Raw genomic sequence first — 71,343 nt, 5'->3', positions numbered from 1 at the left:
CCCATTGGCTGTGAGAGGGAGGAGGCGTGTGCCGGGCGCCGCGAGTCTCATTCAGCGGAATTAGCCCGGATGACGTCAGTTTCCCAACCCCCCCCCCCCCCCGAGCCCCCCCCCGGCCCCGCTCATTGGCGCTGCGGCCCCTCCAGGACCCGCACATTGTTCCCCGCCCCCGCTTCGGCCAGCGCCGCCGCGGTCGCCGCCGCCACCGGGCTATAAAAACCCGCGGAACCTAGAAAGGTGCGGATGCTCATTATAGACCCACGCGACCTCGGCTCCTGGAGTCCAGTTCTCCGCGGCTTCTGGGCACGAGCTCCTCGAACTACAGCCACAGTAAGTGTCCCCGCCCCTCGTAGCCCGAACCTACGTCTCTGGTGCAGATGCCCCTCTGGGCTGCGACCTAGGACGCTCCAACAGAGGGTCCTCAGACCCTCCCCTGCCGCCAGTTCCCCGCAGCTGCGCTGTTCTGATCCACCTCGCACTCACCGCAGCATCTCCTCCTCCCACAACCGAGAGGTCGGGGCGACCGCAGCCCTTCCCGACTGTCCCAGTCCGCTAGCGAGCTCCGCGCGGCCCAGGCGCAGGGCAGGCAATCGGAGCCACCTGCGGGCCCTGAGTGCGTGTGTGTGCGTGTGCTGGCTCCGCGGTGTCCATGGAGATAAGCTAGATGTGTTTAAGGAACCAGATAAATACTTCTCTATTTAGATCTCACCCTCCCCAAAGAAAAACCTTCACTTGCCACTTGTTTATTCCAAACCTGAAGATCCAACCTCCTCGTTCAGAGCTGAGCTGAGGGCATAAACTCTCCAGCATGCCGCCCTCGTGGACGGCCACCCACTGCGCCCCAAATGAAACCACCTGTGGATGAGCGGAGGGGAGGCTGGAGGGGAGGGAGGAAAGATTAGGTGTACGTACCTGCGAGCCCCTGGAAGGAAGGCCAGACACGGTGAGGCGGACCCGGGCGGCCCGCCTCTGAGCCTGCACCCCGCGCTGCGGCACAGGCGGCGCAGCCCTTCTCCCTCATTGGCTCCGCTTCGACCTCGAGCTCTCTCCTGTTTCTCCTCCTCTCCGTAGGAGGCGTGCGTGGAAGCTCGGAGGGCCGAGGGAGGGAGGACCCTGCGAAAGCTGAGACGCTCCCTGGGGCCATGGACTCGGACGCCAGTCTGGTGTCCAGCCGCCCGTCGTCGCCGGAACCCGATGACCTTTTCCTGCCGGCCCGGAGCAAGGGCAGCAACGGCAGCGGCTTCACAGGGGGCACCGTGTCCTCGTCCACGCCGAGCGACTGCCCGCCAGAGCTGAGCGCCGAGCTGCGCGGCGCCGTGGGCGCAGCGGGCGTGCACCCCGGGGACAAGCTGGGCAGCGGAGGCGGTAGCTTCAAGTCGTCCTCGTCCAGCACCTCGTCGTCTACGTCGTCGGCGGCCGCGTCCTCCACCAAGAAGGACAAGAAGCAGATGACAGAGCCCGAGCTGCAGCAGCTACGCCTCAAGATTAACAGCCGCGAGCGCAAGCGCATGCACGACCTCAACATTGCCATGGACGGGCTGCGCGAGGTCATGCCTTATGCCCACGGCCCGTCGGTGCGCAAGCTCTCCAAGATCGCCACGCTACTGCTGGCGCGCAACTACATCCTCATGCTCACCAACTCGCTGGAGGAGATGAAGCGGCTAGTGAGCGAGATCTACGGCGGCCACCACGCCGGCTTCCACCCGTCGACCTGCGGCGGCCTAGCGCACTCAGCGCCCCTGCCCGCCGCCACCGCGCACCCTGCGGCCGCCGCGCACCATCCCGCGGTGCACCATCCTATCCTGCCTCCTGCTGCGGCGGCAGCCGCCGCCGCTGCAGCTGCCGCCGCGGTGTCCAGCGCTTCCCTGCCGGGCTCTGGGTTATCATCGGTCGGCTCCATCCGGCCTCCGCATGGCTTGCTCAAGTCTCCTTCTGCTGCAGCGGCAGCCCCGCTGGGGGGCGGAGGCGGCAGCAGCGGGGGCAGCGGCGGCTTCCAGCACTGGGGCGGCATGCCCTGCCCATGTAGCATGTGCCAGGTGCCGCCGCCGCACCACCACGTGTCAGCCATGGGCGCCGGCAGCCTGCCGCGCCTTACCTCCGACGCCAAGTGAGCCGGCTTGGGTCGGCGCGTTCTGGCAAGCAGGGAGCCGGGAGGATGCGAGGAAGCGAAGACTGGCCAGCGATGGGGCCTGGGAGCTCAGTTCTGAGGGGAAGCGCAGGACCTTAGGCTGGGGGAGGGGGCGATGGTGCGGACTCCAGCCCTCCGGTGCGCGCACTAAATGGTGGGCAGTGCGAGGGGCATTCGCGCTGGGACCTGGTTCAGCCCTCTCTGGCTTGGAACAGCGCCGGTCCAGTAAACACCGTTTTATAAGAAGGCACCGCTATGTGCAGCCCTCCCCAAACCCTCCTCTACCCCCAAAAGAGTTGATTCGAAGAACTGGTTTGCCAGGAAGCTCGGCCTCACTCGGCCTGGCTGCATGTCGTTACACGGGGGAGAGTAGGGCCTTGAGGACTTCCTTTCCTTCCTCATTTCTGGGCGCATTGGGGACTACGGGAGGCAGCACGCGAAGAGAGGCTGTCGGGCTCGCTGTCCGAGGTCGCCTCCGGCCTCGGGCCAAAGCTACCAGTTAGCTGGAAGCTAGCATTCGGTGCCAGAAACACTTAATGGCCCTGTCCAGTGGCGATACTGGTAAACCCACAACCCTCTGAGAACTGTCGCGGGTCCTTCCTGTCGCTTCTATTGGTTTAGAATGTGGCGTTTTCTAATCTGTCCATGTTCCGTTTTCAACATTAGGAACAAACTTTATAGGTCAGAATAGAAGCCCTTGTGGATTGAAATAACTTAATCCTGTCGACTTGGGGAGTGGGTGTTTTTTTAGTTATTTTAAAATAGAATCCCCACCCTCCCCCATTCTTTCTGTCTCTGAGCACAGAGTGATTGGGGTCCCGTACCCGACTGGGCAGTCGTAGTACCTGAGGGTTTGACGGGAAAAAAAGGTTGTTGCTGTGAATATAATTTGGGTTATATCGGGGTTCTGTTGGCTTTTTTATATTTTCTTTCTTGGGTGTGTAAATATAATCTCAGTGACGAGGTAAGTCCGTGCTGCTGAACTGTATGCTCACGTGACTGCCAGCCCTACCGGAGTCTAAGTCGGGTTTCCTCGGTATCGATTTCTTTTTGCCACTTTTAACATAAATGACAAACTCCTCCGCGCGCTTCCTGCGGCCGCACAACCCGCCTCCGCGCTGCGGGCGCCGCGACTCGGCTTCACCACGTCTCCCGCGTAACAGCCCCTGATCGCTGCCCCTCGCACAGAGTGTATCATCTGTTTTATTTTTGTAAAAAGAAAAAAAAGTGCTAAATAATATTTATTACCTGTTCGGTTGCAAAAAAAAAAATACAACGAAATAAATGATCGGGTGTTGAGATTTTAAATAAAAGTTAAAGTAATCGGGTGTTTTCCAGCCGCGTGCGTGGGAGAAGGTGCGGGTGAGGGGCGGCTCGCGGCCGGGTGTGTGGGTCTGTCCTGCTTTGGGGCCCGTTTGAATATTCTTCTTCTCTACCTACGCCCCTCCTCCCCGCCACACACTTCCTCCGGCTGTTTCTCGCTACTCACTTGTTACTTTTATTTTCCGACATCTAATCCCAACGTCCTTTCCCCTCCGTTTGAGGACTGAGTTAGATGAAGGGGAACTTTTCGTCTCCTGCGCAGGGCGGGCGGGGGTCCTGCCTCCTGGGGACGAGGGCCCGGCTTCGGCTGGGGCTTCAGGCGCTGGGCAGCCTGCGCCGCCCGGCATGTCCTTCCCCACGAGGCGGAGGCCGTTTCTGTCACCAGCCGCATCTCGCCCACGACGGCGACCTTAGCACCAGCTGCGGACCAGCCACGTGGGCCCCGGACCCGGAGTGTGGAGCCCGATCCACTCACCCTTCACTGCTCCCCCAACGCCAACCCTGGCCTTGAACTGAAATGTGTTTATTTCTAGCCAGATTCTCAGGAGCTCTTCCCTGAGGCCACCACTGTCTTCTCAGCGCCCCTGGGCTGCTCACAGCAATTCACAATTGCTGTACAAATCTAGGAGTCTGGCTAGAAATGAAAAAGCCTCGGCCAGGGAGGAGGACAGAGTGGCAGCCGGCGGCCGGCTGGAGAACGTTGCCCTCGGCGTCACGGGGCCAGTGCGGGGGGCGTCCCGGCGCTGCCTTCTCCGCCACCGTCGTTGGGGCCCCGACGGAAACTCCCTGCACCCGGGACACCTAGGGGTGGAGAAAGTTTTTCTGCTTGGAGTCTCATTTCTTGAGGTTGGTCTCCGAGCCAGGTCCATGTGGACGCCCCTTGTGCAGCTCTGAGGGTGGCAGGTCCTTTCGGGTCCTCCCGCAGGTGAGGTTGTGCTGCGGCCAGAACAGCCAGCGCCCAGGGATCGGGAGCTGCGGGCATCGCACGGCTTCGCTTTCCACCAAAGGCTGGGGGAGGCCCGTCGTCTGGAGAGGGGTGATGAGGGGCCAGGGGCCCCGCGCACACCAAGGAACCCTAGAAGTGATAGGGCAGGACCCAACAGTTCTATTCCAAAATCCCACTAGAGACGAAACTTGCTAAAAATTCAGAACCGGGTCGGGCTCCAATCTCAGACACAGGAGGACGCGAAGAGGCTGGAAACAGGGAGGGTTGGGGGTGGAGGGTGAAGTCACTGTTTCCTTCCCCCGCCGCAGGGCTCGGTGTGTGCGGACTCCGGTCGTGCACGGTGTGTGCGCAGAGGTGCCGCTGTTAGAAGCAAAAACTGAAGCGTTCCCTCTCTCCGCCCCCAATCCCACCAACAAGCTCTCGGCCAGGATAGATTGCGGCCTATAGGGAACGAAGGGCTGGACCCTGCTGGGTTTCCAGGCCTCCCCGGGCCACTCGCCCAGACTGAGCGCCCCGCCAGGGATCTCGGCCACCACGACTGAGAGAAGAGCGTCCTCGGACGCCGCAAAGGCACACACTGGCGCCACAGACTCGCTAGGCCTCCCAGGGCAGGTAGCTCTTCGACCAGGCTGGCCCTAGACTGCGAGGTGGACCCGGAGAAGACCCAGTGCAACCACTCTGCACCCGCGGGCCATTAATTAGGGGCGACCCCCCATTCAGAAGGGGGAATCGAATAAGAGGTACAAAAACAGTCTCAGGTGCGGAGTGGTCTGCAAGGCACTGGCTCAGTGAGGCCCCTCCCTGGGAGCGTTAGGCCCTGAGGTTTTCTCACCTGCTGGGCTGCAGCTATTCCACCCCAGCTCCTAGCCGGGCAGCAGGGACTTCTGTCACTAGTTCCCAAGGTCTGTGAGATTATTCCCAAACTCCCCACTTCCTTCTCACTTCAGAATTCCGCTGACTCGAAGCTGAGGGGCAGAGCCCCCACCACACCCCCTGCGGCCCCAGAATACTACTCTGGGCTCCCAGTGCCCTGACTGGGCAGAAACCACAGAGAAAGGACGACTCCCTGGACTTGGTTTTGGAGGATGGCCCAGAGTCCCTGGGGTGTTGCACGTTGGGACTCCATATCCCCGGGACAGGCCATGAGTGTAGTGGGCTAAGCAGACCCTCAGACCCAATGTGCATGTCAGCCAAAGCAACATGGCGCGTCACTCTGCTAGTGAGGCCCTTGTGTCATAAGAAAACTTAGGGGCCGAGGACAGAAATGATGGGCTGAGACAGGCATGTCCTCATTCCCAGACTGAAACACTGAAGAGCTCAGGAGTTTTTTAAAGCTCCCTAGATGCACTCAGTGCTGGAGAAATGTCCGTCTAGCCCCCTTAGGGCAGAACCCACCTAGCAATCTCTCTGACCGCCCTCTGTTAAGTAAACATCTTATGCCCCTAGAAGTTCATCTAAGGCAGTGATTTTCACCTGGTGTGTCATGGCACACTAGTGTGCCACAAAAAATTTAAAACATGCAATACCTGACTATTTAGTCAGGGGCACTGACCTCCTTTCCCTTAGATTGTCAAATAAAAAATGATAACAGCCAACACACAACAATAGCTGTCCAGTGTGAATGAATCAAAACTATACCTATATATATATATTTTTGTTAGATCAGCAAAAGAGATATATTTTTTGGTGTGTCACAGAATTTTAGTAATTAGTTTCTGTGTGCCAAGAGATGAAAAAGGTTGAAACTCGCTGATCTCAGGCAAAGGTGCCCCCCTGTACAAATCCACCTCTCATTTTAAGTTCTTCTTTATTAGACTTTGGGCCAAGTTCTCCATCCCCATACAAATGTCTCACAGTTATCAGTAGGGATCATGGGTTTCCTGGCAGGGAAAATCTACATACACCAAGGGTCTCGAGGCACCTTGCTGATGACAGGTCCCCTCAGTCACTGTCGCTGCACACCTGTAAGGGAGGCCAGGATCAGGTCTGGCTGTTCACAAGGGGCTGTGGAACTGAATTCCGCGCCGTCCACCCGCAGAGGGACCCGTGAGACAGCGTGGGCAGCGGGCACAGCGGGCCACTCCTGGGTTTGGAGGCTGCAGACACCCTCACCTAGGCTAGAACTCTGGGGCTAAGACCCTCTCTGTCAGAGTCACGGGTCATTCTAGGCTGGGCACAGATGAGCTGTCACCTCTCACATCTCCACACCCCCTTTCTGTCTTAGGGGCCACGTGGATCCTCTGTGGGCTAATGGCGGGGAGGAGCGGGCGTTGTAGTGAGAACCGGGGCTGCAGGGCCGGAGCCCGGAGGCAGCTCGGCTGCGCCTCGGGGAGGTCAGGGTCCTAAGAACCCTCTATGGAGGTGCCCACGTTTCCTGCAGGCTGGCGGGCGCAGGGTGCCGCGAAGAAGGCTTTGTGTTCCTAATTCATTCCAATCTCACAGTAACGCTTTGAGGATAGTGCTGTTATTATTCTATTTTAAAGGTGAGGAAACTGAGTCACAGAGAGAGAGCGACTGGCTCCAGGCGCAGACAGTAAATGGGAATGAAGGTTGTAATCCTGGAGTCTGGCTCCAGAGCGCACGTCGGGAGGTCGCCCCACCCCTACCCCGGTCCCCTTGCACCTGGCTGTCCCCGGACTCGGGCTCAGCAGCCCCCACGCCACAGTCACCCCCGGTGAAGCTGCCTGTGCTCCCCTTGGGCGTCTGGACCTCATCTGTCCCTAGCGCCCCGTCTGGGCAGCGGGCAGTGCCGGAAGGTTTTGGCAATTGGCGCGGTGGACTCGCAGTGCGGACGGAGGAAGGGCCAGGAGCACAGGAGCAGGTGAGCGGGGGAGGCCCTGAGCCTGTGGAGGGGGGCGGGCAGCGCTGCGAGGAGCTGTGGTCGGTGCCAGAACAGCCGCTGCCCTCCCCCGCCAGCAGGCCGCACCCCTGCCGGGCGGTGCTGCCCACACCCGGTGCAGTAACGGGAGTAGGGGCCTCAAGCCTTGACGCTAGCAGGGCCCAGTCGGTACCTGCTGGTCGGGCTCGGGACTAGGCAGGAATGAGGGGGAATGCGGCGAGCTGGGAGCGCGCTCTCCTCCCACGGAACTTTGGGCCCCGTTTCCAACACGCCGCCGCGGACCCCACAAACCCCGCTGGGCCGACCTGGCCCTCGGGCTTCCAGTTTGCAACCCTCGGAATTGGCGCGGTTGGCCAGATCCACCCGACCGGGCGCTGGGTTGAAGGCTTTCTTGGGGGTCCTCGGGTTGCCACGTGGCCGCTCTCCGGAAACGGACTTCTGGGTGAATTCGCGCGGACCTCTGTGCCGTTGCCCCTTTTGCGCGTTGCCTCCGGGATTCCGCGCAGGTGGAAGGCTCGTGGGCGTGGACGCGAAGCAGAGTCCGCTGGGACCCGCGCCCCAGCGCAGTCCTCACCCGCCCAGATTGCAGCAGCGGCCTCGCACCGCGCTCAGCTTTCCCCTGGGAAGCTTTTAGTCTGCGGCGGCTACGGGGCCTTTTGAGTACAATAGTTGTGAAGGGGGTTGAGGGTCCCCAAAGAGGAGGCACGCAAAACCCGCTGTAAGCGCCTAAGTTCGCGTGGGTGTCCAAACAACGTCCTGCGGGAGCCCGGGGTTCAGCGATCCCAGCCCGGCCCTCGCACGCGGGTCCGCAAGCTCATGGACATGGGCCCGCTCACCCGAGTTCCAGCTCACGAGTCCACACATCTCGGTGAGCTCGGAACCTCGAAGCAGCGGCCTGGGTCTGGAAGCCATAGGGGTCTGCGGAGCCCTGGAGGCTGCTCAGGCCTAGGGTAGCTCCGTTTACTTTCCCCATCTTTGGCTGACCCCAAAGCTGGGAATCTGTCCCTGTCCCCATCCTTGTAGGCCTAGTAGATGTGACTTCTTCCCTGCCCCTGCTGTCCTCCCAGCCCACCGGTTCTCTGAGCCCAAGTCTGCAGCCCCAGTAAGTGTCTGTGGAAGCCCGTCTTACAGAGCAGGGCTGGAGTGGCCTCTCCGCAGGCACACGGGCTCTCTGTCAGATTCTTCATCTGTGGAGTGAAGCCTGGTTAGATGACCACCCACGTCCTTACCTAGCTGGATCAGGTTCTCTCTGGGGTACTGAGCCCCCTGGGTCACCTCCAGGCAGAGATTCTGGGAGCCCTGATGGGCAGGGAGGGTATGATGGGTGAAGGCAACTCCCCTCAGTGTCTGGTGGGCCTCAATGAAATTCACAGCCCCTGCTTCAGCAGAGTGTAGACAATGCTGAAAATGACTACTGTCCTTGCTGGTGAGGCTCCTTGAGGGTAGAAACTGGTTTGGATGCCTTTGTATCTAGGCATGCCTGCAAAATGTGAACCTCAGGGGGCATGATGATGAATGGCCTGATGGTATGGTGGGCATGGATGGAGCACAGGACAGGAGGAGGTTTCCAGTGTGGGAGGAAGGAAAGAGCGTAAGTGGCCTGGGAACTGAGAGGGAACATTGAGGCCTAGAGCCTGGCAGGCATTTTTGGTTGTAGCCAGAGCAGATGGTCTCTGATACTGTCTCCTTTATGTAAATAGAATAATGTATAATTGTGTTACCTTGAGAATGAAATGAAACATTCTAGAAGTCACCTCCTGCCTGGTTCTAGTGTGAATGGGTGCCCTGAGCCCTCTGGATCCTCACATGTGGGCTCATGGGGACATGACTGGGTATGGGGTAGTGGTTGACCCAGGCTAGGCTCCACCAGCTGTGTGACCTCAGCTTCCTTGTCTACAAAATAGGCATGATGCTGTTACAGTCTTCACTGGGCATCAGGTTTGAAAGAGCAAGACCCAGCTCTGGGCCTGGCACACAGGGCATGCCCAATGAGCAGAAGCGTGTGTCTGGCTATTGGGGTGTCATCTCATTGAATCGTCTGGGAGGTCCTAGGAGGTAGGAGCCCTGTTACCCTCAGTCATATGACCTACCCAGCAGCATCCCCAGGGGACCTGCATTCCTGGACCCCAAGAGAAGTCCAGAAGTGTCCCTGAGCTCTTATCCAGAGTTCAGTTCCCGCCCCCCAGTGCAGGACAAGGACCCTGTTCTTTCTTTCACACATCCCCCAGGTGCCTGGTGCAGGGCCTGGCAGCCAGGTGGGCCTCAGGTGAATAGTCTTTGCTTTGTGAGGTGAAGAAGGCCCCACACTCTACAGAGATGGGTCTGGTTTTAAAGGTGGAAGTCAGGATCAAAGAGGAATTAACTGAAGGAAATGTTGCTTTCAATTAAAGTTGCCTCAGGCTCATAGTCCATCTTGGCAAGAGCCCTCTCTCCTGGCGCCAAGCCTGCTGGTCCTTCTATCTGTGCCCCTCAGTGCCCAGTGTAAGGGGTCAGCTGGAAGGTGAAGGATTCTTCCTGTTCTAGGATTGCAGCTGGGAGCCACAGGGGGGACAGTGGTGGGGCTTCCTGGGACTTGAGCTGGGAGTTCCTGTCACCCCACTTCTGAACTCTCCAAGCTATTCAGGCCAGTGCAGCTCATGGAGACAGTGGAATGCTGGCAGCTTAGCCAGGACAGGAAGGAGTAAGTCAGTGCAGCCTGGATGCTGGCTGCACCAGACAGGCTCAGGGCTCAGACCCCACCCACCCACGGACAGACCTGCTCCTCATCAGCCCAACATTCTTTGTGTTTGACCCATCAGCATTCACTTCTGTTGTTTGTTTAATTGAGGTGAAATTCACATGACATAATATTAACCACTTGAAAGGGAACAATTTAGTAGCATTCACAACACTGTGCAACTACCACGACTATCTAGTTCCAAAACATTTTTATCACCCCAAAGTAAAACCCTGTACCCACAGGTGATACAGTTAAGAGTCACACTTTAAGAAGTGGATGTGAAACTAGATTCTGAGGATTCAACCGTACGCAGTACAAATTGATATCCTGATTCTTATCTCCTTGACCTTTCAGGGACACACATTTGCTAGTGTGTTCCCTTATCTCCAGATTCACACAGGTTAGAAACATGCAGAGAAATATGCTCTCGCTGAGCATGTAAGAACTTGAGACCTACTCTGATTGGGGGGGGGGTCAACTGATCTTTCCTAATTGGAATTCAATCTGGAGTGGAGAGGGACATTAATATAGAGAGGGCACCATTATCTCAAGGATGTTTTACATTTATTTTTGAAAAGGGAAAGCTCAAAATTACCTTATAAGCCAGCAATTCCACTTCTGAGTGTTTATCAGAAGAAACCCAAAACATTAATTCTAAAAGATATCTGCACCCCTATGCTCACTGCAGCATTATTTACAACAGCCAAGATGTGAAAGCAACCTAAGTGCTTATCTATGGATGAGTGGATAAAGCTGTGGTGCATATATACAATGGAATATTACTTGGCCATAAAAATGAAATCTTACTATTTGTAACAGCATGGATGGACTAGAATGTATTACGCTAAGTGAAATAAGCCAGTCAGAGAAAAACAAATGCCATATGATTTCATTATATGTAGAATCTAAAGAATAAAATAAATGAACCAAAAACCAAAATTAAAAAAAATTGAGACAATGATTTCACCTCCAGGTTACCCTGGGACTTTCATCTCTTTACCCTGCTCTACTTTTCTTTTCTATACTGTATTTCTTATTTATTACTTTTGTTGTTTATTATCTGTCTTCCCAATGGAATATAAGCTCCACAAGGTGAGAACTTTGTTCATCCTTATCACTGATGTAGAACAGCACCCAGCACATAGTAAGTGCTCAATAAATATTCATGAAATGAGTGAATGCATGAATAAATGAATACAGATACTTTTGGTCACTGAGCTCCTTCTTAACTAGGATGAAAGAGTCACGAAGCCTCACTGGGTTTCCCACACAGGAAAACATGAACAAAATCTGATCCTTTTAAAAGTGCATTGTTGAACTCTGCTTGCCTTCCCAAAAATGCTTTTTTAAAAACTGCTAAGTTTCAGAGGCTGGTTTCGTATTGGTCCTGGGATGGGAAACAAATAAGGGGTTTTTCTGAAATAATTTATTGGTTAGAATCAACAAATTTACTAAAGTTGTAATATTTTATAAATTTAGTAAAGCTGCAACATTCTCCACTGCTTCCTGGAGCCCCTTGGGTTAGTCCTTGAGCACAATTTGGATCCAGACCTTGAGGCCTAAGACTGAGCTTAAAATTAAATGGGTTCATAGTTGGACATTTTGTTCTAATCATTTGGGAAGCAAACTCCTTGGGTTAAAAAAGAAAGAATGAAATAAAAAAGGAAGAATGAAAGAAAGGAAGGAAGGGAGGGAGGGAGGGAGGGAGGGAGGAGAGAGATATTTAATATTCTGAATCTTTATGATGGGCAGCATATCTGAAAGAGGAAAAGTATCTCCTGGCGAACAGGCAGCACCCACAAACCACCCGCATCAGCATGGCAGAATGAGAACATGTTGGAGGGGTCGGAAGGTGGCTGTAACTTCTGAATTCAGACAGCCTGCAAAAACCTTAACATTAACTGTCCCAAGGGGAAAAAATCTCCAGTGGTTGTATTTATTCTGAATGCAAAACTGTCCCCTTTGTTGAGGTCTGCTGAACTAACTGAGCCAGGAGAACAATGTCGTGTCTGCTGGCGGACCATGTGCTAATGTGCTCATGCATTACAGGCCGCAACAGATGGCTGTGAGAACACCGGCCGGCGCCTGCCTGGGTCAGGATACAGAGCCCGGAGCCTGCTTCTCAGCTCTGCCCAGTTAGCAAAACACTGCTTCTCTTTGGAGAGATGATGGTTGTCGAGGGGGGAGGCGGGCCAGGCCCCTTCTGCACGCGCGGGGCACCGTGCAAGACTAAAGGAACTATTATTGGGGGTTGGTTTGTTTGCTTGAACCATGCTGTAGAACTGGAAAGTATTCCCATACAATTAAAAGAGGGAGACACATGCTAGCTATGTTGTTCCAAAGTGTCAGCTCATGAGCATTGCTCAGTCTTAATCTTCTCGACTCTGCCCAGGATTTAGTGTTTGGAATATAGTTGTAATGTCTCTTCCTTTCCCTCTGAGGACTCTATCTGCTGTCCTTTCCCACATCTCAGTAAATAATCAAGGAGAGAAAACAGCCCCATCCCACAAACAAACGGAAAAGCTGGGCTTTCTTGCAATCCTAGGATAAGGTTCTGGACAAATCCTTTGGAAACACGTAGCTAAGTGGGATGCAACTAGACTCCTCTAATGTCTTTTCCTGTTTCCCTGCTAATGAGAAGAAGACCCACATTAGCATTCCCTTTGCTCTTCCCACCCCACTTTGAAACCAAGGCTCAGACAGGCAGGGATAGGCCAGCAGCTCGAGGCTCACGTCTTGGGAGAAAGGCCAGGAGGGTCAGTGACCATTGCCTGTCTGTCCACTCCCCCTGGAGCCAGGCTGAGCTGCCTGATTCTCCCACCCGCTCATGTCCCCAGAGCAAAGACTCAGTCAGATTAAGGAGGGAAGCATCTCAGAGATGTCACCTCAGATCCACGGAGAGACAAAGAATCACCCCCCCCCCCCATACACACACACACAGAAAGGACCAGAAAGGACTGTAGGCACTCCCCGTGCCCTGCCCTGGCCACTTGGTCTTCAAAATTAGTCTGTTTCAGGAGTGCTCAGGAGGAGCCCTGGGTAGCTGGCATGAACCCCTCCCCCACCCACCAGCCATCTGTGGTGCCCAGCATTCCTCCTGTATATGCCACTGCTTGGACAAGTGTGGCATCTCCAGAAAGCCCTGTGAAAATGTCCACAGCAAGCCATTAGCACAGATTGGTCTACGAAGTATAATTGATAACACCAGTGAGGGTCCTGAGAGCCTGGATCATGTGAATTCTACCTGGAAGGGGAGGAGGGGAGGCATGGAAGACAGGGAACATGGGACTAACAGGGCCATTGCCATGAATTAGAGTAGGCTTTGGGGAGGAGCCTGTTAGTTAAGATATGGTTAGGCACTAACCAAGAGAGCTGCAAGACAGTGGCTTACATAATGTTAAAGTCTTGGGGTGGGGTAGGGATGGGGGTGGTACAGAGCTGGGTGGAGGCTCAGACAAGAAAGACGATGAGAAAAAAACCACACAAGGCCATATATTTTGATCAGAATCCTTAATAATTCCCAATTAGTGATGGACTGCGCACCTGAACTTGGAGAAATGAGAGAAGTATAAAACATGGTGATTTTGCCTGGATGTCTCTGAAATACCTTTTGAAGCCAAGAAAGTTAGATCCAAAACCGTGGGGAGCTGGGCTCCTTTGGTTTCCTACATGGGAACTGTGTCACATTAGAGATATTCCATGATGAAATATTATAACTCACCAAGTATGGACTGAATTTGGGGAAACTTCAGTAAGAAATGCTCACAGTCATTGGGCTCTTGCTGTGTGCCAGGTGTTGCTTCGGTCTACTGACCCAAGGAGTATTTTTATTACTATTTTACCTTTGAGAAACTGGAAGCCTAGAAGTCACACAGGCAGTGAGTGAGGTGCAGAGGTGGATCCAGGATCCCAGGCTCCTGGAGATGGTGCTATACTGACATATCTAAAAGAATATGTGTTCCCTCTCATTTTTCTGTTATTTAAAAAAAATGTCGATTTTTAAGTTAACTTGTTATTTTGGAATACTTTTAAGATTCACAAAAAAGTTGCTGTGATAGTACAGAGAGTTCCATGTACTCTTCTCCGGCTCCCCCAATGTTACCTAATGTAACCTTGGAGCGTCTGGCACAATTAAGAAACTAACATTGTTGCACTGATTTTAGTGGGATGACAGAGTCTGTTTGTAACTCCCAGTTTTTCCATGGAACTCCTTCATCTGTTTCAGAGACCAGTGGAGGGGATCGAGTCCAGGACACTACACTGCATTTCATTGATGTTTATTTTTAATAGTGTCGACCAAAGACTTGCTCAAAACCATTATAGAGGCCCTGGCCGGTTGGCTCAGCGGTAGAGCGTCGGCCTGGTGTGCGGGGGACCCGGGATAGATTCCCGGCCAGGGCACATAGGAGAAGCGCCCATTTCCTTCTCCACCCCCCCCCCCTCCTTCCTCTCTGTCTCTCTCTTCCCCTCCCGCAGCCAAGGCTCCATTGGAGCACAGATGGCCCGGGCGCTGGGGATGGCTCCCTGGCCTCTGCCCCAGGCGCTAGAGTGGCTCTGGTCACGGCAAAGCGACGCCCCCGGAGGGGCAGAGCATCGCCCCCTGGTGGGCAGAGCGTTGCCCCCTGGTGGGCGTTCCAGGTGGATCCCCGTCGGGCGCATGTGGGAGTCTGTCTGACTGTCTCTCCCCGTTTCCAGCTTCAGAAAAAATACAAAACAAACAAACAAACAAACAAAAAAACATTATAGACGCTCCTCTAATGAAACATGTGATATGAATATTCCACTGTTGTGGAAAACGAACAAACAGCTAATCACCACTGTACTAAGATTTGGTGGAAGGAGACTTAGGAGATTAGGGGGAAATTGCGTGAGCCTGGTACACCAGGAGGAAGTATTAAAAATCCCCCAGAGTGTGAAAGGGCTGCAACACCCTAAGAGACAGCACAATTACCACACAGCAGATGACAATGCCCCTGAAAAAGGATGCTCAGAGCAGCGGAGGGTCCATTGTACACCGCGGCGAAAGAGAATCCACCTCTTAACTCTTCTTAGTAGGAGTCTGATTTACACGGTGACTGATGCTGCTGGGTGGTTAAGGGTTTACAGGGAAAAAGTGAAAGAGAAAAGAGTGGCAGGAGCCCCAGCAGAGATGCATCTGTGCAGACACAAGGTCATGCCTGTTTCAGAGCTGCCACAAACAAGAGCCTCACTTCTGTACTGAGAAGGAGCCTGGATGCTTTTACATTTGCACCAAAAACACCCAGGACCCACCGCATCAGGGTCCATAAGGAGCTTGTACCTAAAGGCACGCCCAGGACACACAGCTGAAATCACTTAGAAATTCAGGAAAACTGTCCAAAAGCAAGAGTTCCGCACCAGATTTGGACACACGTGCAAAATGATATACAGCATATTTGTCTCTCTAAGATGTCCGAAGCAGGTGTTTTGTCCCATGATGTCAACATTATAACTGGCACTTACCAATTATAATTTTTTTAAAAAAGAACTATGATAATAATTTCAGCGTAATAGAGAAGAAAGGAGAGAGGAAGAGGCTGGGAAACAGGGAAACATGATACAGTGAAAGCAGGCTCTCTCCATCTGACATATGGCACGGGCCCATCTCTCACCCCCGCCGCCATGCCCCCAACCCCACTTCTGCCTTTCTCCATATGTGTGTTCCCAATTTAGAGAGTTAACTCCTTTCCTTCTTTTTTCTGGAACTAGAGAGTATAACAATGGATAAGAAAGCATGACTCTCACCAGGAGAGTGGACGTCACAGTCTTTTTCCAAATCAAAGCAGTAAATTTCCAAAAATACACATAATTTGAGAAACTTAACAAGTCACGGACCACACCTAACCCTCATCTCCATGCGAATGACGTCACAAGGAATAGATGCACAGGGGGTTTGCAGGAAGGTGATGAAAATTCATAAACTATATCATTCCCCCTTGAAAAGGACCGAAGAGCAGATAGAGAGAGGTTGACTTGGCTGAGCTGACAGCGAGCGGAGCGGTGACCCGCCATGCTGCAGGGGCTCGCTGGCCTGGCCAGTGCTGTCCTATGCTGCAGGATGTAGCCTACGTCAGTAACCACGGTGTCAGGGCTGGAGGGAGATGAGAACTCTCAGTGAAGTTCGTGCTCCTCTGAAAGGCCAGCTAAAGAGCCAACAGGGTGGATGATAGCACCGAATAACTTCTACATGTACAAGACTACCACTGTGTAAAGGGTGATTTAGGAGATGGAAAGATAGTGCAGAGTAGGGGTTCAAAGGGTGGGGAGGGCTTCAGGAAGGATGGGGGTTTACACTGGCCCTGAAAGATGACTCAGATTGAGTGGGGAATGGGGGGATGCCAAAATTCAGTACCCCCTCGGGTTCATTCTACTCAGAGAACTCTAGCAGCCTTCTGAATACGGAACGAGCAAAGCCAAATCCTGGGGTAAGGGCTGCACCCTGATGCTTGTAGTCCCAAAACCTGGCTGTGCACCAAGACCCTCTGGGTAGATGATTTGTTCTTAGCATCCATGCCAGGGGTGTCTTCTGAGTCAGCATCTCCAGGGGCTGGTTCCAGGATTCTGACCCACTGAGCTACTTCAATGACCCCATCTCAAAGATGATGAGACTGAGGCCCAGAGAAAGGTTGTGGTTGGCCCATGGGCCCATACTGTGAATTCATTTGGTAGGTGAATTTCTAACTGATCCCCCAACCCTTCTCTACCAAGGGTGTGCTTGGAAGCCCCCCTTACCACCAACCAAATTTAGGAGAGTTTTCGCTCACCCAGCCCCACCCCACTGTGGGATTTAAAATAGTGTTGTGAAAACAGCATTTGTTGAGAGGTTTTTTTCCCCTAAGGGATGAGAGTGAGGGTCTAAATGAATTCTAATATATTTCAAATATATTCATTATCATGCACTAAAAGCGAATTCCCATTCTGTGGTTCTCCAAGGGGAGTGACAGAGCCTTGTTTGCAACAGCCCCCGGGCAGAAGCAATCATTGTGGAGCTTAATTAGATATTCCCCGTGCCAGTGTGAGGGACATATGTGTGACCAACGCTGCCGCTGCCGGGTGCAGTCACGCTGCTGCGACACGCCAATAAGGGCATGCACGTGTGAGCTCTCCCAAGGACCTGTATCCCGGCCGGCCCATGGCAGTCACATTCACTGATTGGTTCCAGCGTATTAACAGCCTATGAACATCTCATCGGCTCCCGGACTGGTCAGGCTGTCACCTGTCACTGTCAGGCCAGAGTCAACGCTCCGGCCCCTTGGAGGCGGGGGCAAGGTGGGGTCTGCTGGGACCATGCCCCCTATTTTCTACACAAAGAAAGACACACTTGGGGAGCTCTGGACTGTAGGCATGGGCACACTGGTCAGCTTTAAGAGGGGTCCAGACAGGAAGGACACCTCATGCCAATCAGGTAACTCCAAGCTAAACTAGACGTGGCTCATTTCAAAAGCAATTGAAATGTTTATTGTGTCCATTTTTAAATATAACTTCAAATGTCTGGGAGTGTGAAGCCGTACCAAGTGGGGGAATGTCTTAGCACGTGTCTCACGTTTGCAAAAGGCAGAAAGTGACAATGGGAGGATAGAGAATGTCCCCAGGAGGTACCTCCTGTACTCCTGCTCACAATTATGGGTCTCTACCCTCTTCTGGGAACAAGTCTGAGTTTCTCACCTGGAAAACCATTTCACCCGGTGCGTTGGTTCACGAGGGCTGCCGTCGCAGAGTGGTGCAAAGTGAGCAGCTAAAACAACAGAAAGTCACTTTCTCACGGTCCTGGAGGTTAGAAGTCCAAGATCAAGGTGTGGGCAAGGGCTGGTTTCTTCTGAGGCTGACGAGGACTCTCCTCCCAGGCCACTCCCTTGGCTTCTCCCTGTGTCTTCACATGATCTCCCTCCATGGGTGTCTGTCTCTGAGCCCCTTTCTCCCCCTTTTATAAGGACACAGTCATATTGCAGTAGGGACCATCCTAATGACCTCATTTAACTTGACCACCTCTGTAAAGATCTTATATCCAAATCAGGTCACATTCCGAGGTCCTAGGGGTTAGTATTTAAATACATATTACTTGACGGGCACCATTCAATCCAAGGTTCCCTTCCTGGCAATTCTGAGACCACCTTCTGGCCGTGGAGACCAGTTTTCTTCTTCCTCCAGGAGCCCCTCCCCCTTTCCAGCCTTTGAGACTCCTCAACATCTAAGAAAGAGGGAGAGAGAGAGAGAGAGAGACCTTCCCCTGCCTGTTCAAAGCCACTCCTCGGGTGCGGGGGTCCCTCCAGGGTTGTGGCCTTACTCTGTGGTTTTCGCAGGACAAGCACAACAGAACATAACATGAGGAGCCCAACAGTCATCAAAAACATCATCAAAACCAAGCCAGGCAGTAGAGGGGCTAAAGTCATACTGGGGTTTCTGTCCCTACTGAATGCAGCTGAGAGGCTGAGAGGCACCAAGACAAAGAGGTAGCATGACCCCACAGGAGCAAGAGCCCGGGGTGCCGCCGGGCTGGCAAAGAGTTACTCAGGATAGAGTTGAGCAAGTAGGAGGCCAAGTAAACAGACCAGAGAGGGAGGCTCTGCAGAGCCACGGGCAGGGAGAGCAGAGACCTACCGGCCCAAGGTTCTGGCTCTTTCCACACCTGTCTGGGACACGGGTGCAGCCCCACCGCTCAGGAAGCTCCTCTTTTATGCTGTGCTCCCTCTCCTCCTGCTCCATCAGCACCTATTACCCCCCCCCTTCTTTAGCAAAAGAACCTCAGCTTTATTTAAGGTTACAATGGGCTGGAACATATAATTCCATTACCCAGAATCCCCTGCAGCTAGGTACGGGCATGTGATTAATAAATTCTGGTTAATAAGACTAAAGTGGAGGTATTAGGTGAACCTTCTGAGAAGCCTATGTCATAGATGCTGATTTAGCTGGATGGTGAGCTTCTTTGTCCTCTGTCATTCTTTCCCCACCACTTGGGATACAGGTCAAATGGCTGCAGCGCCAACAGCCATACTGGACTGTGAGGTGATCTTGAGGGTGGAAACCAAACATTAAGATCGTAGAGTGAAGAGCTGCAGGACTCACCATAGCAGCCCTGGTATTGCCTATCCCCAGATTCCTTGCACAAGAGAGGGAAAGAGTATCTTCTTATGGCTACTATTATTTTGTCCTTTTTTAATTTTGTGCAGGTGAACCTAATACTGATACAAGTAGCCAAATCCACACTCCTTGTCCAAAGGGGAAGAGAGCTCTTCCTGTTGTATGTGGTCAGGGTGGGTCAGTCCCATGGAAACATCTTTCCTAATTAGGAAATGCAGACAAGAGATATGCACAAATAAGGGTTGAGGGTGGTTTCAAATTCAGTGTTGTGGTAAAACAAACTTAGTGGCCTAAAACCACCATTTCATTCTTTCTGAGCACCCTGACGGTTGGCCATCTTTTCTCAGCCACTCAGGAGCACTGGCAGTGGACACATATTGAAGGCACAGTCCAGCCAGGGATGCAAAAGCTGACAGGAGCAGTCTGCAGCATGAGAGCAATTGCTTAAGCCTGATAACAGCCCAGGGGGATGTCCCAACAGCAAACAGAGGCTGTCCGAGCCTGCCTCTCAGAGGGAGGGGGACGTGAGCACGCCTGGCAGAGGAGAGTAGAAGGTTTGGCCACCTTCACTGCAGGTGGGGGTCCATCTCCTGCAGGGTTTGGCGTCCAGGGATAAATGGAGAGGCCTGCAGACCAGCGCTGTCCATCTGCAGCTGTGCAGTGACCCAGGAAAGAAAGGCAGTGGTCAGGGGGAGCCCTCCACAAACAAGAAAAGTGGAATGGAGGAGGGGACAGGGTCTGATACTATATTCGCTGTGGGTGGTTATTTTGCCCAACAGTCACACAAGCATCTGCAGAAAGAAGCGTGGCAAAGATGGCTCTTTATGCAGGAAAGCGGTCTGAAGGTGAAGGGGTATGGCTGGAATTCATTCATTCATTCATTCATTCATTCATTCAAAGTGCTTATCTGGGACTTTCATGTCCCAGGCTCAGTCCTGGTCCCCAAGAACAAAAATACTTACAATAGAATTTGAAGTAGAAAGAAAGCAAAGCCTGCAGGGGGAGGGGTGACGGTCACCATGCTGTTGTGGGCCAGGCCAGGCAGCTCGGATAAGAGGACATTGGAGAAGAAATCTACAGATGTGTGAGTGATCTGAGACTCTGCAGGAAGCTGCTCCCGCCAGGGGCAGGGAGACGTAGGAGCAGAGGTGCTGAGGCAAGAGGGAGGCTGGGCTTGCAGGAGGGTCATGGGGCCTGTGCAGTTGGAGCAGAGTAACCACAGGCCAGGAGTACAGTAGGGGGAAGTCTGAGAGGCAGGAAGACCCCCACGGATGCTCAGGGCCTCTCTCCATGTGGCCCTTGACAAAGGCACTGGACTTCTAAAACAGCGGCCAGGGCTGGGATAGGGCAGAGCCTTTGGGATCCTTAGATTGAATTCTCAGTGTGTTGGGAAGCCTCCAAACGCCTTTGAGTGAGGAGAACTGACCTGATCTGATTTTTCCTGTGAACAGTGAGGAAAATCAGCTCAGTTAATAGTGGTGTCATTGCTCTTCTTGAGTGTTATTAACAATATAATACTTTCCTGTCTCCTCATTTGGTGACAAGCAGCTGCCATGCGCCAGGGAAATAAAGGTCATAATAGGGGATAAAGGAGCATGAAATTAGTCCTGACCTTAGTCCCCAGGCAATGTGGGAAGCAGTGACAGTCGCTGCAGCTGCACCTCCTTCCCTCCCACTGGGGGGCAACTGAGGGAGGCCAAGCCCACCCCCAGGAGATTCTAGAATATCCTGGCATTCCAGCAACCACTGGGTCAGTCAGGGTCTGATCACAGCAAGAGATCTGGGGGGGGGGGGAGACCAAGACTGTCGTTTCACAGACCTCTTGGGGAGACTGTCTGCACATATTAATGTCCGTGAGCACTGCGGCAAGAGGCCCGGGGTGAAAGAGACAGAACAGCCCTACCAGTCCGAGTGAGTCTGGCCTTTGGTACCGGACTGGCCCCAACTCTCTCTGGTTGCCAGTTTCCTCACCTGCAAAATGGGTAGTTGCCTTCCCAACCTCTTAAGGATATCACAAGAATAAAATGAGGTAACATGCAAAAAGAACTTGCAAAAAAGTGAGCACAACGGTATGCATCAGCAGGGGACATGCCCGTCCCAGCTGGTTAGACCTGCCTGTGAGGCCACCAGCTCTGCCCCCTCTGCCCAGCTCTACCCTGGGCCTGGGGCAGCATCATGCAGAGAGCCCTGTTGAGTAATCTGAAGTTGGGACATTTCTGAAAACATGTTGTGACCGAATGACAGAGAAGAGGGTGGTATACCCATTTCTCAATCTTTCTAGGAACTGTTTTTAAAAATAGATTGCAGAGAGAGGGAGTGTCACAGTGACTGTGGCAGGGGCTTCCCTGTTTCCCCCCTCCCTCCCCTCCTCTCATTGGTTTCTCACCTTTCCATCCTGTTTCTGTCCTCCCTTCCAGCTGACATGGGTTCCTTGTTCCTCCTACCCCCCAGCTCTGCCTACCACCTTCCCAATCCCCAAGCCACCCAGCCCTCTCTTCTAAGAGGCCTCAGCACGAAAAAAGTGCTCCCTCTTTCAAACATCTGAAGCAAAGTCTCGCTGTCCTCAAAACCATGGTCCTCAGACCAGCAGCGTCGGCATCACCATCACCTGGTGACCAATGGCTGCACGCAGGCTCTTGGCTTGGACTCTGCCCTTTCATGAGACTCTGGTGCTCAGCGCTCCGGCCCACACCACTCTGATTGCCTCCCCACTCCTCCACCACGTAACCTGATCCTGCGGGGCAGATGTTTCTTTACCTGCATGTATTTTGTATCCTCAGGTGGGTTAGAGATTACAGGATGGCAGGGAGCCCACAGTTTCTCAGGGCCCTGGCCCAGGACTCTGCACACAGAGAATATTCAATGAACTTGGTCTAGATGCGGCCCCTGAAGTCTTTCATCCAGGCGTTTATTGAGCACCTAATGGGGGGCCGGCCTGTTCAAGGAGCTGGAGAACATGGAGACTCCTGCTGCTAAGGAACCATTCTCGAAAGTGGAAGAAAACAAGTGGATAAGTAGGCAAGGAAGTGATGAGGCCGTGTTCGCTGCTGGTTAGTCCCATAAAGAGTGAGGCAGAGAAAGGTGGGTGATCCGAGAAGGCCTCTTTAGAGGTTCACATCTGCACTGAGAGCTCAGTGATGAAATAACTGGGCAGGGGATCCAGACAGAGGGAGGGAGGGGGCCAGGACCCCACGGAAGGGCAGGCTTGGCTATTGTCCACACATCTACCCTGCCCCATTCCACGCAGTCACACACTCTCCATGTCTCGTCTATCTCCCCACACCCCCCTGGGCAGGAACATCTCAGGCCTCAGGACCACCCATCTCCATCTGTCCACTCGCCAAAGGAAGTGCAGGGCAGCTGCCCCGGGGTGCTTCCTCATCCTTTCCTCCAATGACAACTGTGTGCTTTCTTTACACGTGGTTGAGAAGCCACTAAATATCTCTGTACCTAAGCGACAAGGATGAGGAGAGAGGCTTACTTGAAACACATTGTTCTGAAATCAGTTTCATTATCCTAGAGCTTATTAGAAATACAGAATTTCAGGCCCCAAACCAACCAACTGAACCAGAGTCCGCATTTAACAAGACTACCAGGTAATTTGACTTATAGCAGAGTGCTTTCTCCAGACTCCACTATCTCTGGACACCACCAAACAAGCCACATAAAACAGCCAGGCACCTGTCTAATCCTTGCTTTGAAAAGTACCCGTGAAATGGGTACACAGGCAGTCCCTGGGTCACGGACAAGATAGGTTCTGTAGGTTTGAAGATGCTTAAGTATGTATATGCTCAGAAAGGTAACAGTAAATACTATGTTAAGACAAACATCTGTCTAAGCTGCATTTCATAGATAAATGTACCTGTTCCAAATTACATACAAACCTATAGAACCTATCTTGTCTGTAACCCAGGGACTGCTTGTGCTTACAAGCTTCATTTTACCATAAAGTCACTGAAGCACAGGGAGGTTATGTAACCCACCCAAATTCATGAGCTTGTAGGTGACAGGCTGAGTTTGAGCCCCAACAGTCTGTGGAGCCTGCCCTGTAATGATCCCACTGAGTCACAGAGCAGTTCACTCAGCGGTGGTATCCGTCTGCACTGGCCACTTTCTCAGACACACAGTGAGCGGCTTAAACAACAGAAATGTATTGTCCCACCATTCTGGAAGCTGGAAGTCCAAGGTCAGAGTGAAGACTTTAATGTGAATTTTGGGGGACACATTAACCCACAACAGAGGTTAATAAACTGATAAGAGCTGACACTGTGCCATGCGTTCTTCCCAGTGTCTGATGGGTATGAGCTCATCAGTCCTCACCACGACCCTGTGAGATGAGTTCTCTTCACCATCATTTTGCAGGTGCAAGGAAACTGGGCACGGACATGTAATGCGTCTCGTCCCGAATCACACTGCCAGGTAGTCTGGCTACAAAGTCTGCACTGCAGGTCTCTCAGACAGTGCACCTAGGATCAGACAGATGTCACACATAGACAATCTCTTTAGAAAGTTATCTCTGGATTTTGGTTCGGTGTGTCTGGGAAAGTGTCTCTGACGCAAAGCCACATGGGTGGAGGCGTGAGCACTGGGACAGCACAGGCTAGGAGCCCTGTGTCCTCGACGCGGAGAGAACACACCCTTAAGGGTGTCCCCCCCTTAAGGGTGAGTCTGAATGAAAACCACAAAGCATCCTCCTGGCTGCCTGGCACATCACAGTGCTCCACAAACATTAGTAATTTCCGTCATTTCACTAAGCAGTTACTAGGTGCCAGGCTCTGGGGAAGATATCTTCTACGTATTTCCTTCTAGTCATTATAAGGACTGTAGGAGATAAATTCTTGTTATTCCCATATTATAGATGAGGAAACTGAGGCTCAACTGAGTATAGCAAAGGCTACAGGCTGGGTTTGCTCCCCAGTCCCGTGGTAAGGGAGGTCTCTTCTTTGTAAGACATCAATAGGCTGAGCCTTTGAGCCAGGGAGGCTTGGAATATTACAGGAAGAGATTTGCATGTTTAACGAGGTAGTCTTCACCATCCGGGTTAAGATTTCCAGGTCAGAGCGCCTTGGGAGAGGAAGGCTGCGGGGGGGGGGGGGAGGGGGGGGTGTTGGACAGCCCCATCCGGTCTCCTTAACTGCACCCTGGGAAGTCTCCCCGCAGCCTTTCTTTCCTTTTCGCTGGTGGTCTGATCTGGAGACAGATCCAGCCGCTGGCTCTGACATTGGGGACAGACTTCCAGCCAAAGGAAAACAACAGGTGAGCTACTGAATAGTCCCCTTCTGTCCCCCTTGGGCAGGGCGTCTGCCTGGGCGACGGCAGGGCTGCCCTGACTTCCAGAACCTTCTGTCTCTGCAGGTGTCTTAGGAGCTTGGCCCCCACGCTTCAGTGACCCATATTTTATCACCTCTCAGGTTTCTATAATTCATTATTCACTCCTTTCTGAAAACCTAGAATGAAAATTTAGCAGCTCAGTGCCCCAGCCTCTCTCCATTCTGTCCCCAGCACATCGGCCTGTTTGTTCTCTTTCTTCCCTGCACTTCCTGTTGCATTCTGCCCGGTCAATGGGGAAAGAGTGAAACCGGATGGCTGGACTCAGTGTGGGGAAATGACTTCAGAGCCACCTTTGTTTCCCCTCATTCCTTTGAGCGCACTTGGCCCTGTGTCTCTATGAAAGGGCTTGTTTGAACCACTTGGAAACCTCTAGCAGGAGCGAGAAACACTCAGCCAGCATCGCTCTTGGCTTTTCAGGCTGCCTGAGACTCTGGGTGAAACTGCCAAATTTTTGCAACAAAACTAACCATGACATTGGACATTGTGTTATAAATTAGCCACAGCCTTCCAAGCAAATTGTGGCTTTTCATTGTATCAGTGTAAGCCTTTGGAACCACTTGGCTCCAGCCACTGACTTCAGGGAGACTCAGAGAATATTTCTGTTCTGTCCCAAAACCAATCCTCTGACCCCAAGCTGCATGTGTGAGCATACATATCTTAATTCACAGTTATTCTTATTGCATTTACTCAGAGGATCCCTGTTGGTACACTCCCATTTCTCTGCCTAAAATCCTGCCAACATGCTTTTAAGTTTCAGTTGTGGCAGGGACTACCTCCAATCGTCTTTAAAACAAAAAGATGTACTTCCCATTTTCTGACGTTTTTCACAATGATTATTTGAAGTTTCTTTTAAAGAGGATTCCTTTTCAGATAGACAGTGAGAAGTATTACAATGTAATTTTATACAACTCTAATGACAAGTATAACTTCAGTATTTGGTACTCACAGAAGCAATAAAAGTTTCTGTTTCTGTTAGGTGACTCTGAGTTTGGAACTATGTCACCAATAGCCACATCAAGCTTTTATTACTAAAAAAAAATCTGAAAAGAAAAACTCAGATGTCACCTAATTCTTTTCCTACTTTTCTTTTAACTTTTTCCCATATATATAGTCATAGGACAAATCTGGACTTAGAAGTAACCTTAAGTAGTAAACTTTATTAAAATTAGATACAAATGATATTTATTTAAAATAAAGTAGAATAAACCTCCCTGTAATATTTAAATACACCTACTACATTTAATAATCTTTAGTGTTTTAACCAGAACAGAGAAGATTATATTGCTGCCTGTGTCTTACCACACTGTAAATAAGACACCTGCTACAATTATATAGTTTTAAAACAACATTATAAATGTTGTATCAGTTCATAACAACTCGATTAACTTGCATCTCCTTTGAAAAGGACCATAATTCATGTTCTTTCAGATTTATCCAGCAGGGACCTGTGTTTAACCTGAACTGTTTCTAAGTGTGACTTAGATTCTGTCAAGCTGGTCCCCAAATGAAGGAGGACCACCTGTCTGTAAGAAGCTCTGCTCCACCCAAGAACACTTACCAAAGGGTGAAGCCCCCGCCCTCCCCATTCTCCATCTCTGCTGGTCCTCCACTCCACACAAAAGGAAGCTGTGTGTTCTCTCCCTGTCTCCCTGTTCCAGGCAGGGGGAGATCTGAATGGGATGGGAACCTAATCTAGGACAAACATTAGATGTAGCTGCCATTTCTCACAGCAATGGCATGAATGTCAACACCTCCTGGGTACCTGAAACTTCCCAAAGACCTTTGTCCTTCTTAGCAGAAAGTAGCACTTTAAAAAGTGAACTCTATTAGATCATTAGAGGTCCCAGCTCCAGCCAGTTTAAACAATACGTTTTAGCAATGACATCCTTTGACATTTAGCTGGCCTTCTGCAGGACAGTGCCTCAGTTGACAATGTTCTTTGAGTGTGCTTACAGAGCAGGTGGACAGTACTACATCCAAAACACAGGTTGCCTCTCACACAACCACCGAGGCTTCTGGTCCCCACTGTCTGACATGTCAAAGGTTCAGGCTTTTTGACCCAAAACAAGGGTGGGCAGCAGGGTCCGGAGGATGGGCAGGAGATGCTCTAGGTTTCTATAAGAGGAAAAGAAAGCCCAAGTGCATACTTCCTCGGGGTAAAAAGAGCCACTACCACACACACACAGCCCCTTTGGGCAAAGACAAGGTGTTGTTATGGAGGACACCAGTTGTTTCTCAAGTATGTCCTGAATGTGAGCAGCCACGGCAACTGCCTCCCCTTGAGACAGCCCACAGGACCCCTGCCAGGAGCTCTAATGACTGCTGGTCCCTGCCAGCTGTCACACTGCATGCCACTAGATCTCTGGTCCAGCAGAAGGGTCCATCAAAGTCACCAGCTTCAACAAACACCAAATCTGGTACCCATGCTGGGCCTGCATGGCTACCCGCAGCCATCTTCTGGGGTCCCACCAAGAGCTGTACACACACAGTGCCAGCATGTCCAAGTGACAGCGTCCTTGCTGGAGGACAGAAGTTCTCCTTCCCAAAAATGGAGGTGCAGTGAGGTTCAGGGATAAAGGGGACCCTGGGGGTACCCCCAGTAAGAAGAAACAATTGGGGGAAAGAGTGGCATGTCTGTTTCCTTCTCTGATTCCCGGGCACCCCTGGTGTGGATGGAAAAGGCACAGGGTGCTATCAGGCCACTGTCTGAGGTTCAGCTTCTGTCTTTCTCATCTACTTCCTCTTCCTGTTGGCAGGGTAAGGCCCAGGGCCTCTGCCTAGGATGTGGGCAGAGGAGGAAGCTGGAGGGGGAGGACTTCCCCAACCTAGCATGTCAGTTACAGAACAGAGGGGTCCTCAGAGTGAGAGTGGGCACTGCCAGCAGGGGCTGGGATCCTGGGAACCCTCTCTTCTGGGACATGGCTGGAACCCATCCACTCGTCAGTACTGGCCTGGTGTAGGCTTGCCTTTCCCCCATCACCCTGTCACCCTCCCCTCTCCTTCCCATCATGGTCCTCTCCTCAGTTTCCTGGAAACCTGGTCCAGCTGGAGAAAATCCCTGTCTGAAGGCTTATGGTCAACTCGAGAAACCCCTCGGGAGCCTCAGTTTCACCAACAGTGGGGATTTAAAAATGCCCAACTCACAGGGCTCCGTGAGAACCAACTGTCTGTAGAAATGTTTTGAAAAGAGGAGATTTTACCAAAAGGTGAAATAATTAGCAAGCTGTTAAAGCTTCTCCTGGAAATATTGAAAGGTATTTCCTTGGTCTTTCTTCTTCCTGTCTAGTTCTGCATGGGGACACTCCTGCCGAGGCCTCTTCTTTTCCCCCTACTGGAGTCTCCCAACACCATGTCAAGTTAGGGGTGGTCCTATCAAGTCCTCCCTTCTCTATGAAACCTATAGGGAACTCTTGGATTAAAGCACTGTTGGGAGTCCACACATTCCAAGGGATGAATAAGCTGTGAGCTACAGGCAATTTCAGACCAACCTCAGACACCAGGGACACACAGTAGTTGCAAAAAGTACGATATGGGGCTCTAGAAGGACACAGAAATGAACAGGTGGACTCCACTTTCAAAACAATCTCAACCAAATGCAGATCTGGTCTCCACATAACATGATCTAGGGACCGCCAAGTGTGAGGAGAGGAAGAAGGTAAGTCACCAAGGCTCCAAGAAGAAAGGAATGTTGAAGCTGAGCCTAGGGCATGGGAAGCATGTGACTGGCAGGGCAGCAGGTTGGGAGCAGAGATCAGAGCGAGCCTAGGGGGCAAGTCTTGGTGGAAGGAAAGCAGAACCATGTAGCCTGAAATCACAAGCACAGACATGGGCTCCCAGAGCTGACCTGCTTACCGTGGTAGGTGCACAGCAGCCCTCACCAGCATCCCTCTTCTCACTCTGGAGAGGACCACTGCTGAGCAGCTCACTTTCTTTCTGTTACACTGGCTCTCCGTCCAATGGGGCTTTCTGTGATAATGACATCATCTTCGTGTGCTCTCTAACAAGCGGTCAGGGACCACTCAAAACTACTGAGCACTTGAAGCAATGCTAGTGCGACAAGGAACTAAATTTTGAACTTAATCTTTATTGTAATTGATTAAATTTAAGTAGCCACAGAGGGCTAGTGACTGCCTTATGGGATGATAGAGGCTTAGATACCAAAAAGGCTATCTGTTCCATGCTATTTGCCAGAGACGATGGCAAGCTGTAGCCCTGTGCCCTGCTCTTGGGTAGAAAACTTCCATTGCCACCAAGTAATGCTATTGTCTTTGGGGAAGAGAAAGAGTCAGTCCCACTTCCTCCAAAGATGTCTGTTGAGTAGGTTTTCTTTTGTTTTGTTTTTCCTGATGAGAAGCCGATTTCTGTGTGAGTTTTCTCTTAGGCAAGAGTGCAGTCGCTGATAAGAGGAACACACATCTCTTTTGGAAAGGGAAGAAACCAGACCCAAAAAGCTCCTTAGTTCCTAACAACCTTTTAATCAGAGGGAGTGGCGGGGAGTAGCTATGCTAACGCGACTGGTCACTGAGCCCAGAAATTTTGTTCTCAAAACCTCGCAGGAATTAAAATTAAATTAATTTTTTAAACCTGGCAGAAATCAGATATTTAAAAAAAACAAAAACAAAAAACGATGTTACATCCTTGTTCATAGCGGCATTACTCACAATATAGCTAAAAGGTAGAAGCAACCCAAATGTCCCTCCACGCAAAAATGGATAAACAAAACTGAGGCGTACACATGCAATGGAGTATTAGCCTTAAAAAGAAAGGAAATCTTGACATATGCTACAATTTGCCTGAACATTGCAGACATTATGCTAAATGAGATAAGAAGGTCACTGAAGACAAATACTTATGGTTCCACTTATATATATGAGGCACTTAGAGTAGTCAAATTCATGGATGGAAGAATGGTGGTTGTCAGAAGTTGGGTGGAAGGGTAATTTGTTGTTTAATGAGGTTAGTTTCAATTTTGCCAGATGAAAAGTGTTCTGCGGGTTGGTTGCACAATGTGAATGGACCTAACACTGCTGAGCGGCATACTTACAAATGGTTAAGGTGATGTATTTGACGTTATGCGTATTGACCACATTAAGTAGAGGCAGAAAGGAGGAGGAGGTAGGCACGGGCATTGTAGCCTCACCGATGCAACCAGAACTCCGTGAACAACCGCACTTCACCCGAAAAGACATCCTCCGTCTCCTCCCTCCCGGGCCTGCCCTGTGACCCAGAAGCTCACAATAACCGCCTTAGTGGTGCCAGCCGCACCTCCGCGCCCGCTCCAGGCCGGGTGGCCAATGAGCACGCGCCTGTGCCCGGCCGCTCGCCCGGATTGGCTGCCCCCAGCGGCCCCCCGGCCCTACGAGTTCCCAAGCCGGGTTTAAAGGAACCCAGCACAGGACGCTGCCCTGCCATCGGCTCCCCGCGCGCAGGTCCGCGGGGAGGGGCAGACTGCCCAAGGGTCCACCCCAGGGCGTTCCTGAAGGGCGCCCTCGGCTGCCCCCACCGCCCCTCAGATGTACTATGCGGTTTCCCAGGTGCGCGTGAACGCGGTGCCCGCGACCATGCTGCGGCCACAGCGGCCGGGAGACGTGCAGCTTGGGGCCTCCCTGTACGAGCTGGTGGGCTACCGGCAGCATCCCTCCTCTTCCTCTACCTTCTCCTCCGCCACGGCCCCCCTCCTCCCCAAGGCGGCGCGCGAGAAGCCCGAGGTGTCCGCTGAGCCTCCGGGCACGGGAGCGGCGCCAGGCACGCACGCGGGCGGTAGTTCCCGGGCAGACCCCAAAGAGGAGCAGCAACAGCAGTTGCGGCGCAAGATCAACAGCCGCGAGCGGAAGCGCATGCAGGACCTGAACCTGGCCATGGACGCTCTGCGCGAGGTCATCCTGCCCTACTCTGCGGCGCACTGTCAGGGCGCGCCAGGCCGAAAGCTCTCCAAAATCGCCACGCTGCTACTCGCCCGCAACTACATCCTGCTGCTGGGCAGCTCGCTGCAGGAGCTGCGCCGCGCGCTGGGCGAGGGTGCCGGGTCCGCCGCGCCGCGCCTGCTGCTGGCCGGGCTGCCCCTGCTCGCTGCCGCCCCGGGCTCTGTGCTGTTGGCCCCCAGTGCCGTGCGGCCGCCCGACGCCCTGCGTCCCGCCAAGTACCTGTCGCTGGCGCTTGAGGAGCCGCCGTGCAGCCAGTTCGCGCTCCCAGGCGGCGGCGCGGGCAGCGGCGCGGGCGGCCCCGGCCTCTGCACCTGCGCTGTCTGCAAGTTCCCGCACCTGGTCCCGGCGGGCCTGGGCCTGGCCGCCATGCAGGCTCAGTTCTCCAAGTGATCGCCCGCCCGGCCCGAGGCGCGACCTCGGGCCGGCCTCCCGCCGCCCAGATCCTGGGCGTCCCCGCGCCCTGCGTCCCGAGACTTCGGGGCCCAGCAAGGAGCGCCTTTGGAACCTTCTCGCCCAGAGGAGGGGACTGTCTGGCGCCCCCTTGCCTGCCCCTCACCCCGGGAAATAAAGGTGACCCGAGCGGATGTTCGACGGAGCGTCGGCACTGTGGATGTTCTGGGTCGATTCCAGCTGCTTTGGGCGGCGAGCACGCGCTCTCCCGCACTCTCACCGTGGTCCTGGAGCTGGGCGCTCCGCGTGGGTGGTGTGGCTTTTAGGGTATGGTCGCCCTGGGCGCGGCGGAAGGCCAGCTCCAGGTGCCACCAGTCACAGAGACAACACCTACCGAGCAAGGGGACCAAGGCGCTTCGCTCCACGGACGAGGGGTTCTTTCCCTGTCCTTAGCCTGAGGTCACAGGCATCCCCGTTTCCACCAGCCAAGCCCTATCGAAAGAGGCTGCCGGGCCTCAGGAGGCGGAGAAAGACCAGGTAGTCGGTGCAGAGTGTCCCGGCCGGCGCAGCAAACGGACCAACCCTGGGCGGCCCAAAGGTTGTCCTGGCAGTCCCGCGGGAGGCGGCGACAACTCCAGGGTCTCTGGGCGTGCTGCTTTGGGAGATGGGTCCGCTTTGGCACCTGCCTGTGAGCGTGCAATTTTGGGGGCTCACCTAGTGTTGTGTTACAGAGATTATTCACTCTTAAATCCCGGGGTCTTCCTAGAATGACAGTTTAGAACTCGAGACCCAGTGTCTTGTCGCCCTGCCTCGAACAGTCGAAATTGCTTCAAAACAAAAACCAGCCCGTTTTAGCACACATGACGAGGCGGTGGGGGGGCACGGTGTGGCCGGGTGTCCGGACAGCAGGGCAATTCGCAGTTGCCCACAGGTCAGAAAGCACGGTCGCTAATTAACGTTCTTTCTCATTAAAAGTCGAGGAGGGGGACCTGAGCCCCAAACCACCGGAGGCTTGGCGGGTCCCCGCTGCGGTGGCAACGGGCGTGGGGGAGATGGCATTTTCTGCGCTATCCCTTCGCTTAAGGGGTCTTCACAGCTTTGCAGTTGAAGCGCTACAGAGGTGACCGGTCTCCATATGTTACAGACCTGACAAATGACTTCGCCCACGATTATTTTTACCATTTGTCAGACGCTTTCTTTGAACTTTCTGTTTAAGGTTTTCGGTTGTTCGTAGTAGCCAAATTTAACTGGATTTTTTCTCTCTCTCTCTCTTTGTTTCATTGCATTGGGAAGAATCAACAAAATAAAACATGTAAAGACCTTACTTTTTTGTTTGTTTTGTTTTTGTTTTTTTCATCTGATTTGTTTATTAATAAAAGTGTTCTGGTGCCCTGGTGGATTCAGTGGAATCAGAATCTTGGGATAGTTAACAGTTAAATGATTGGGGTTCAAGAATGTTAAACCCGACTTCTGATGGACAGACAAGTGCAGGGCAAGTTCAGACATCAGGGAAAGTGGCAGGAGTGTTCTAAGCCAAGCTTGGCAAGGGTTTTGTTTGTTTTTACTTCAAGTTTCTCCTCTGAAAAAATGGATTAATAAATACATTTATGATACAATTATGTTCCATCTTGACTCCTTTCTCAGAAATGTGCCTTTTCTCTTTTACTGGGCAGAAACTGAAACAGAATCACCCAGCCAGGAGCTTTCCCCACCTTGTTTAAATCGGGTTGGACTTGTCTCCTAGGAAATTAGGACCTTGGACACCATCTGATTCCAACAGGCGAAGAAAAATCTTCTGTCTGATTGGTGATATCTGATTATGAAGAACTGAGAAAGTTAACTTGCTCACATGCAGTCTTTGAACATCCTGTAGTTATTAATGAAACCCAGCTACTGTTTAAAGGCAGGCAGAGAGTAGAGGAAAAGTAGTAACTCCCTTTAATCTGTAGAAAAATTAAAGAAAACCCAGTTGGGGTGACTTAATTGTATTTACACTGGTTCACGTGAGGCATGTGCCTATGTAGGGCATTCACTTTGGGAACACACAAGGGGGTAGGGGGTTGGGAAGAACGGAAGTGCCTTCCCTGTGTCCTGTCTGTTTCCTTACTGGGGAAGCAGTACCTGAGAGAAAGTAGCTGTACGCCCACCCCCTTTCAGGAAGAATCTCCCATCCTTCCTAGACTCCACCATCGGGCAAGTCATAGGCTTCTTTAGTAAGTAAATCTGAATTGCAGCCTTCTGTTTATCTAATGCCTGCATCTTGACAAGGGACAGAAAGAAAAATGAGAATCAACAACTAAATCAAAACCAAATCAAGTCCTCCCTGAAAAAAATTTTTTTTCTGATAAATTAGAAATAAGTAATTCCTCCTATAATCCCAACTCCATGGCCTAGAGGCCACCATCATTCCAAAAAACCATCTCTGTCAGAAGCAGAAAGGCCCAGGGGCAGAACTGGTGGGTAGTCGCCCTCCTTTCTCTCCTGGTAAACCGAGGCAAGTAGCTGTGCCTTATAGGAAGGTTAAAAACGTGTGATTTTTTTGTTACTAATTTAATTGAGAGAATCTTTTTCTATCACATTTCTAGAACTGCTAAAGATTATGAATGAATTTAACAAGGATATGCAGGGCTATTTTGAGTGTCATCGAAATATTCAAGTTATCCACCTGTGCGTAGCAAGCATCTCATTGGCCATTGTGCAATGTAAGATTAGCAGACCTGCTCCTTATAAGAAATTTGCATTCCATAAGACAGCATTAGTGGGCATTCAGGATTCCTGTGGGATAAAACAGATAAAAGTTGTGTGTGTGTGTGTGTGTGTGTGTGTATACATATGCATACATAGTGTCAAAAATGCAAAGTTAGACCTCTCAACATATATCTATAGCAGGGCAGTGTATTCTGCAGATACAACACTTAAGAGCAAGAAGTTGTGTTTTGAAATCTGCAGGTGGGGTTTTTGCAGAAGGAACAAGTTTTAAGGGCTGGGAAAGCAGAGGGGGCATAAGGCAGACTCCTTGAGAAAGGTACACCAGGCCTCAGGAACAAGATGAGAAGGAACACGTACATGGCTGACTGCCAAAAAAGGTCTCTGCACCCAGGCAACCATCAACATTCAGTCTTCCCGATTAGAGTGAGTAGAACCTATGGGGAAAACACACCAGGCCCTGAGAAATTGTGGTGTTCTATCTGTGGGAGGCCAGGTGAGCAATCAGTAAACAGAGAGCATATTAAATGCACTAAGGGATTTACCCGACCTATAGTGATGGTCTATTTACAGGTGTTCTTCTCTAAGGGAAACTGATGACACCAGGTATGAAAATGTAACCTTGTGAAATATACTACAGCTTAGAAGGGCAGTGCCCCAGAGAAGAATAAGCTTCACTCTGAGCACAGAAAATGTCTCACTTTACCAAGGTTCAGGTGATTAACAACAGTGCTTCCCTGTTGCCCTTCCAGTCCTTGCTGACTCCCCAGGTATGCAGGTGAGGCTGGGTCCAAGATGGTGGTCAACACTCCAAGCCTTAGCCTACTGGCTCAACCTTCGAGGCCTTAAAGGAAGCCAGACAGAAGAAGGGCTTTTCTTTCTGCTACACAAAGATAGCTTATGAACTTGCCAAGAACAAGGTGATGGTGAGGAAGAGCTGTTAGGCGATGCTTTTCCTCAGCACGGCACATAGCACTCCTGCGGGGAAAGTGCATGCCCCCCCCAGAAGGTGTAGTCTCACTGGCTCATGGCCCTTCCCTCTTCTACACACTTTGTAAATATTCAGAAGGAAGATTACCGCCTTCACCGGAGTAGGCTCAGGAGGCAACAGGTCGCAAAATGTCATGTTTTCCTAAAACACAGATTTACTTGTATAAAGCAGATTTTAGATGTAGAAAAGTAACTGTTTCCAAGCAAGGTCCAGTTCATCTCACCTAATATGAGATATGGAAACAGAGCAGATAATCTGCAAGCCCTACACACAAACTAGCCTTGTGATTTATGGTGACTTTGAAAACGACCTTTTCAAGCAATTGTTACTGCATCCTTTTAAACAAAGCCCAGTATAAAAGCTGAAATGCCTGACCAGAAATGAAGACTAATTCTTCTTGCTCTTATGGGACTGGCTGCTTCACTAGAACACCCCCTCCCCCTTTGCCTCCAGTTGATGACTGGCCAGGGTTCAGGACAAGCAGGTCAACAGTTCAAATCCTTGAACCCTACCGGCTCCTGGGTGCTTGGAGAAAAGATGCCTGGACTGAAAGGGAAGGCGCTGCATTTCTGCTCCAGGTTCGGCCTTCCTCAGTGACCACAGAGGACACAGCACACAGGTGGGACACAGGTGCCAGATCACAGCCTTCAGTCCCACAGAATGCCAGTGGGGCAGGAGACCACCTTCCTCCCTGCTGAAGAAGGCCCCTGAGGCCCAGGAAGCGCCGGAAGCAGGCTCAAGGCCACACAGTAGACAGAGGCAGAAATACCTGGGATTTGGGGGCGGGGGTGAAAGCCCCTTCCTTGGTCTGTCCTGGCAGGACTGGCATCCCCTGGAAGCAGGAAGCAGGTGAGCACATTTTTCCTGCCCCTGAAATGTCTCCGGCCCTGGCCTTGTCCAGCCTCTCTACTCAGACCTCAGTCTGCCTCCACGTGTGGCTTCCAGAAGAGGTAGACACAGGGGCAGCCCCCGCCAGGTGGCCCGGCGTGCACCTTAGCCACCTGAACTATCTCTGGCAACCTCGTTTTTCGCCCCAAGGGAGGCCCAGATTGGTGACAGGGCACGGCAGAGGCAAAGCAACCCTCTGAGAGATGCTCTGATGGTTACATGTTTGCACTGGGGTTTCAGGAGGCAAGGGAGCAGACAGCTGACAGACACAGGCAGTGGGACAGACAGGAAAGCAGCATCCCAGGGCATTTGTTTTATGACTGGTTCTCTGTGTTTCCACATAGGACCCTCGTCCTAACACGTGGGCATCTTTTTGCCCCATGTTTTCATGGGTGTGAGTGAGTCTCCAAGGGGTTGCTCAGCAGGAGTGAGTGCTGGCTGTCACCAGGATAGAGGACCAATGGCCTGACAGGGGCCTGCACAGGAAGCACCCACCAAAGGTAGGTCATGGGCCCTGGGGAAATTGTTGGCGTAGGTCCAGGGGCAAGAATCAAGTTGGGGTATTGTGTTCCAGAAGCTATCTTCTCAGAGAATTCAAAGTAACGAGATCAGATGAGAACGTGTGTGTGTGTGTGTGTGTGTGTGTGTGTGTGTGTGTGTGTGTGTGTATAGGGGGGCAGCTCACCTGCGGGCAGGCAGGTGGAAAGTAGAACAGCTCATACTAGAAACACTACTAGAAATGCAAACGGTAATGGTATTGACAAGAGCTAACCTGTGTTTACTGAGTGCCAAGCAGTGTTCTAAGGATTTTACACACATGCCTTCATTTGGTAGGTACTACTGTTGACCATTTTACAGATGAGAAAACAGAAGCCTGAAGAGGCAAGGACTAAGGGAGCTGAGGCCAATTAAGGGAAGTTGTAGAGGTCAAACAGGGAAAGACATGAGGCTTTGTCTGGGAAGACAGCCCCCAGCGTGTCCTCCCAAAACTTCTCTCCCTATCCTCTCCCGCTTCAGCCTGTTTCTCCCCTTCTGGCCCCTGGACTGGTTGTGGGTCTGGTCAGCGTGGCACTGAGTCTTCCACGTGTCCCTTTACACACTGATGTCCAGCATGTGAAGACCTAGTGGTGGCTGAGGTGAGGCAGGACAGTGCTGGGATGTTAGGGTTGTGGTTGGGGGGCCGAGACAGACCTGCATCCGGCATCTCCCAGATAGGTGTGCCCCTGGTCCTGCCACCACAAAACAAAAGCATTTGAGGTAGTGCTTGCCAGGGGTTTTCCAAGCCAAGGCTTAAAAAGCAAAGTTGAGCGGGTGAAAAATCAGTAAAGCAAACTTCCGGAGATCCTGCGATAACGCTGTGTCTTCACAGCTTACTAGTCTACAGGAATCTTTCCACTCTGTGACTGTTTACCTGCATTAAGTGGCTCCTGGCAGTTGTATAGTCATGTCACCATAGCCGTGTGTTTGTGGCCTCTTCTGTCCCAGTTCCCCATGGCCTCGCTTTACCGGAGATGGCCATGTCAGGAGGCGGTACCAACAGCCCTCTCTCACTGTGCTCATCACCGTGGAAGATGTCACAGCATCTCACTCCACATATGGCCTTTGAATCCCTCATGACCTTGGAATCCATGATCTCGGTGGCTGTGAGCAAGCACATCAGAGGATAGCCTCTGTTTTATATCACGCAGACCCACAGGGAGGCATACGGAGAGTTGTCAGCTCCTAGGCATACACCAGCCGTGGGGGTGGGAGGGGACAGGCCAGAGCTGACTGGGGACCTGTGCCCACGGAGGACAGTGGAGGGAGAGAATCACTTCATCCTCCCCACCTTGGACCCTCCACCCTCTGTCTGGTCATCCCTTCCTTCTCTTCCCTAAAGTCTCAGCTATGCTTCTTGGGCTACTTGGGCCTCCACTCCCTGGTGACTTCACTCTCTGGCTGTGTGACCTTAGCCAGGTTACTGGAGTTCCTGGGACCTCGAGCTCTTCCTCTCTACAAGCTAACAATCAGGACAACAAGGCGATCAGTGGGGTTGTGCACATGACCTGTGAGCACCATGCTGTTGTGTCTGTAGCTGTTTTCCTGCTGCCTCTCGCAGCAATATGTCCACTGTCCTCTCCACAAACACATCATGTTCCCAGTGTGTACAATGTTAACGACTGTTCAGAAAGCAAGGTGAGCGCTCAATCATCTGTCTTCTCTTGTGGTTCATGAGCAGGGCCCATGCCATGCTGGGTGATGCCAAGGGAAAGCACTTAGAATGAACAAAGCTGCCTTGTCAAGCCCAGTCCCTCCGACACTGGTGCCTGGTGAGGGGCTTCTCCTCAGGAGCCCTATGCTAGCCCCTCCAGGCTACCTCTCAGAGCCCAGCCAGGACACAGCCCTCCTGGAAGCCAAAGTGCTTCTCCAAGGCTGGGGGCGGGGGACAAGGACACTTCTCCTCGACCACCGACACTGATGAGCAGACAATTGAGCCCTTCAGACGCCACAACCTTCAGCTGTTTTGGCTGCATAGCCACAAGCTGACTGGATGTCATTCTCCCCCAGTGGGGCATCAGCCCAGGACAGCTCCAAACAGTAGCAACTGGTTTGTGGCGAGCAGCACGTCAATACCCAGCCGGGTGAGTGAAGTCACTGGCTGAGTCATCCCTGCACATGGAGGCTGAGCAGGCCCCGCAGTGGCTCCTCAGTCACTCCTCTGTCCCATAAACGCCTATGAGGGTACCTGCCAGGGGCCAGTACAGCCACCTCCATGTAACCTGTGAGGTCTTCTAAACTCGAGGATGGTGCCCAGAGTGAATTTCAGCCTGCTCTCTGGATTTTCCCAGAAGGAAGGAAGGAAGGGAGGGAGGGAGGGAGGAGGAGGGAAGGAAGGAAGGAAGGAAGGAAGGAAGGAAGGAAGGAAGGAAGGAAGGAAGGAAGGAAGGAAGGAAGGAAGGAAGGAAGGGAGGGAGGGAGTAGGGAAGGAAATAAGGAAGGAAGGAAGGAAGGAAGGAAGGAAGGAAGGAAGGAAGGAAGGAAGGAAGGAAGGGAGGGAGGGAGGGAGGGAGGGAGGGAGGAAGGAAGGAAGGAAGGAAGGAAGGAAGGAAGGAAGGAAGGAAGGAAGGGGGAAGGAGGGAGGGAGGGAGGAAGGAAGGGGGAGGGAGGGAGGGAGGGAGAAAGGGGGAGGGAGAGAAGGAGGGAAGGAGGGAGGGAGGGAGGGAGGGAGGGAGGAAGGAAGGAAGGAAGGAAGGAAGGAAGGAAGGAAGGAAGGAAGGAAGGAAGGAAGAAGGCCTTGTTAATATTCAAATTTTAAACAGTAATTGTGTTTTGGTTCAAACTCTTTAATTAAATGGCCATCTCAAACCAGTCAACTAGATCCAGTCAGAAAAAATAAAATACTGTGATTAATTAAATTTGTCTCCCAAAGTAAAATCAAATAAATTAGACCTGCTTTTGGCTATAGGAAACTGGGCAAAGATTGGGGGAGGCCACTGAGGCACTTTCTTTGGATGAAAAAATTTAAGGGGGTGCCAAAAAACCTTCAGGTGTCACAATAAGTCTATTTTAATGCAATATTTTTTAATAAAAAATCAAAATTGGCATAAAAATACATGATGAACAAAATTCCAAAAGTTTAAACACAGACGGGTCCAGACTTTCACCAGCAATGGAAGCAAGTTCCCTGTCACCCCTTCCAGGTGCAGGAGCCATTGCTGAGCCCCGTGAGGCCACAGCGCCCCCACAGTCCCTGCCAGTCTGTGGCCAGGTTGGGAGGACAGAGAGAGGTGCTTTAAGTGCTGAAGTTAGCCCCCTCCCCCCAGTTCCTGGGCAGTGTAACCTTGAAAAATAGAAATGGGAGCATCAATAGTCACAACCAGAGCGGTCAGCACTGTTACCGATCACTTTCTCAGGCACATTATCTTTATTTTTTATTTTTTTAAGTGAGAGGAGTGGAGATAGAGAGACAGGCTCCCACATGCGCTCCGACCGTGATTTCCTGGCGTCCTCATCTGGGGCCTATGCTCAAATCAGCTGAGCTATCCTCAATACCTGGAACCAGTGGAGCCACTGGCTGTGAGAGGGGAAGAGGGAGAGAAGGGGGAGAGGGAGGGGAAGAGAAGCAGATGGTCACTTCTCATGTGTGCCCTGAGCAAGGATCGAACCCAGGATGACCACACGCCAGGCCAATGCTTAGTCCATTGAGCCAACTGGCCAGGGCCCAAAATGCAATCCTCACCTGTCTGCTTGCCCATTCAAAAAAAAAAGTCATTCCAGAAATCAAATGATTTCCCAGACTTCTAAGGAATCTCTATTAAGGAATATAAATGTTGAACATAAAGCCAATAGCTCCTGTGGCTGCCCATTTTATGCTCTGAAGACAGGATGTTAGCAGTTAGCTTTGGGCACACCCAAGGCCACGAAATGCAGAAATGAGAAAGGCAGGTCGCAAAAGCCCCTCGGTCCCCAAGGAAGTTCTAGTCTCCAAATTTCATGAGCTTATCTCTCATCTTTCTGTTTCCTTGACACCCATTTTTATTTATTTGCGTACGACATTCAACATCAGGCTTCTTCCTTCCAAAAATTAGAGGTAATAGCTAGAAAAATACATGGAGTTTTCAGTATGATCGATTTAAAAATTTTAGTCTAACAATAATTCTTTTCATGGACAATACTATGTTAAGAGGAGAAATGAAACAGGATGCAAAGTTATTGGGGTGCAGTAGGTTATCAGAAAGTTATCACTGCGTGTTGTGACTTTTAGGGAACTGATAAATTTTATTTTTAATTGACACTGTGTTATGAAAAGTCTGTTGGAGGCTGAGATATTTTTAGCTTCTTTCTTCTATTTTCCTGCACAACTTTTCAAAAACTTTTATACCTGGTAAATGCTTTAGGAATCTTTTTTTTATAACATCGTATATCTAATCCCATATGTTATTTAGTGTGAAGTAAACTGAAACCAAACACAGCAGCCCCTCCCCCCAATAATATGGCAGTGCCCTCATCACTTACAGATAGCTCTAGTAGACTCAGTTACAGCAAGTTCACACGGGCTTTGAGCCAGAATTTCACTGGAATGGGGAGCCCAGAGGCACAGCAGTCGCCTCCGCTGTGGAGCGTGCCCTGGAAGGGACAGTTCCATCATGTCCCTTAGAACTGCTTTACCTGGCCAATGGTTCCTGCATGTTTGATAACTGACACTAGGCAGTGATTTTGACCCACCAAACGACAATTGGTAATTATGCCTGTTTTTTACCTTGCTTTAATTTTGATCACCTTTAGTCAAGTCCTGGGAGGTTCCTCCAGGCCAATGTTCATGTCCAGCGTCCCACAGGGGTGCACGCCTATTTATTCCTGCGAGAGTCCCCAGGTAGCTACACGGTTGACTAAACAGAAACTTCTAATCTGTGAATCACTAAAGCCAGGATGAGGGTTTGGGTTTGGTCTTGTCCTCTGAGAATCATACTTCCACAATGGTTCCCCCACCAAACGCAGTGAGATTCAATGTTTTTATTTTTGGTTTGCTTTGCTCCCCGTAGCTCTTGAAAAACACTGCTCAGTCAAGGCACAAACGGGACATTGACCTAACCCACTAATTCTACCTCTGAGGATTTTCCCCAAGGCAATAAGATTACTTATACTCTTTATAATAATATGCTATATTATAATAATATATTAAGGAAAACGATATATTATAAAAATATAAATAGAAGAAAATTATATAATAAGAAAAAGATTGCAATGCCTTTTATAATAAGAAACAACTAGAAACACTCTAAATGCCCAAAAATATGAGACAGGGTTACATAATTACAATAAAGTCATAGGATAGAGTTCTATGCAGTCACTGGGGGAAACTTTTTTAATAAGAATATTAAATAATAGGAGACCATGGTCATGATATAAGTGAAAACATAGATTGCAAAACAGTGTGATCTCATGTTTTGTATCCACGTGTTGACGGTGGTTATCTCTGGGAGGTGGTGCAGGCGCTTCCTATTTATTTCTTTTCATGCATTTTTTTTTTTTATTTCTCTGGTGAGAATGTATGCCTATTGGAATTTTTAACAAAGGCTATAGATGAGAATGCCTGGAGTCCCTTCACTTGCACACAGCATGCCTGGCCAGTGCAGGGGCTGGACAAGGCTCCACAGTGGGTACTCCCCATAGGCGCCCAGTGGACACTTCCACGGGCACCAGGGTGGGTTCTAGGCGGGGTTCCTCCAGGTGAGGCTTCTCACCACACAGGGCAGCCCCTGTGACTACAGTGTTTCCAGAAGCAGTTTTCTGTGGCAGACTATCGAAATTTTACTCATTTGATCGTTATAGTTATTGCATTATTTTGCTCTTTAAAAATAATAACATTAAAATGATATTTCACAAAAATGTTTAATAAATCAGGAAAGTATTTATTCATATGGTACACGAGGCAGGTTAAGAAACTGTATGCTCCTAATAGTATTTTTTAAGGTTATATGTGCTTCTTGGTTGTGACAAATGCACTGTGGTTGTATAAGATGTTAACAGAGAGACTGGGTGAGGGAGACAAGTAAGCACTACTCTTTCTGCAGCCTGCCTAGGAAGCTAGAATTATTCCACACGAAACATTACTAAACACTAAGAGAACTTTCAATTAGCTTTCTGGCATGCATTTCTCGGCCCTTCAATTATTTAACATGTAATATAGTAAAATCCCTCTGGAAATACCAGAAAAAAACAATATGCATGTATTTTCATATATATAATGAGTCTATTGACCTATACATTACAGAGGAAAAGTATATCTAGAAAATAGACCAGAGTGATCACAGCAGCTTATATATATAATTAGATACATAATAGTTACATAATCTATCAAATAAAGTTAGTTTTATGAAATTGTTTTTATACTCAGAAGAAAAACACAATGAAAACCAGCCCTCTGGCTTTTCCAAGTGCCCTGAGAGTGGCGAGGAGGCTGAGCCTGCGTGAAGCTGGGCAAAGCTACCCGTGAAAGAGCCGGCAGTCCACGGTGCAGCCCCTACTCACACCCTAGCCCCTACGTGTGCGTGCTAGGGATTAAACACAAGCAGTCTGTAGTAATATGTTTGGGACCACAAAGCCCACTTGATAATGATAGTAATTCCTAAATCAGCACTGTTGCCCCCTCTCATTAACAAACGGGTGGTAGAAAAGACAGCTTCTTCTTCTTGTCAAGCTTAGTCTTAAAAGTAGCCATACCTGTTACCTTAGGTGCAGAAAGGGGACACAGGAAGCTGTTCAGGCTGCTGGCATCTAGCCCTGTGGAGAGTCACATCCCGAGCAATTTACAAAACAGGTAAGAAGTAGAGAGAGGCACCACCTACAACAACATTTTTGAGGGAAAAAAGAAAATCAAGAAAGTGAACATCATTTCAAAGTTTGAAGCAATTAACAATACGTCTCTGGAATCTGATCTTTGTGGGTTTTTTTTTCATTCTCTCAGAGAAACAATGATACAGAAATATAGAACATGGATGAAATCACATCATGGTGCTGGTTCCTGTGATGGTCATGAAAACATAAATAGCAAGCCAGCAGTAAGGAAGACCTGAGGCTTTGCCTAGAAACAAAATATTCAGTCTGTGGTTGTTTCTGCTTGCAGGATTTTGAGTGAAAAAGGAGTCCCGCTTGTCAATCAGCTAAGTTGCAGGGGCTGATAGTCTCTGGTGTTTGGGGGGTGTGGGGGGAGGATCAACACAGAATTTAATTTAACATCTCACAATATGCCCACATGCCCAGAAAATGTGGACAGCTTGATGGGGTTCACTGAGCCAAAGAAGCAAGACCCAAACAGTGCATTAATGTATAGGGAAGAATAGTTGCAATCAGCACCTTGTGAATTGGACAGAGGGCTTGGAGATGAAGCTATTATCAGCCACCGGGGATTAATAGTGAAGTGTGAATACCACGCTGTATATGTTAGGGCCGGAATATGTTCCCTATAGAAAACAACAAAGGACGTTTCTCACTATTAAGTGAGATTAAACGTAATGGCCTGATTTCCTCACAAAGGCAGAATTAAATTCAGATGGCAACTTCAAAGTGGCCACATGAACACAGGCCACTGCCCGCATTTACATATAGCTGGCCTCGCCTGGCCCGTAGCACAATAGGATAAAGTTTCTTTGGCCACTTACACAATTTTCTATTCTTCACTTTGTGTGTGTGTGTGTGTGTGTGTCACTCACTGTATTCCCCGGCTGCATTTAGTTCCTAAGAAGGAGCTGGGTGTTATATTTATTCAGAGATGCTATAATTTTTTTTCTTTTTATTAATTTTACTAGGGTGACATCAATAAATCAGGGTACATATGTTCAAAGAAAACATGTCCAGGTTATCTTGTCAATCAATCATGTTGCTTACCCATCACCCAAAGTCAGATTGTCCTCTGTCACCTTCTATCTAGTTTTCTTTGTGCCCCTCCCCCTCCCCCTTTCCCTCTCCCTCTCCCCCCACCCCCTGTAACCACCACACTCTTATCAATGTCTCTTACTCTCGCTTTTATGTCCCACCTACGTATAGAATAATGCAGTTCCTTGTTTTTTCTGATTTACTTATTTCACTTCATATAATGTTATCAAGATCCCACCATTTTGCTGTAAATGATCCGATGTCATCATTTCTTATGGCTGAGTAGTATTCCATAGTGTATATGTGCCACATCTTTTTTATTCAGTCGAAATGCTGTAATTTTTAATTCTTTCAAGTTATGGCGGGGAAGGGGGAGGAAATACCATAAAAGGTCAACAAGGACAGAGTAGTTATAATCAGATTGGCACCAAAAACAACATCAATAAAGACGGAGAAGAAGGAAGGACAGAACCAATGTTCTCTGACAGAGTGACCCAGCCTTACTTTTCTATGGGTCCTCTGTTCAGGAACTCACCACTGGAGGTCCCGATCCAGCTTAGGGGAGAGCGGCCTCCTCCTACTCAGGTCTCTGTCTATGTGTTCCCATCATGGGGCCCACGCCTGTGAGTTTTTCAATGCTGATGAGTCCCTCCTCCCTTCCTTGTTGCTGAGGCTCACTTCCTTCATCACTCTCCACCTTAAAGAGGCTTCTTATAAGAGGTGTGGGGGAAGCGCACCCGTTGCAGAGCTTAGAGGACCTGAGGCCCTTACTGTTAGTGGGCCCCTGGGAAATTTCAAGTACCTATGACTTGAATGAAAAAATTAGTGTAACATCTAAAAGACACGATCGCCTCTGTTCACTGCCCAAAACCTGAGTACACCTAAATTGTCTGGGTTTGTAAAAGTCCCTGGCAAATTTATATATATATGTGTATATATATATATATATGATTATTATTATATATTATACATGACTTATTTTATATATATGTAAAATAATTACATACAGTATATAATTATCTCTATGTAAAATAATAATTATAATTTATACTTAGATATAATACTTCTATTGTGATTTAATATACATTATTGAATGTATGTTATATATACTACATCAGTGGTCCCCAACCTTTTTTGGGCCACGGACCAGTTTAATGTCAGAAAATATTTTCATAGACTGGCCTTTAGGGTGGGATGGATAAATTTATCACGTGACCGAGACAAGCATCAAAAGTGATGAGAGAATCTGGTCATTTTTAAAAAATAAAACATTGTTCAGACTTAAATATAAATAAAACAGAAATAATGTAAGTTATTTATTCTTCCTCTGAGTGTGGACAAGTCCTGCCGGGGGTGAAGACGACGGAGACACAAAGACCCGACTCCGGGGACCAGGTTCAGTGACACAGAACCACTTTATTCAGGAAGTAAGCAAGCTTATACACATGGGTTCAGCCTATGGGGCATTATAGTGTGTTCCTCAAAGCCAATGGAAAAGATCAGGGAGCTGCATGGTTGGAGCTAAGTCACTTCTTTATAGCGGGCGAGCTTCCTTCCTGGGTGTGCCCAGTAGGCTTCCGGGAGCTGGAGTATTCTCACAGCATTGCATTAGCCACAGCTGCTAGGATGCGCTCTGCGCTCTACCCACATCTGCGGACCGGTACCAAATGGCTCACGGACTGGTACCGGACCGCGGCTCGGGGGTTGGGGACCACTGTACTACATTATATAAATGATTTAATGATCTTACCCTCTGAGCCAGCAATCCTTCTTCAAAGAATTTATTCTGAATAGGCAGCATAAGGCCTCAAAGATGTATGTATCAGAATATTCATCACAAAGTTGCTTTTAATGTTAAATGCAAATAGGAACCGCCTGGCCTGTGGTGGCATGCTGGATAGAGCACTAACCTGGAATGCTGAGGTCGCTGGTTCAAAACCCTGGGCTTGCCAGGTCAAGGCACATACAAGAAGCAACCAATAGACAGCTAGAGTGAAGCAACTACCTCTCGCCCCCACCCTTCTCTCTGTAAAATCAATAAATAAAGTCTTAAAATGCAGTGGATAAAGCATTGACCTGGAACACTGAGGTTACCAGTTCGAAACCCTGGGCTTGTCTGGTCAAGGCACATATGGGGTTAATGCTTCCTGCTCCTCCCCCCTTCTCTCTCTCACTCTCTTCTCTCTAAAGTAAATAAATAAAATCTTTTAAAAAAATGAAAATAAAAAGCAAATAGAAATTAACCAAAATGCCCATCCTTGTGGGTCAAATTTAAGAAATTTTACTATGAACTTAACAAAATACTATGTAGCCATTTGAATGATCTGAATCTGAAGTTATCTGAAATAATATGGAGCTTTAGTTGATTTAATAAGTAGATAGATAAATAAAAAAGCCATAATATATTGTTGAGCAGTTTGAATAATTCATGAATAGATAATCTTAAGTATATCTAATTGTTGGGGGGCATGTGTATACAGAGAAATGTTTGGGGAAAGGCTGAAACTATATTAACAGTGTTTCTCTCCAGGCGATGGTATTTTAGTTAATTTTTACTTTTTTCAGCACTTGGTGATTTTGGGTGTTTTTTTTTTGTAATTGACAAGGATTACTTTTACCATTTGGAAAATAAATCTATTTTATTTTTGAAAAAGAACTATGTTTTTGAGAGGATTTTGGTGAACATTTTGGAAGTGATTTTTTTATGGGCAGAAGGTGAAATTTTCCTTGGCCAAAATGAAGTCAAGGTTCACAGTGGTCTCCCTTGTCCCTGCCGGGTCCTCCCACCTGCTCTCTTCCCAAGTCTTACTTTTGAATCTAGAGAATTTACCTTCCTTTTTTCATGACCCCTTCATGTTGGCAGTCTTCAAGTTTGACTTGCCCTCCTTGCAGAGAATATAGATTGATTTTAAATCTGCTTCAAACCCACGTAACCCAGCACAGTTTAGGGGGACAGCTGGGGTGGAGGCAGACCTGTGGAGCCAGGCCCCTGTCTGTAGGGAACGCCAGCTGTGAGCAGCTCTCTTTGGAGAGGCCAGCCCGGCAGTGTGAGCGGATGCTGCAAAGTGGGTGGAATGGAAGCCGCTGAGCGCCGTAGAAACCTGTTGATGGAGGAGACACTGCCAACACCAGCCGTCCAGCCCTGTGCCCTTTCAGTCTGGTCCTGACGACCAAATTGCCAGCCGTCCAGGGGTTTAGAAGCACGCAGAGAATATACAAGATGGAGGTGAACCCAGCACACTTTGGGGCTGTTGGGGCTGCTGACTCCATGGGACCGAGGGCACAACCGCTCATGGAGTGGCAGCAGCGGTCCACACTCCTCTGGGGGTCACTCTGCCCCTTCTCTAGTCCAGGGCACCAAATTAGAAAGAGAAAGGCTGGTAAACTCAAATAAATATGGTAGGTTATTCAGAGGAGGGATGAGGCCAGGAAACATGCCGTCTCCCCCTCTAATGGCCTCATGTGTGGGACAACCTTCTCTGGTCCCTACCTTGGCCCCTTCTGAAGTCACTTCCCGAAGGTGAAGGGAGGGGGTGTCAGGGCACAAAACTGCTTTTAAACCACTGCCCTGGGTTCCCAGAAAAGTGACATCACTTCATTTTCAAACAGAAAAGGAGTAGAGAACATTTCTAGGGCCTTTAGACCTTGCAGAGAACACAGACCAGCATTTTTTAAAACACTGTTTCTTTTCTATTACAAAGGAATGCAGGTTCATGTGAAATTAAACAGATACTGAAATAGAGAGAGAAATACAACATATAGCACATGTCCTCTTGGCTCCCAGAGATAACATTGTGAACATTTAGGAGTGTTTCCTTCCGTTGTTTTCTCTATGTGTATATAATTAAAACGTGCTTTTATTTATTGTTGTTGTTTTTTTTTACAAAGCTGGGATCATAGAGTCTATATTATTTTGTCCCTTCTCTTTTTATTTTAATGGCCCATTAGAGCCCAAGGAAATACACTACTGTCACACAGTCCATTATAATAATAATACAGTTAGTAATAGTCTGTAGTTGATGCTTTTTACATTTGGACTATATGCAGGACACTTCTCTGGGGAGCTGAAAGTATTTTAAAATTATGTCCTCAATGGACCTGCAGATAAACAAAAACCAAAGCAAAGCAAAATAAGCAAACAAAAGAACTATATGCAGCTGAGATGCATAAAGGGGTCAAATGATCTTTTCTTGAAGTCACACAGTCCAGTCCTAACTAAGAGCAGCCCCAAGTCCTCTGTACATGGGAGACAGTCACCTAGGGGAACAGGACTTTCCTCGGCCACAGGTAGGTAACATCAGCATAGCTCCTACTCATTGTTGAGTGAGGAGATCATGGGTGTGCACGTACATGAGCGTACGTGACAGCACGCACATTCACGTGCACAGAAGGACTGTAGTCACCCCAAGGTTGGGAAGGAGGTCCCTGCTCTGTCCCTGATATTGGTCATTCCTGCTGCACCCGGGACGGCTGACAGTTGCAATGGCATCATCTGTGTCCCTCTCACAGGAAGAGCAGGGAGACCAATTGCTCCACACAAAGGCCTGAAGTGCTGGAGTGAAAGGTCACTACACTAAGTACTGTCATCAGGGCCGGGGAGGAACTGAGGAGGTGGTACCCATTGAGAACAACAGCGCAGGGGAAGGATCTTAACCTCAGAACCTCAGCCTGTGACCTGTGGTATGGGGGAGGGGCAAAGACTCTCAAGTGCCACCACAGGGACTTGAGGAAAAGGACAGATCCTCAGGCTCCATAACTCTGCTCGGAAGGTAACAGCTGTCATTCATTGCTCAGGCCCCAGCAGGTGGCATGGTGGCCTCAAAGGAGAAAGGAAGCAAGGGGACAAGTTCTGGGACACTTACAGACTTGAGATGAGGTCCCATCCATGGCCCTCCTGCTGGGCAGGTGGACATGACCTAGGAAGTCATGGTGTTCTTCCCGGAACCCCATGAAACATAGCTTTATGAAACCTGGAACTACTAAATGCACAATTTGGTGTCAAATTCAATACCATTTAACGCCACATTTGAATACACAAACGTGGACATACCACAGGGATTTAAGAAAAAAAAAAAGAGGTTGGCAAAGTAAAACAAGATTTAAAAGTGCTGTTCATGTGCTCAGTCATCTCAGTGAGTTGGGGACAAAGATCGCTGTCATTCTCTTTGCATTAGGACACTCGAGTGTTACCCCAAGGCCATCGGGGCTCTGAGGGCACACGATCTAGAACTGCTGGAGGCTGAGACACAGGTGGCACTCTGCTGTCTGAGGTTTGATGTTCAGGACTTTACAACATGAATCTGAAAGTCACATGGCAACTTTGAGGCCTCGGGCAAGTTACCCTAAACTCTTGGTGCCTCAGTTTCCTTACCTGTAAAGAGGGAGTTGTGTTGAAGATAAAAAGCCATGTCAATGGATGTAAAGAGCTTAGAACAGCACCAGATGTACCAGCAGCTCTCAGTAAACGCTAATTATCATTCTCTTCGTCATCGTGATCATCACACAGAAGCAGCGGGGGGAGGGGCAGCATTCTTGGTGAATTTAGTTTGTTACTGACATTTTCTTTACTGTCTGCAGTGTCTACATTGGCCATGGGTTATTGTGATAAGAAAAAATAAAACGTTTTAAAGAAATAAAATAGAACTAAGCCATTTGGCATTTAAGTTATGGGGGTTCCCCAATTCGAGGCGAGGATGCCTTTTCAGTCCTGTCTCTTTCTAGGTGACCTCCCTGTTGGTGGGTAAACTGAGGCACAGAGGAACACAGAAAGAGCTCGCCATACAGCACAGTACTCCGGTGAGCCACAGGTGTTTGCCGAGACACCAGGCTCTCCTGCTTCCGCACACAAAGCAAGCCTGAAACAGCAAGACGCAGCGAATGCAGGATGAGATCCCAGCAACAGTGTATTCAGTGGGGAGGGTGATCCACCTGTATCATTTGACCAACATTCCTTTATGCCCTACGATGGACCTAGAACCACAGCAATGAGCTTCACATCTTGGAACTTCCCTCTTAGCAGGGGAGACAGATATGTAATACGCAACATGTTGTGCGGCTCATTTTTACTGGATTTCTATGTGATAATAGCGAGCACATATAACAGGGAGACTTCCTGTGGTCTGACAGGTCTGGGATGTGCTCTAGGGGAGCCATGTCTGCCACAAACACTGAAGGACAGCAGGTACTCACCCGATGAAGTGTGTGCTGTGTGCGTGTTAGGGAGCATGGGGGGAGGGTGGCAAGAGTGTTTCACGCACAGCCCGCCCCATTCAAAGCTCTGAGGCAGGCAGAACCCCGCAATATGGCTGGAGCAGCACTGGGTCCAAGATGATGAGCCTGGTGAGCAAGCCAGGCACCGTGTCACGGGCCTGACCTAATGATGTACATCTCCCTCTCAAAAGCACTTGGACCAAAGCAAATGAAGCCTGAAGTCAGTGGATGCACCTGAGTTCACTGGTCATAGGGAACTGGAGCTCACTCCCCCACAAATTTTAGAAAGCATTCTGATTAGCTCAGTTTTAGCTTGTTAAGTGTTTCCCAGCTTAGATGAGCTGCCAGCTAAAAAAATCATTATATATATCATTATATATATATATAATCTATCTATCTATCTATATCTATATATATAGAGATATAGATATATATATATTTTTTTCTGAAGCTGGAAACGGGGAGAGACAGTCAGACAGACTCCCGCATGCGCCCGACCAGGATCCACCCGGCACGCCCACCAGGGGGCGATGCTCTGCCCATCTTGGGCGTGGCTATGTTGCAGCGACCAGAGCCACTCTAGCGCCTGAGGCAGAGGCCACAGAGCCATCCCCAGCACCTGGGCCATCTTTGCTCCAATGGAGCCTTGGCTGCGGGAGGTGGAGAGAGAGACAGAGAGGAAGGAGAGGGGGAGGGGTGGAGAAGCAGATGGGCTCCTCTCCTGTGTGCCCTGGCCAGGAATCAAACCCAGGACTTCTGCACGCCAGGCCGACGCTCTACCACTGAGCCAACCGGCCAGGGACAAAAATCATTATATTTTATTAACTACTAGCCCATCTCCCCCAAGGAGTGAGCTCTTTAACTTTCCATTTCATCTTGAGATCTGTGAGTATAAGTGTGAAGTTATGCCTACTTCTCAGATGCTCTCTGTTGCATAGATGGGGCCCTACATGTGGGGCGGGGCACAGAGGAGAACTCAGCTAGTGGTTCTCACACTTGGCAGCGCGTTGGAATACCAGCAGCCCCTCTAAGATGGGAAAACCCAGGCCGCACCCCAGGCCAACTAAATCAGACTCGTTGAGGGTGGCAAGGGTGGGGGGCTGGCATCAGTATTTTTAACTCCTCAGGTACCAACGGCGGCAAGTTTGAGAAGCTGTGAACCAAACACTCCTCCAGATGAATCTGTCCTTCCTCCAAGTAGGAGGAAGGGAGGAGCCATGGTTACAATCCCTTAAAGCAGGGGTCCCCAAACTACGGCCCGCAGGCCACATGCGGCCCCCTGAGGCCATTTATCCGGCCCCCGCTGACCTTCCAGAAGGGGCACCTCTTTCATTGGTGGTCAGTGAGAGGAGCATAGTTCCCATTGAAATACTGGTCAGTTGGTTGATTTAAATTTACTTGTTCTTTATTTTAAATATTGTATTTGTTCCCGTTTTGTTTGTTTTTTTACTTTAAAATAAGATCTGTGCAGTGTGCATAGGGATTTGTTCATAGTTTTTTTATAGTCTGGCCCTCCAATGGTCTGAGGGACAGTGAACTGGCCCCCTGTGTAAAAAGTTTGGGGACCCCTGCCTTAAAGGGTCCAGGACTTTGTTTTAGCCAAAGAAGGGACCAGGTGGTGAGAGAGAACGTCTGAGTGTGGCCTGCAGACGAAGGAGTGTCTACAAAGCAAACACACTAAGGACGAGGACTGAGAGACCAGCAAGCCCTGCACACTTCTCCCAGGGTCAGCAATTCTTTCTCTCCACCAAGGGCGTTTCTGGGCTGTGCCAGATCACCCACAGGTGGGGCGAGCTGGGCTGGGGCAGGGCCTCACTCCTCCAGGCATAGGTCCATGTGGGAGGCCCTGGGGTCCTGATGGTCACTTGGGCAGGTGGGGGTCAGGGGGCTCTTCTGAGTGGCACCCATCAGCAGACACCTGCAGCCCAGTGCCAGTCACACAGGTTGGCAGGTTGTCGCTGGCCATCTGTAAGGTCCTGTTCGGCTCTGGAACATCTGGCAAAGTGGCGCCTCCCTCTGCCCACTTGCCCACTCCTGCCCTTCCCCAGTTACCCTTCCCTTGTTTGGGGCCATAAGGTCAGAAGTGTTCAACAATTCAACGTGGGAAGTCTCCTGGAGGAAATGCTGGGTCATAAATTCCATCTAACAAGAGGCTGCTACAGATGCAGGCAAGTCAGGAAAGCCTCCAGCCACGAATCGCAGGCCTAGCTGACTGGGGCAACAGAGTTGTTGGGGACATGCACCTAGTGCTGGAATCATGACCAGGAGTGTGTGTGTGTGTGTGTGTGTGTGTGTGTGTGTGTCCCTCTGCCTCTGGCATTGGCCAATTCATCACACCTTTAGTTGTGGACCCCGTCCTTATGTGAGTAAAATCCCCTCCCGAGGTCGTGTTTGGGAGAGGACTGTGGCAGAGTGTCTCTCTCCATTGGAAAAGTATATTCAATCCCATCTGGACAGTCTCAAACGTGTAGTACAGGCCATGCATTCACGAAAGGCAACACTGGAGTAAGTGTAACATGACAGGACGGCTGCCATACTGCATAACACATCATCCGATGTGATGATGGTGCCCAGCAAAAACACACAGCCAAAGGGGGAAGATGGATTCCAGTCCCAGCCCTTGCACTCTGACCCCAGGCCAGTCATTCCCACCTGTGGAATGAGGGAGCTGGAGGGTCAAATGGCAGGAGGGGGGGTCACTAGGTGCTTTGGGACACCAGCAAGGAGGAGGAAGGGTCAGGTCATGTTCAGTCTTCCTGCTGCCGTTTGCTGATGGGGACCCATTCCAGGGCCTTCTGCTCGGGCTGGGTGGGAAAGCCCCAGGGATCCAGCCCACATCAAGGGCAGGACAGTTGTCAAGCAACACCTCCACCTTCCCCATGCTGTGCCCAACAGAGAGAAGTAACATGGGGTCACTGGCTCCTGGCACTTTTGTTGGGTACCTCCTGGATGTGCCCTGATAAATAAATAGCGCTTGTTCCCAGAGGAGTTGAAAACCAACATAGGTGATAACTATTTGCTACTACACACCAGGCACTGCTCTAACCCTTGACATAAATTAACTCATTTAAGACTCACAACACCCCCCCCAGGTAAACACTATCATTAGCCTAGCTTTACAGATGGGCAAACTGAGATGCAGGGAGTTAAGCAACTGGCCTAAAATCATGCTGCAATTAAGATGCAGAGAGGAGACTAGAACCACTCTAGCCCATCCTCCGTGAGCCCATTCTCCAAGTGGTTAGGGCACTGAGAGGGGCCCTCTGCAGAGACGATACTCTCTGTGGTGGGGGGGTGAGGGAAGTGGGGAGTGGGGGGTCCAGACAGCAGGCAGCCAGGAGGGGCACAGGTGGGGCCCAGCTGGCTGGCGAGCCCAGCCCTGAGGAGAGGACCCTCCCTAGAGCATTATTCCTGCTCAGAGCTTTTGGGCTCAGACTTCCATCAGGCCTCAGAAGATCCATTTGGGGACAGTGTGGAACGGTCTCTGGGGAGATGGATGCAGTGGTGGGATTCAGCTTGTTTTCACACCAGCTGGGCAAAACCGATACTTATTTTTTTTGTTGAGTTTGGCAAACCCACTGTTAAAATGGCACTTGTAATCAGGGTTCTCTTTAAGGTGGGCAATTGGGCAGCTGTCCAGTGTGGAAATCACAAATTTACATTCCTTACTCTTTTTTAACATTCATCTGCACAACAGCATATTCTAAGTACCCGTAGTAATGTTCATTCTGTTCATAGGTAAAAAAAATTGCAGGTGAGGACACCAATCCAGAAGCAATATAGAAATATCCTAAATAACAGTTTTATTGTTTTTGGTCAGGTATTATTTAATATTTTTTCATTAATATTTTTAAACATTGTCTTATAATCTAGTTTTGTGTACCTCTTTTATTGTTCTTATTTAAGTATTAAATGCATGAAATAATAAACTACTTTTCGGTATATGGTTTTTTATACTTAAAACAGTCATTAGGGCAGAGAACCGGTTGTTAAATTATTTGAATCCCAGCACTAGATGAATGCTACCAACCAACAAGCTTCACCCTTCAGACTAAGAAGAAGAGTCCCCTTTGGAGCCTGCACTATTTGGGGGGAAAAGGTTAGAAATATAGGCCAGTCCCAGATCTTCAAGCACCCCAGTGAGACACATGAGTCATTTTTTGTAGTGCTAAGGAACCCTTAAAAGAATAAGCCATTCTGGTCACAAGTGTTGAATTTTGGCAGTTTTTTGAGAGTGAAGATTTTTTTAAAAATGTTTAATTCATTTTAATGATTTGAGAAAGAGAGAAACACTGGCTTGCTGTTCCACCCATCCGTGCACTCATTGGTTGATTCCTGTACGTGCCCTGATCAGGAATTGAATCCACAGTTTTGGCCTGTCAGGACGATGCTCCAACCACCTAAGCCACCGACCAGAGTCATGGGTGCTGAGTTTTGATGGCTTATGCCTGAAACATGAATAGACTTGAAACAAAATAAATGTTTTGAGATGAACTCTCTGGCTAACTGTCTGCTAGGGAACCCCGGTCATGTCTCATCCCTGATGTTCTCTGTGTTCCTTGACCAGCATGTTTTGCATGTGCTTCAACCAGGTGGTGGAAATTTCTGCGCCAAAACACTTTTCGAGCCTCAGAGGATCCACTCACTGTATGTGGGCTGCCAAACTTGAGAGACCAAGCCATTCTAAGTCAGAAGAAGTCGTAATGGCCCGCAGTGTCTGTGCGCGTCTGGGAAGAGTATGTGTGTGGCCACCAACGCCTTCTTCACAGGGTTTTCAGTGAGTGCTACACCAAACTCCTGCCAATCATTCTGTTTTTGGTTGGCCCCACCTTTCAGTGCTGGCAAGGCTGTGCCCAGCTTATCTAGCAAATGCCGGGTGTAGTTATTCCAAGTGGCAGAGCAAGTGGAAGCTGCCTATATGGTCATTGGGTCATTAAGCTGCATCTGAGGCTTTCATTGGAAACATCCCCATGCAGGAGACTTTACTGTGATGTGTAATGTGGGGGCCAATGGCCTACAAACACTGGTGTATTCACTTCCCTGGGAAATCAGTACTAAATGTTGGCCTGAGTCTATTTCATCTGCCCAGAACGTGGGTCAACGTAATTCTAACTGTGGGATGCTTCCTGCATAGAATAAGGCTATATGATGGAGAGGGAGAGAAGGAGAGAGAGAAATTGGAAATAAATGAAAACACCACAATGTCATAGCCCCCAACGCCAAACTAGTGCCAATCCGATTTCTCCCCAGATAAATGGTGATGTTTCTGCCATTCTCCTTGCCTGCCTCTGGCAGCCCCTGCTTTTCCCTGAGACGGTGGGAGGCTCCTATGGAGTGGGGAGAGGGTTGAGGGTTGAGGGTAGGGGGGCAGAGTGTAGGCACTAAGCTCCAGTCCTGGCTTCACATAAAGGAAACAAAATCAAAACCCAAGCCTGGAAAGGAAAAAAAAAAAAACAAAAACAACAAAATACTAAATTTAATTGGCTAGGACACAGGACTCCTCCGACCTGGGCTTGCTCCACTTCTCACTTCCTGAGAAAGACTCAGACAGGGGCACTTCCCCACCCTCAGGATAAAAAAAAAAAAAAAAAGGATTAACTTGGGGTTTGATCTGGCCAGGACAAATTGCAGGGAGTATATACAGTTTCTTTGCATATGCCATGTGCTCTCCTGGAGAGGGAAACCCGTGAGAGGGCTGGCAGGATACTGAGCAGGGGGGGTGGGGACTAAAAACAACTTGCTGTTTTCATATGGTGAGGGAAAACTATTTTGTCTCTATAACTGTGCAGAACATCCATGGTGGGCATCGTGTCGTGACAAGATCTTTATTTTTAATGAGGCTAAGCTCACACCCGGGCTGTAGCACCCCCATCCCCACCCCCATCCCCTTCCTGGGGTATTGCAGCTTTAATTGTGTTTGGTATGATGCACAGAACAATATGTCTTGGTATATCTGAATGGCTCTCTGCGTACCGTTCCCCCTGGCACGACTGCAAAGCTGGGCCTCGCTGTAGTGAACCCGTTCAGGAATGTGGATTAATTCGGCTGACCCTTCTTCCCCCCACAGCTCTGTTTTTGTGAGGTTGGCAGAAACTGACACATTTTCTTTTGCTTAATTAAGTTGTTCAGAAGAAGGCTGGTCAAACAGTTGCATCTACGTGGGGAGTCTGCAGATACACAGAAAGCCGTGGGCGTTTCCAACATAAAAAGGGGGATTCTGTTATTGTTTGGGTGTAGACGGGTCATTTTTTCAAAGTTTTTGCTGCCTGAGTGACCACAACCCTGAAAAGACATTAAAGCCGCTTAAACACAACCACCTTGGGTTCTAAAGTTTATTTTTAAAAGAGAGAAATGAAACGGTCTCATTTATGCAGCGTTCCATTTCTTTCTAGACTTTTTTTTTTTTAAGGGAAACAGAGGGGCTCATTTAAATAAGAGACGCCCATACACTCTGTATTGCAGCTGGTATAAGGAAACCCTCTTTCTATCGGTAAAACAAAGCTGGTGCCGTGGAACTTGCCTTGGCCCTGGCTTTCCAAAAAGGCGAGTGGGATTTAGGCACCTTTATGCCAGGCGCTGGGGCTGGGGGAAAAAAAACCCACCCACAACCACCCAGCTGATGAAATTCTGGCTGAAATTCCAGGTGATGTTAGGACAGCCGCAAACAATGCCAGCCTCATGGATACGCCAAGGACCTGAGGCCCCGACCAGACACCTCCCTCATCATGTCCTGTCCCCTCTTGAAGCTTCCTGTACTCAAATTTAAATCGCCTTTCTCATTAGCGTGCCCATCCTCCTGGATTCTGTGGCCATTTGGTCCGACTAAAAGTTTTTCTTATTGCATGTATGGTGTGATCTTTTCTTTCTTTCTTTTTTTTTCTTCTTTTTATTTTTTTAGGTGACAGGAGGGGAAATAGTGAGGCAGACTCCCGCATGTGCACCTACTGGGATCCACCCAGCAATCCCGTCTGGGCCAATGCTTAAGTACAAAGCTATTTTTAGTGCTTCTGGCTGATATACTGGGACAAACCAAGCTATCCTCAGTGTCCAGGGCCATGCTCGAACCAATTGAGCCACTGGCTGCAGGAGGGGGAGAGGGAGAGAAGGGGAAGAGGAGGGGGAGAGAAGCAGATGGTCACTTCTCCTGTGTGCCCTGACTGGAAATCGACCCTGGGACATCCATACAGTGGGCCAACGCTCCATCCACCGAGCCATGAGCCAGGGCCTGGTGTGATCTAGTCGAAAGGAAGCATGTGGATGGGACTTGAACTGGGCTTTGGGATTCTATTGTTAATGACAAGCTGGATCTACTGGATGAGCCTGAGTTCTCATCAATGCCTCTATGCCTTGGTTTACCAATCAGGGAAGATGCCCAATGCTGGGTACTTAGCAGGCACCTAATATGTCTTTCTGAGCTTAACCAACCCTCTTCCTCCTGAATAAACCAATATCTGGAAAACTCTTTGATCCTACAAACTCTTGACACCATCACTGGCTGATATCGACACAGATGGTCACCAGGTACAAAGCCCTGCTCTTGCTAGTCTGTGGGGCCCCTTGGTTATGCATCAGGGTTTCTCTCAGGGCTGCTGGAGGGGTGTCTGCACACCCTCAGCCTCAGCACAGAGAACCCTTATGTCAGCTTTGAAGCCTCAATTCAAATATTCCACCAGGTCCCAGAGCAGTGGCTTTTGGGAAGCCCCACACTTTCTCCTTCTAGAACAGGAAAGAATGCAGGGTCAAACATCTTAAGCGTCTTCACTGTGATTCTCCACTTCCCTTTGTATGCAAGGACGAAGGGGAAATTACTGGATCGATTAAGTTGCATGAACAGGGAGATGATTCTTCAGGGGGGAAAGTCCACTCTGGAGTTTAAGTTACTTGGACCAGCAGTTTACACTGATGCCGGTTCCTTGTTCCTTAAGAGCAGGAGGTACCTGCCGACTCCCCAAACCTGGCTGGAGTTGGTTAGAGATCTGTAACGGGAATACCAGGGTCCTATACTGAGGTTGTGTATGTTCAGATGCCCCCAAATGCACAAGAAAACACCCACATCCTCAAGGTCCTTCCAACTTATGAGTAGAGAGGGTGGGGATTTAGAAGTTCTGGTTTGGGCAGGCTCGCCAAAATTGACTTGTTCTTCTGGAGATGAAAGTTCTACGCCCCTTCAGATCTGGTGGCTGAGGGTTAAGTACCCACAGTTGGCCATGTCCCTTGTCTATTCCCCCCGCCTCCCACCACATCCCGCCCCATGTAAGGCACAGGACCCACGGCTTTTCCACCATTCTTCAATTGCGGAGTCATGCTGGTAAGGTCACTCTCCTTACCTTCAAAAAGGCCAAATTCATAACTACACAGCCCCTCACTCAACTTTTCAGTAACAGCTGACCAGCTGGTCCCAGCCTCTCTGAAAGTGGGGCTGTCAGAGGCCAGCGGAGGCCCGAGCAGATGGGAGCCGAGATGGCTGGGCAGCCAGTGGACGTGGGAGTCACGCCGCCTGGCAGTCTTCCCACAGTCTGGATGGAGGTGGTGTGTGAGGCTGGCAACTTGGTTCCCACTAGAGGTGGTGGGCCTCTCCCCCTTTCCAATTCCCTGACAGCGCTGGCAAATTTTTTTCCTTTGGCTTTTTTTTTTTAATCCAGGACATACTATTGCTCAGAGTCGCCAAGTTCCAGCTGCTAGAGAGAGTGGCCTTGGCTCTGCTGCCCGCCACCAACATTATGTATTTCCACCCAGGGAAACAGAAGGCCTTCCTCCATGCGGGCAAGCCCACAGGACTCGGATGCTGCCGCCCGGGTCCTGGAGACAGAGACAGGACTCACAAGGGCTGGCCAGGAGCCATCCCACTATCCCTGGCATTTGCCGGCCCACATGGAGCCCTGCGGCTCTTCAGGACAAAGAGGAGCATTTTTTATCAGCCCAACGTTCTGCTGACAAACGCATAATAACCTGACAGAAAGCGGCCAAGCAGCATTTGAAAGCCCAGTTCCGGGGAGGCCGAGCCGGGTGGGATGGTCACTCTGTGCAGGTGTTCGGCCAGTGTCCCTTCATTTGCATGCATTTGCATATACTGTCAAACAGTTGGCTGACAGAGAGTCTGAGGAGGTCTGGACGCAGCCCAAACCTGTCAGTGGCTTTCTCCTTGCCAGTCAAGGTTGGCCTGGGCTGCAATTAAGGCAGGAAACGAATACTTCTGACATTGCAGTACACCCACCACAGCTGGCCCAAGTTAAACGGAAGAGCAGGCTTCATTTAGAAAGACAAGATGCAGGCTGGGAAAGAAAGGCAGGCAGGCGAATAGTGCTGCGTGCTCAGAAAGTGACCCTCAAACACGTTTCTTCAGAGTGAGAAAGTTACCCTGAAACCCTCCTGGGTGGCGGTGCTGTGTGCTTGGTGTTTGGGGCCTATTCAGCCTGTGAAAGGGGCTTGTATCTGCAGGCACCAGCAACTATCTTGGGCACAAGAGAGAGAACAAGTCCCCACACCACAATTCCGAGACACACTCTGTCCCCCATGAGGCTGCAAGGTGCAGCTCGGGCTCCAAGGGGGCAGAAAGTTGGAGCATGGGTATCTCCCTGCATGACAATCACACATCATATTATTAGCCTGTGGATTGCGGTGGGAAAGAAACAAAAATCAGAACCTTCATTCCTGTAAGAGTGGATGGGGCAGGCAGGAGGGGGGTGTGGCGGGGGCACCTTAAAAACACATGAGCTTTATATTTTGGGAGGCCTGCATCCTTCTGAGATGTTGTTTCACAGATTCTTTAAGCAAGACCTAACAATTTATTAAATACTTCATCTCCAAACAGTGGTGGGCACTAGAGTTTCATGAGCAGCAGACAATAGATTCTGTTTATTTGCCAACAATGCAGACACTGTTCAGTTCTGGACGGCGAGTGGCTGAGCCATCTGGCTCATATCTTCACAGTAAAACATTGTCTGTGACACAAAAAATGACTACATCCCCAGGACAAACGAGTGTGACCTCTACATAAAGCCTTCCTCTGAAGCTATGATATCACACTGCACAGGGGACACCAGCACAATTGAATCTGGTCACCAAAAGCCCAAGTGAGATAGGACTATGTAAATGGAATTTTATAGGAGACGTTTTGTCCTCTGTGGCAAACTGTCCAGATCCATCCACAACCCTGAAACATCTTTTTCATCCACCCTGGGAACAACAGTGCAGTTCTGTTGGGGGGTTGGCAGCCCTCTTCCTCCTATGCCCGGCCCAGGAAGCCCACGTCCGAGTCTAGAGCCGGCACCTGCAGCCCTGGCCTCCAACAACATTTCACTGACGGGGGTGCCCCCCACCTGCACCAGCCTTTTTTCCCTGATATTTCAGAAACAAGCAGCCCTTTCTCCTTCATGCCAGGGAGAAAACCCACGTTTGCCAGCTTCTTCACAAACAGCCGAGCAAGTCACTTACAGCCTTGTGCCACCTGAATGGCCGCTTCAGTGGGCGAACAAGTTCACACACACTCGCTCCCCGCAGCCTCGTCCAAGAGAGGGGCCGGTTCAATGGGAGGAGTGTCATTCTCCGGAAAAGACCCCATTCAGTCTCCGCAGCCAGGAGGTCTATGTTGCTGTGCAGTGGGAAATTTTCATTACAGAGATGGAGACATGAAGACCAGACTGAAAAGCTGACGTGGCTAAAGCATTCCACCTGTTTCAACTCCTGTGAGCTGTGTTTTGTTTTTGTTTTTAAAGAAAGAAACCCTGCCCCCACTCCTTGTGCATGAAACATTTTGCACATGGAATGCCTCACAAAATCAGAACTCAAAATGCTTTCTGAATGTGAGGTGGCAGGAGACCGTTCTGCAGCTAGACTCACCTGAGGGATGAAAACACCGTGTTTGGGAATAAACGGAGAAGGGTCGAATTCCTACACAAACATTTGCCAGCCTGTCATTTTAGGCAAATCCCTTAACTTCTCGGTGCCTATCCTCATGTGTAAAAAGGGACACCATTGTTTTCCCCCCATAGAAATTATATTTGGAAAATGTATGACAAATGCCTAACATAATGCCTGTCATATAGTAAAGGTTTATTTAACCATCGATGGTTATACCATAATGACAGCAAATAATGTTAACATTACCTCTGTGACTCATGGTTAATTTCAGTAGGAAAACAGCTTCCAAGGTGCCTGTCACTCATTTCAATGCACATTAACCCTTGATACTAGTAATAGTTATTATTGTTATTATTATTATTATTATTATTATTGTTTAACATAAACCCAAATAATTTAGCCAAGTTGGATTGTCCACTGTACTGCTAGTCGGCTTGTCCTCTACTCGATTTCTGGATAGAACACTGTTTATGCAGCAGGAAACTGACCAGAATTGTTTATTTAGTTATTCTTGTGGCAATCACATAAAAAAAAAATTTAAAAACCACATGCACAATAGCCATATGTTGGATATAAAGTCATTGGCACTGGTTTGATATCTTACAATGATTTTATTTACTTTTGTTTTACCACTCATTAGTCTCAAGATCTTAATTTTTTGCAGTTAATTTGTCATTTTCATTTTTACACTTATGACAAGTTGATTTCTGAAAATGAAGCCACTTGGTTGGAATTGTGAATGCTGCTTTTTCTCATGGAGCTGGTTAACGCAGAGGACAAAATCTGGAGCCAGAGCTTAGGGGACAGTTCTACATGAAAATGACACAAATGCCATCTTTAACCAACAATAAATTCAGTTCTGAATCCATTACAGCCCAAACTTTGCAACAGGTGTATAAATTAGTTTAACAGGACATGATTAACTTAACCTCCATTATCATCTTCGGGACTCCCCCAGACATTTTCAATAGAAATTTAGCAGGTTTCCTGAAATGTCAAAGCTAATAGAAGTTTCTGTGTGGAAAACCTCCCAGACTTCATATCTCTGGAAGAACATAAAATACTCAGTACATACGTACAGATCTTTATCTCTGTTTGTTTAGGGTTTTGTCTTGTTTTGTTTTTAATACTTAAATGTGGAAGCTATGGAGGAGGTGACATTATTTACATGAATTCTGGTTAATTTCAGTAGGAAAACTGTTCCCACACAAGTGAATGCTGACCTGGGACCCTGGGGCCCTGGGACCCATAGGCAGTCAAGCTGAGGACAAGTACGAATGCAATGAAACATAGAAATTCACCTTTGAAAGGGAACGCGGGGTCGCATCCTCTCAAATTCTGTTGGTCGCAACGTAGGTTGAAACAACCTTCTTCCAGAGTGATTTGGCAGCCTCTACCAACAGATAAAATGCTTATGCCCTGTGTTCCAGCAGTTCCACTCTGGGGACTGTGACCTGCTGGGCCCCTCCCTCCTGTCTGGGAGAACACATGTATAGGAGCTTGATTATAATATTATTTACAAAAGCAAATATGGAAGATAACCAGCATGTCCATCAACAAAAGACTGATTGAATCACTCAACAAAAGACTGATTGAATCACTTAGGCTGCATCCAATAGAAAGACAGAAAGAGACCATCACCATCATATATCCACATGGCATCTATCTTTAAGCGAGGCATGGAATTATCTAAAAGGTCACACATCCAGCCACTCAGAAAACGGAAAAAGCAGGACTTTTAATTTCGGCAGCACCTCCTTGGCAGTTGCTCACATTAAAAAAGAATAACCCAAACACACAATCCCTTTGTATTTTAAAAAGTAATACAAATTTTTTTAAATGCAATAAGGGCTTACCTTCAGGCTGCTGATACCCTTGGCAAGGGGAACATCAAGTTCTAAAGGGACAGTTTAGGGTAAGCTGGTCAGCAAAACTTCCTGGACACCCACGTGAGAAGGGGCCCATGCCAAAGGCGGAGGGAGAGAAAAAGGAATCTCTTTCCCTAAGGGGCTTACTGAGTATAATGAGTCTGTGGCTAAAATAGTGTGAAGGTCCTGACCTGTGGTGGCGCAGTGGATAAAGCATCAACCTGGAACACAGATAGCTGGTTCGAAACCCTGGACTTGCCTGGTTAAGGCATATTAAGGGAGTTGATGCTTCCTGCCCCTCCCCTGCCTCTCTCTCTTTCTCCCTCTTTCTCCCTCTTCTTTCTAAAATGAATAAATAAAATCTTATATAAAAAAAAACAGTATGAAGGATGATTTGACTAACCCCAGCTGTAGAGTTTTAATGGTTTGTGGTTATTTATTATTATCTATTCTGTGACAACAACACAGGTCATATACTACTCAAGAGTACAGACTATGGGGTAGGAATATGGGCAGCTCTGCCACTTTCTAGCTGTGGGACTTGGGTAAGCTACTTGGTATATCTGGGCCTCAGCTTCCTCTTCTGTAAAATGGGTACTATCTACCTCACAGGGTTAATATAAAGCACTCGGTGCAAAGCCTAGTGTGCATCATGTACCAGGCCCGTGCTATGAATTCAGGGGCCACGGATCTAGCTATTATTATTTCTGTTGTAGTTGTTATTATTATTATTACAACTAATCTGGTTATGCGTGCGCTCCCCTCACACAATGGGGACAGTGTGATGTAGTCCACATTTCTGGGGACGCTCTGACCCACCGTGAGTCAGTTGTCAGGTCCCCCCCAGCCCAGGCATCAGTGTTAAATTACTCCACCAACAAGGGCATCGGTTCTTAAACAGCCATACCCCTGAGATTGTCAGTGGGCCTCCATTCACCTTTCTCAGTCTGCTACGAGGACATAGAGTCCTCAGGGAAACTCCTGAAGCCTGGGCCCAGCAGGAAACACCCACACAGTGAGGGAGGAAATGAATGCCAACCACTCACAGCCCGTATCTACTGGGATCACACCAGTGTGTCAGGGCTGGCGGGGGCTTGAGGATGGGAGTGGAAGAATAATGTGCAACCCCACATGCTGACTCAGGAGATTATACTGCCCCCGACCCACAAAAAGGGGGTAGGACACGGAGCCATCTGTATTGGCAGCAAAGTTTCTGCAAGGAAGTCAGGACCACAGGATAAGTGTCTTCCCAGGCATCTGGAACTCTGAGAAGGCTCTTCCGTCTGCAACCATGATCACTGGCTATGGCAAGAGGTTGATAGTCCCTAGCTGACACTATAACCTGGACGGTGTGAACCTCTGTGGAAATGGCAGAGGCAGACCACCCCCTTTCTTCTTCAGAGCAGGTGGGGTCCCCTGTCTTGAATAGCTACCTATTTGGGACAGGCTTTCTACATATAAAAATGTGAGAGACTGGGTTGAAGGCAGGCACGGACAGGAGGGGGACACTGGTGTTTGGCTCCATGAGGGACCTTGCAGCTCCACGAGGCCAGTGCATAGGCCACCTCAGGTGAGAAGGTCCTCCTCACCCAACTTGTCCTGAATATGAAAAGAAAGCAAGGGTAGGACAACTCCCCCTTGTTTTGGTGGCAGACAAGTGTCCGTGGATGAGAAGCAGACCCCAAAGCTTCCCAGCCATCTGGCTCAAGCTCCTGTGACCAGAAGAGCTTGCTTACCCCATTGCCAATGACCAGGGTTGCAAGTGAAGAAAAGGGGCAGACAGTTGTCACCTACTTTACAGAGTCGCTTTTAACCCAGGAGCACCATACAAAGTTACACTATTCCCAGAATAGCCACAGGGTTTGCAAAACACTTTCACAGTGGCCTGGTGTTGGGACCCAGACAAGCTGGGTCTGTTGCAGCAGGCCATCCTTCTGGAGGCCCCTGTCCAGAGAGAACACCATGCATCTGGGTGCGAGACGCGGGCAGTTCCTCTCTTGGCCTTCCCTTCATTGGCTCTGATCTTTCCTCTGCAAACAGGTAAGTTCCGGGTTGGGGAAGGAGAAGCAGAAACTACTCTGTGGTGTCTATGAAATGCCAAACAATTGTCTAAAGCCATCTCCTTGTTTTGCCATCTGGGGAGGTTACCCAAGGCCCACAAGCCTGCGTGTTCATTTTTGGTGTGAGCATGGGGCATCCACCTTATCCAGCATCAAGGTCTCTTTGTCCTCCCATTCCTGGTTTGGAGGAAGCTGAACTGTATGCCGTCCCCCAAAACCACAGGATCCCCTTGAAGTCTCTGCTGCCCTCCCATCTGGAAACCACCAGGCCCTCCTGGACCTCACTCTTTACTCTTTCACAAAAAAGGCAAGAGTCCATCTTTTGAGACCTGAATAAATAACCCCCTGAGTCACAATATCTGGAGGGCTATTTCATGGCAATTCAGTAATTGCCCCATTTCTTGTGGCTTTCCCCCCCCCTCCACTCAAACCAACTTAAGCTGATTACCAACGTCTCATGCAACCTCGCTGGGCTCTGGGTATATCCATTTAATTCGGCCAGGACAAGCAGCCAACTGCTGTTTTCAAAAGATGATCTGACAGATTCTATTTACTTTCAAAGGAGCTCTCCACGGCTGGAATAATGATCTTCCGCTTCCCTCATTCCGATTCCTGTCAATCATTTGTTGACATCTGAAGGGTTATGGGCCATCATAGAAGGGGCAGCTGGACTTCCCACCCCCAAAGACGCAAATGCAGAAAGGATTCCCACACACCCATGCATACCCAAAGCAGCATGTGAGTAGAGGCACTTTCATCTGCAACTGTAACCTCAGAAAGAGAGAAGGGAGTGGAAGGCATTTAACTGATTCCCCACCAGCTCCTGGGAAAGGACACTTTTCCCTCCAAACCCGGGTTCCCTCACTTGATGGAGAAAAACAAAAGATGCCACTCACATAAGATTTCAAACATTTAAGGTTTGCTGCCTCTTCTGCGGGAGAACAGCAAGAGAAACCCAAGCAAATGGCCAGTTCATTTCAACTGCTGCCAACAGGTTTAAATGAGCATCTCTAGGCAAGGAAGAGTGATAATTGCACTTCTGTAGCCCTTTCTTGAGGGTGTCTCTGAGTGCCCTCCCAAAGACCACCATGGCCTCTGGTTGCACAGTGCAGCCACGGAGGTGGGGGTGAGGATGACTCATGCCCGGGGTCACCTCCGGTGTCTGTCTCAGCACAAAGGTAGATGCTGTCTTTAAAATCCCAACTAAGCTTGACCAGGAGGTGGTGCAGTGGATAGAGCATCAGACTGGGATGCTGAGGACCCAGGTTTGAGAACCCAAGGTCGCCAGCTTGAGCGCAGGCTCATCTGGTTTGAGCAAAGCTCACCAGCTTGGACCCGAGGTCTCTGGCTCGAGCAAGGTGTCACTCGGTCTGCTGAAGGCCCATGGTCAAGGCACATATGAGAAAGCAATCAATGAACAACTAAGGTGTCGCAATGAAAAACTGATGATTGATGCTTCTCATCTCTCTTCGTTCCTGTTGTCTGTCCCTATCTATCCCTCTCTCTGATTCTCTCTCTGTCCCTGTAAAAAAACAACAACAACAAAAAAAACCAACTAAATGAGGCCACAGGAATTTGCAAAGGACAGTCTGAAATACACACTATGCGATGGCAATATCCCATCATACACGGGATAAACACACAACTGCCAATGTCTTTGGAGACCTTTCTTTTTTTAGGGGCTTTCTCCCCTCCCTAATCTGAGGATCTGATTCCACAGTTGTAGCTGTTGATCAAGCCATGCATGGGAACAGGGTACATTTGTGGATGATGGTCTAGTGGAAGGGAGCATGAGAAAGAACAAGGTTGTCCTGGGATGGTTCTTGGAGATAAATAATGTAAAGGCAGAAGCTGCCCACCTGGAGGGACGACAGCAAGAGGTCCAGGGTGGTCTGGAGCCCTCCACACTGCTGGGGAGGGAGAAGTGACTGGACAGGGCAGCCAGGGAGAACCAGGCAGGGAAAACTGCCCTGGGTCTGGGGTTTGTTCTGAGAGTACACAGCAGTGACACTGATGAAGTTGAGGCCACTTGTTTGGGTTTTCCAGTTCAAATCAGATCGCCCCCTTCCCTGTAAAGAGGGATCCTCTAAGGACCGCAGGACATAGGTAACATCCTCTGGTCACTTCTCTTCCATCCTCCAGCCACAGTCTCTCAATCAACAGTGCCCCTTACTGGCCAGTGGGTTGTAAATCCCCACATTCTGGGGCTCCTCACCAGGTCATTGGTACCTGGAGGCTGACATATTTGTTCCATCTCTATTTGTAGAATTTTGAGCACCGGGTGGGAATAGTAGCCCTTGACATCCCAACCCATGTCTCCTGACTACCTCTCAGCCTTGAACTCCAGTCTTAGCAAAGTCAAGTTTCCCTGCAGGTCTTTTATCATCAGGGCAGCTGCTTCTTACGGGAGACCAGGAACCACACACACACACACATGCGAGTGTGTGATCAAGGTAGATCCCAGTGTCAGGATGCCTTTATCAGTGTCCAACACCATGGCGGGAGAATCCGTGCTCCTTGCAAGCAGCACGGATGGAGACTCTAAGAGGTTGATGTCAGAGGACGGACAGACAGGCACCTGGCTTAAGTTCTCCAAAGAAACCCTCCTGATTCAAGCACACAATGTTCATGAGCAAAACGTGATGGGTCAGCTAATCACAGGGGAGAGCTGGTGCTGGGGCACTGCAGCTGGGCAGCCTGGGGACAGCTGGGTTATTTTAGGTGAGGGGGCGGTCACAGAGAGACGAGGAGGTCAGTTTATTTGGGGGGGAAGAGCTTTACTTTGCTTTCTTGCTTGTGAGTATTCTCTCCCCCCATCCCAAGGTAATTTAAAGTTTATAAAGAACCCTCAAATTCCTTAGAGGGAAAGTGGCATTGCAGATACAATAAAGAAGTCACAATGCTAGTGTTGGTGGTGAGGGGGCCAATGCCATGCTCGCAGACTGTCAGGTGTGTAGCTGATGGTGTAGGTAGGGTGTTTGGGCATCTGAGGGAACCTGCTTCTCCTATGCCCAGCTCTTGTCTGGGGATTCGTGTGTCAATAGTTTTAATTGTTCTGGGCACCGTGCTATGATTTTCCCCGTATTGACTCATTTAATTCTCACAAACAACCACACGCATGTATTAATGAATTCTGGATCCACATGTGCTCAATGAAAAGATTTTTACAATGTCCACCACTCGACCCCACCCTTCGAAACAGAGGTTTAGCCCAGCCGACAGCTCTGAGTCAGACTTCTTATCCCTCCAATGCCATTGTCAGCACATGGAACCCTGTTCAGGAGTCAGCAGCAACTTCCCATGCCTATTCACTGAGTCTGCTTTCCTCCACCTTCTCCTAAAAATCTTCTGCCCCATCTCCTTCTGGCTTCTCCCCCATCTCTCTAAACAAATAGGTAACAACAGTAGCAGGTCCGTGTACTAGACGAGAGGGGAGCAGCGTTCCATAATCAAACAGTCTTGCTATTATCTAGTAAATATGAACCCCATGGAATATACATGCTCTTTGAGTTCAACTCTGAGTTGCATTTTCCAACACATGCAGAGGCTGCAGGTGCGTGGAGGCCAGGTAGGGGATTTTGCAGCCCACCTGCTCCTGCTTATTCAATGGGCATGAACATAACCTCAGTCCTAGATTCTTTGGCAAGATCATATGGTTAACTACCCAAAAGGAAAAAGTGAAAACTACACCCCCCCTTTGTGAAATGTGTCCAAAGCCAGATAATAAAGCCAAGAAGGGCTATTCTTCAATGCCAGGTGAACCCACCAACAGGCCCACTGAGGGTTATCACACTATCTAAAAGACTTGCCTTCCCTTGACCCATTAGTTATTATTGAGTAGGGCCCAGATTCTGGCACTGCATATTAGTTTGAAGACAGTAAAAAAATATTTCTCCTTTAATTTCAAAATTATAGGAAAGTTTCAAGAATAGCATAAAGAGTTTTCCTTCCTAATTTATTTAACCGTAACTTGCTGACGCTATGCCCCATTACCCTAAAATATAACAGTGCATATTTCCCACAAACCAAGACATTTTCTGTCATGGTCTAAATGCAACCATTAAGCCTTTCCTATGGTGGCGCAGTGGATAAAGCGCCAACCTGGAATACTGAGGTTAAGATTTCAAAACCCTGGGCTTGCCCGGTCAAGGCACATATGGGAGCTGATGATGCTTTTTGCTCCTCTCCCTTTCTCTCTCTCTCTCTCTCTCACTCTCTCTCTCTCCTCTCTCTAAAAATGAATAAATAAAGTCTTTAAAGAAATAAAATAAATGCAACCATTAACATTGATACCTGCTACCACGGAACCCTTCAATGCCACTCGAGTCTCTCTGGTTATTTCAGTCACGTTATTCATAGCACAAGAACCCAGTGCAGGATTCCGCGTAGCATGTAGGTGTCACATTGAGAGTCTCCCTCAATCTGGAACAGTTTCTGTCTTTCACGACCTTGACGTGTTTGGAGATTGATTACAGGTCAATTACTTTGTAGACTGTTCCTCAGTGTGGGTTTTTGAGTTTCCAAATGATTCCTCATTATGAGATTCAGGTTGAGCATCCCTGGCAGGAACATCACAGAAGTGAGGCTATGTTCTTCTCATTGCATTTGGCCAAACCGTATGTGACTTTAATTTATCCCAATCAAATTTTCCTTTGATTTGAATGTAAATCAAATGATTAAGGTGATGTTCTTCATGTGTCTCCACAATGAAGTTACTTTCTTCTTCCTCTGTAACTGATAAACCACATTATGGCAGGTATTTTGAAACTATGTAAATATCACATTTTTCACCAAATTTGCACTCTCTTTTTAACATCCATTAATGTTTCTTGATTGGATTCATAATTACTATGATGGTTGTCAATTGATGATTTTTTTAAAATTCTATCATTTCTTCTTTCAGGAAAAAAAGCTTTTGTTTTAAGAAAAAGTATATACTTCTTCCAATTATTTGTTTATCTGTTTATTTTTATCAGTAAAAACTCATGGGTTCCTATTTTGTTTAGTGGATCTAACAAGCCTGCTTCTGGGTATATTCCAAAAGAATGGAAAGCAGGAATTTGATGGGATATTTGTACACCCATATTCATAATGACATTATTCACAGTAACCACAAAGTAGGAGTTACTCAAGTGTCCATCAAATGGATAAACTAAATATGGTGTCTCTGTACAATGGAACATTATTCAACCTTAAAAAGAAAAGGAATTCTGACACATGCTACACATGTGAACTTTGAGGATAAAATGCTAAGTGAAATAAGCCAGTCACAAAGGACAAACACTACATAATTCCACTTATAGGAGACACCTAGGGTAGTCAAACCCATAGAGACAGAAAATACAATGGCTGATGCCAGGGGCTAATGGGTGGTGGAGACAGTTTCAGTTTTACAGGCTGAACAGAGTTCTGAGCATGGACCACACAACAATGTGAGTGTACTTAATGCCAATAAATTCTGCCTTAAAAGTGGCCAAGATGATAAATGCTATGCTATGTGTATTTTACCAGTTTTTCAAAAAAAAAAAAAACACAAAAAATAATGTATCTCCTCTTCTGTCAGGTGAGGAGAGAGGGTAGTTGTGAAATTAAATGAAATAATATACATGAAATACCAAGTATGAGGTTCGGTATATAACAGGTGCTACATAAATGACAATTATCACTATGGTTTTATAAGGTGCTCAGGAAATAATGGATGGATTGATTAACTCATGAAGAGATTTTTTTTCTCCTCCAGGAAAATCTCCCTGAGTGTTGTAGGATGGGGATTGGAGTGGAGGGATGAGTTTGTTGGGAGAGTTCGGCAAAACTTTTGTGCACAGGAGGCCCTTGACAGAGCATGTGACCAACTGCATTGCACAGGTCCCTCCCACTCTTGCAAACTCACCCATTAGAGCTACTTCTCTGGCATCATCTGTAGAAAGCATCATCTGTAGAAAGTCCCTCTGTAGATGTACATATGTTAACCTAGGGGGAGAGGGAGAGTCCATTAGCACCCTAATCCCCATTAGCAAGGAGCATGCAGCTGGGTTATGTCACAGTCACCTGGCAGGAAGCAGGACCCCACAGAGGACACCAGTTAGGCATGTTGTGGTGGAGGAGCAGAGTGGGGAAGGCTGGTGCACAGCCTGTGGTCCAGAGGCAATGCCCAGATGGAGGCTGCAGCCAACTCCCATGTCCACAGGAGAAGCCAAATTCAGAGCAGTGCCTCTCTCTTCACCATCTGCTCCCAGGACATCCACCCATGGTCGGCACACTGCAGCCTACAGTGGGCACAGTCTCTTGGCAAAGCAGGTGTCATTAGCTCTATTTTACAGAAAGGAGAACTGAAGCTCACGGCAGGTATGTGGCTTGGGGTGGATGAGTGACTAGCCAGAACTCACATCTGGATAGTCTGATTTCTCCATGTTAGTTCTTCACACTAACAAGCACTAACCCTCCTGTCAGGGTTGGCCATCAATCACTATTACTATTCTAACCACCCATTAGGATGGGCACTGTTGAAAGCAGCTTACAAATTTGTTCAATCTCCATAACAACAATACTATGTAAGTATGATCATTATTTTCATCTAACAGGTGAGGGAAAAAATAGGATTAGTGACAACACAGCCAGCAAGGGTGCAGCCAAGCACCTGGCTGTCTGGAGGGAGACACCGCACCAGGACACTGTCCATGGAAAAGTCATTTCCCAGCTGTCCTCTGCA

General features: G+C 49.2%; 2 protein-coding genes across 2 annotated transcripts; both read left to right on the top strand.

The window, feature by feature from the left end:
• Positions 1-251: 251 nt before the first annotated feature.
• Positions 252-3,411, top strand: OLIG2 (oligodendrocyte transcription factor 2). The gene is made up of 2 exons (XM_066365933.1): positions 252-330; positions 1,072-3,411. Exon 2 carries the CDS (start codon positions 1,143-1,145, stop codon positions 2,109-2,111), a length of 969 nt encoding a protein of 322 aa, XP_066222030.1. The 5' UTR covers positions 252-330; positions 1,072-1,142; the 3' UTR covers positions 2,112-3,411.
• A 26,392-nt stretch (positions 3,412-29,803) lies between these two features.
• OLIG1 (oligodendrocyte transcription factor 1) lies at positions 29,804-32,236 on the top strand. The gene has a single exon (XM_066370325.1). The coding sequence runs from the start codon at positions 29,896-29,898 to the stop codon at positions 30,694-30,696; it is 801 nt and encodes a 266-aa protein (XP_066226422.1). The 5' UTR covers positions 29,804-29,895; the 3' UTR covers positions 30,697-32,236.
• Positions 32,237-71,343: the final 39,107 nt, after the last annotated feature.

The sequence above is a fragment of the Saccopteryx leptura genome, chromosome 2, assembly GCF_036850995.1.
Source record: "Saccopteryx leptura isolate mSacLep1 chromosome 2, mSacLep1_pri_phased_curated, whole genome shotgun sequence".
Classification (NCBI taxonomy): domain Eukaryota; kingdom Metazoa; phylum Chordata; class Mammalia; order Chiroptera; family Emballonuridae; genus Saccopteryx; species Saccopteryx leptura.
Note: the sequence above shows the minus strand (reverse complement) of the source record. Positions and strands in the feature narration are given on the sequence as shown.

Coding starts and splice junctions, on each gene's coding strand:
- OLIG2 (XM_066365933.1), top strand. CDS start 1,143: ATGGACTCGGACGCCAGTCTGGTGTCCAGCCGCCCGTCGTCGCCGGAA.
- OLIG1 (XM_066370325.1), top strand. CDS start 29,896: ATGTACTATGCGGTTTCCCAGGTGCGCGTGAACGCGGTGCCCGCGACC.